General features: G+C 43.2%; 1 long non-coding RNA gene across 7 annotated transcripts; it reads right to left on the reverse strand.

Moving 5' to 3' along the window:
- Window positions 1–2,033: 2,033 nt before the first annotated feature.
- Window positions 2,034–26,818, reverse strand: LOC146597820 (uncharacterized). Of its 7 annotated transcripts, none has more exons than XR_014895394.1 (6): window positions 22,750–22,884; window positions 17,020–17,173; window positions 8,969–9,049; window positions 7,424–7,565; window positions 6,418–6,464; window positions 2,034–2,594 (listed from the first exon to the last, which is right to left on the reverse strand). It is a non-coding gene; the product is annotated as an uncharacterized LOC146597820 (long non-coding RNA). The 7 variants fall into 7 exon arrangements; XR_014895393.1 differs by lacking the exon at window positions 22,750–22,884 and adding an exon at window positions 22,105–22,174; XR_014895399.1 differs by lacking the exons at window positions 17,020–17,173; window positions 22,750–22,884 and adding an exon at window positions 26,785–26,818.
- Between the last annotated feature and the right edge of the window lie 33,683 nt (window positions 26,819–60,501).

Here is a 60,501-nt window from a genome sequence, read left to right on the forward strand (position 1 = left end):
ACAACTAAGAGTCTTTACCTTCAACACTTACCTCTATCCACATTCACTTTTTGATTCTATTTTGTTCTCTGCAGCAGTGGAAAAGTTTTAAATTAACACGTAACATACTGGAATTGGGAAGAAAAGCATATTCAGTTTTCCTTTTTTACGGAATCTTAGCTAAATTACAGGAAAGTTTTCATCTTGTGTTTAGGATAGCCCTGTAAACAAATGGGTGAACATATGTATGCTCTTAGTTGGCAAGGCTTCTTTAAATATATTTTGGGTCTCAGTGTGACACTGTGGCGTGTTAACTAGCTTGTCACATACTGGATAACTTGAATCAGCACTCATCTGCAAATTCAGAACCTGACACCTGATCCTTGAAGCCTCTTGCTGGTGAGCCCACAGTTTATTTTTCTTAAACTGACACAAATTTTCTTGTGTCCAATAATGCATGATTAAATCTGACAAGATGTATTAGGTCAATGGTTTGCRCTGATGAGAGAGAAAAATAGTAACATGTTCTAACAAAAAGTGATACAGATCTGAAAAAGCTTGGTATGGAGCAAAAAAACAACCAACCCAACAAAAACCAATCACACCTAGAAAGAAACCCACCCCAGCTCTAACAGCTTAACTACTTTTTCTGTACAAAAAAAAAACGTGATTCTGCTCAGCAACTCCTGCAGAAAAAAAGTGATTCTGGCTGATTCTCAATATTGCTGCTGACCAAAGGAGAACATCATTCGAATCTCTCACAATTCAGATGTCAAAAAGCACGACAATGCCCTTAAGCCTTAAGAATGAAGAGCCAGGRTGGTTTCATGGCATATGGGATGGACCTTTCCTTTTCCTCCTCTATTACTTTTATACCAGTTCTCTGTCTTCTTAAGATCCAACTGGCCTATTCTCTAACAAGCCTGCTGCCCTTCCTCGTCTTCCACAATCTCCTGCTGTGATAAGCGTATATTCGCTTGCTGCACCACCCTGTTTGTTGATACAGTCAAAGTAGTTAACCCATCAGTGACACTTCTGGACCAGTTCCATGTGGTACCGCTTGCCAGCTTGAGGAGCAGTTGGGCACTGTGTGCACCCACTCTGCAGTAGCCATGGGAGCATACCCTCTGCTCGCAGAAACCTGCCAAAAGTGCTGAAATACCCACTGCTGCCTGCCAAGCTGGCTGCGCCATGCCAGGCAGAGGTGGAATGATGAGGGATGAGTYGTCCTCCGAGCACCTGGACTCTCCCCCTGCTGTCACCCTTTGCCTCAGCCCGTCCACACACAGCTGAAGGTCACACTGCATCTACCTGGGATGCCTCTGAGGATGCCTCCATGCTCCTAGCTGCAGTAGTGGCTGCTCAGACATCAGGGCTCCTYTCGCTGAGCCCAAGCCTTTTCTCAACCCTCCTTGTGAGCCCCAGGTGATCCCAACAGCCATGCAGGACCAAGGCCTTGCCCCTTGCCTGGCACACAGTATCTTCCACTTCTTCTCCAAGATCAAGGTACATACACAGAAAACTAAGGCAAGGGCATCAGCTATGAGACTTTGTCCTGCCATTTCATAYAAATAAGAGCTCCCTTTCCTCTTGCCATAAATCTGAGCTTAGTGCTGTTACATGTTATTAGAGAGCAACTATGATTCCTGAAATTGCCCAGTATCACAGGTGGGTGAGTGAATGTTTCACCAAATATTGGCACTTTGGAATTTGCACAATATTATTAGAGAGATCAGGCTAATAAAACACTTAGGAATCCTTTGATCTAAAGGCTGTGCATGTATTTCAGACCCCAAACGTCCATGTTATCAGAATATTTGCTTATGCACACAATTCCAGATTCCCATACAGGGCACATGTTCTTCATGACCTTCCCTTCAGCTTTTCCAAGCCAAACCTTTTTAGAATTCAGRGTAACCTGCCTTTACCTTATGTATTGCCACAATACCCCCATTAGTGAGGTAAAAAGCTTAGCTTACTAACTTTTTTGCTTGAACAGGAAATTATAATTTAAGAAAAGTAGCATTTATATCAACAGTCCAGACCTTCAAGGATTTTAATGTACTTAATATATTTTAATTGCTTCAAGGTGCAATCTGACCACAGTCGTCCTCAGACAGGAACCTCCATCTAGGCTATATTACACATCACCAGGTATATTGCCTTTGAATCAGGCTGAAACAGTTGTTATTGGAAAAAAGCAATTGTACTAACTGGATAGTTAGTCAGTTCCTAGAATAGCTCTTTTATAGTTATAGAGAGTACTCAGACTGCAGCTCTTCAAATCTCTGAATACATTATAGCTTGGTTATTTGGCAGCATTCAGGAAAAAAAAAGAACAAAAAAAAATCCGAGAATGCCACCTTAATGAGTTCTTACTAGCAATACAAATATTTGGGCTTCTGCACAAAAGACARTTATAGGTTAAATGACATTAGGATAGCATCATGTGATTGATTAAAAATAAAATAAACTATTAATGCAATGAAGAATGCTTCTGCTTATAGGCCTGAATCAACTTATAAAACAAGAATAAAAAAAATCTCAAAAGTTTTGTCACGTTATGTACTAGTGCTATGTAGCACTGACGCACAGGGTTTTCATTAGATGTTTTCCTAAAAGAAAAAAAAAAAGAAAAAAGGATGACCAAAATGAAACATATCTTACTTTACCCCCATCCAAGGATTATTATTAAGATTTTTTTGGAATTTCAATTTTARTCTAAAAAACTGTCATATAAAAATACTACTAACTCTACCGAATTGCTACCATGGAAATGGTTCTCCAGCAACTCTTCTCACTTCAGTGCAACACAGTGGGTTTGTTGCTCCCCCTTCCCTCCTGCCCTTGCCTGTATGTATTCTGCAGTATGAAGGCACTCTATTGGATTTCTCTCTTTGGACAGCATGCCCACAGTGTTTGCCTTCCAAATTAGCCATATCTGTTGAGGCCCACCAAAGCCTCTACGGAAAAGCATCAAGGAGGCAGCATTTGACTTGTAGAGCCTTTAATGAGGCCTGATGGAATTATACTACAGAGGACTCAGTTACCTCCTTTAAAGGTGGCCTAGGCCCATCTCCACGAGCTAGTACTTTCTCCTTGGGAATATCCTCACCTTTGTATCATGGGGCAAACGTCTCCTGTTCTCTCTCTGTCTTTCAGTTTCTTACTCATAATTTAAGTACCTTGTCTACTAACACTACATGAAGAAAAATGCTTCAGACAGGTAGTGTACCTTAGATGGGRGAAAACATGGTACTTAGCTGACACGATATGTAAGCAACTTCTGCCATTTGGTCCTTCACTCAAACYGCTTTTCAAGTGTTCCTTTTATGATATGCCCTTCCACTTTTTTCCCCATAAAAGAGAGAGACAGAGTGGCATTTCCCTCCACTTCCCCCTCGAAACTGATAGCAGCTTTTCAGTGATTTTTTTCCCTCTYGTAAAATGTTCAGATACTTTATGGACAACAGAGTACCTGTCCTAGACCAGTGGAGGACAAGTGCTACAGGGGGCAGGGGAAGCATCTGAAACTCTAGATACTCTATGAGCACCAGAAAGCATCCTTCTCTTGGTAGCAGAAGTAGGCTGCAAATGCAATAAAAATAGACTGTCTCATGGGGTTGTGGTACCTAAGCTCCAATTTGAAGCAAGAGCTGTCTGAAAATTTGAAAGAACATTAGAAGAGATTTGGGCACTCATACGAGATAAAATCACAAAAGGAGAGGCAGAGGCAGAGGCAGAAGGAGAAGGAGAGGCAGGAGGAGAAGGAGAGGCAGGAGGAGAAGGAGAAGGAGAAGGAGAAGGAGAAGGAGAAGGAGAAGGAGAGGCAGGAGGAGAAGGAGAAGGAGAAGGAGAAGGAGAAGGAGAAGGAAGGAAAGAAGGAAGGTGAAGTGAAAGAAAAAGTGAAAGAGAAAGAGAAAGAGAAGGAAAGAAAGAAAAGAAAGGTCTGGTTCAAGTTTTAAAGGAGGATTTGGTTTATTTCCTTTGGAATGATTTGTCCTGTCCCAAGAGCTGGTAAGACTCAGTGACTGCAACAAGCACTTCCTAAGGCTCTAGCAGTCCTCTTCCTTACTGCCCTGCATCCCATGCAGTCCCCTGCAGAAATGGAAGGAGTACAAAGGTGATGTGAAGTGCTATGAAATCAGAATGGTAGTACCTTGTACTCCATATGTCCTTATATTGTAGCAAAAAGGATTACACACAGCACAGGGAAATGAGGAATAAATCTCTTCCAGCCTCAACATGAAAAGTTCCCTGCTGGGGATCTGWTGCTGCCATTGGCAAGATGTGTCAACACTCAGTGAACTCGATGGGAGGTCCGGGCATGGAAAATAAATAAAAAGAAATGCAAGACTGACCCTGAATATGTTCATCGAGAGCCCTTTGACAACAACGAGAATCCTTTTCTGGGTTCAACAATGTTGGACCAGACTGGAAGTGTCAGCCAGGAAACAACGCAGAGAGATGCTATTATTAGTCTTCATTTGTTTAGCCTTACCATAGTATAAACAGACATGAAATCTGAGAAAACAAATGCTTCAAACACACCTTATGCTTTGAGAATGTTTACAGATCGCCAGTCTTTTGTGAAAAGAATAAGCAGGAATTAGAAAAGAAAAATCCCTTGAAGATACTTCCTGGTTCCTGCTTAAGTATGTGAAGGTGGAGACTGAAGGAAGACTTAATCAGTTTGGACTGATTCCAGATGTACACTATCAYCTCTACATGGGGCTCTGCTTTTGGTAATGCTTGCATCTGAGTTTGTCATTCAAAGCAATAGAGCCAATAGAGCCATGAACAGCAGCAGCAAGACAAAAATAAATAAWTAAATAATATATAAAAAAGGTTGTTGAGCCCAGATGGCAAAAAACCCAGCTTGGCAGGTAGCTGGATACTGCCCCAAGCTGTGTGTGGCAAGCCCGAAGCAGATGAGCAAGATTCACCAGGACGGCTCAGTAGCGTAGGTCTGCAACCCCAGCTGATGGCAGARCTGTCCATCCCTCTGCAGTTGATGGGAAAAGAACAGCTCTTACTCAAAATCTATTTGGGGCCAATCTTCAAAGAAAACTACTCTTTACAAAAGCTGCCATTCACTCATCAGCATGGTATTTATGTGAGGTTCCTCGTTGGATATGCTTTCCGCATGCTCTGATGCTGTAAATCTGGCTGCACACTAAGGTAGGAATTTCCAGGCGATGGTTGCCAGGCTTCTCCCTTAAACATAGTGCAGATCTGCTGGGCCAGGTCACATTAGCAATCAGAAAGTCTAGTATCTCGCCTGAGGCAGCAGGCAATGCCTACTTCTAAGAGGCAAATTCGAGATGCCTAAGACAATGCATCTATGGGATGCACTGATACGAGGGGGAAAAAAAATCCCTTCTCCTAAACAATCAACCACCCTGTGTCCCAGACCTACAGTCATGAAACTTTGTTTTCTATTCTGTTTCACACACGCTTCCTCAATGGCATTCCTTTCCAATCTCAGGTGAAAAAAAAAATGTGTCAGTGCCTCTCTTCTGATCACCATTAGAAGAGCTATTTTTGTCCAGGGGAGTCTGAGTTCCTAGGTATATCCAGTTCAAATATATTTTCTCAACAGACATGAGTACTCAGATTGCTATACACACACACACACTCTCTCCATATTTCTCAGCAGCAGTGCACAGGTGCAGAGAGCACACATGAACAAACAGCTGCAACTTCATTCAGGTAAACTGCACAGAAACACATGACTTACTTGGTAAGAGAGTTGTCAATAACCACACAATAATCAGATTTTTTTTGGAGACCTACAAGGACTATCTAATTCCACTCCCTATGTCTCCCCACTGCAGGAGGAATTTCTTTTCCCCACAATGTTTTTTCTGCAGAAAGCCAACAAAGGCCAATATTCACCTTTAAATTCCATTTAAACTCTCAAAATAGGTGTGAAGTAGACTCTCAGAGAATTCAGCCCATTGCTGTTGCTGCTACCCATACTCTATCCAAAAGGATCTACCAAGTATCTAGCCCTTGCATGCCATCAGCCACAGAACACAGCCCAGWAGCCTATAGCAAACTGCAGCATGAAGCTGGGGATGTTCCTGCACCAAGAGAAGAAAGCAGCAGATAGAATGGATATTGACAGTGGCCTACATACAATTTAAATGAGATTTGAAATGATGCAGAACCTTCTGAAGGAATGAAGAGAGCCATCATAAGGGTGATGGGGAGCAAGCTAGTTGGAGCTATGAGTAACACAAAGTAACAGAAGACTGAAGTGCTTCCATAGCTCATAGARTGGTATAAGGGACTATGTAATTAAACATACCACACTTCATTTTCCAGACAAACGCAGGAACTCAAATATYTATTGATGTCAATGACAGCGGTGCAAGTCCAGTCCCACTGGAGAGTATGTTATCCAGCAATTATTTTTCAGCAAATAATTCTTACCCWGTTATTTCCTCTTTGGTTCATCTACACACAAAATACTGGTGGACCTAGAAAGTACAAAATACAGGCAAAGCTGGGATTAAGAATAGCCAGGGAAGAGTCATAAAGTTGCACACTGGGGACAGGGAGCAAACAACCACAGCATTTTGGTCTCCCACTCCTATTGAGAAATGGCAGTGTCTTCCCAGCTGATCACTATGAATGGCTACCAGTATGGAYCTGGAGGACTATAAAACCAGTCCTGAGACTTGGGAGTCTGCTTTGTTCTGCTGAGGACTACCATATTTTTCCACTTTTTCTGGGAGGTGGTATGAGGTACCAGCTGGCGCAGCTGCCTCTGACTGCCCTCTAGTGCAGGGATCAAACTTGTGGAAGAATTCCAAAGGCCGGGATAGCTGCAAGTGGAATAGACACCTTTACGACCTACAGTTGGGTGGGGAGGCAGCTCTTGCCCGAGCTTGGGAGGTCTGTGGTTCAGGAGAGTCCTCATTCGTAATTTTGTGCTACAAGCTGTCCCCTTCTGCAACCCCAAAGATAAATTCTCATATGAATCACAGGGAAATTGGAACATGAAAGAAGGCAGGAACCCAAATGTCACTGGAATAGAAGTACCTCGCTGTAATTCTACATGTCACGAGTGCCAGAAATAGCTTCTGGGTATGAGGTGGTTAAAAGAAAACTTAGCTCAGTCTCACATGTCAATGGCTGACTACTGAACCAATTCATGAACCTTCTCATTTTACAGGAGGTTTTAGAGCTTTTTTTCCATAAAAAAGACAATATAGTTTTCAATTAGGGAAATCCACGAAAGCCCAAGAAAAATATTCTGTGTAATAGTSGAAATATCCAGGACTATTTAAAATAATTTTGATTTTATTTGTGGCTTCAGGCTTTAGAGGCATTGTAAGACAGAAAACAGAGCAACCTCATCATTAGATTCAACAATTACCTGCAATTAGATACAGTAAGATAAAATTACATTACTGGAGAGAAAAGATCTACTCACAGTGGTTCCAAATAGACATCTGAACTATTTATCTTCTTCTCTACAGCTGGTATATTCCAACTAGGCTTTTTATCACAAGATAAGTGAATCTGAATTAGTTGTATCAGAATGACCACGTTCTTGGGATCCATTTGATAGCTTCCTGTTGAAAAGAGACATTATAATGAGAGRGATTTAATAATGTGAAAGATTTTGAAGAATAGCGATGGACTATGGAGCCCTTTATCTTTAACAGTCTTTGTGGCAGATTGGTTCACATAAAATTTGTCTAGTTTGTGGTCCTTTCTCTGTGAGAGGTCAAGCTCTGAGCAAAATACCAGAAATGGCAAAAATCTGTCCTGCAATACATGATAGGTAGAAATTATTTCAAAAGCTAAAGCACTATTAGATAGCCAATGKCATTAGGTCCCTTGGCTCTGTGGTTATATATAGACTTACATAAGATGCACATACTGTCTACTTTTATCTCCCACATATGTATKTGTACTTACATAGATCTACCAGTCTGCTGCCCAATCCTTTACCTTGGCTACATCCCTGTGAAGCTTCTCACTCTTTGCAAGATTTATCTAGTCTACATAGTTGATTTATCTGCAAGCATCATTATCTCACATCCATCCCTCTTTCAACATATAAAAATGGAGCCTTTTGCATAAATAAAAACAAGCCCAAGGTATTGTGGCCAAAACCTACTTTAATCTCCACAAGCAATTRGAAGTCTATGCAAAGCAAGTTAACATCCTGAAACAGTTCCCAGAAGAGAGTTATTCATCTGAAGCCACATTACTACTACCTGTAGGTATGAATTTAAGRAGCGAGACCATAACACAGAGATTGCCATCTGGTCTGTTAGAACATATTGATAGAAGCTATTTCTACTGCTGCACCTATTCCAYGAATAATTAGAAGTTTTAACTTTCAAGGGTACTTTCTAACACACAATAAATTCACCCGAGCACCTTCTTTCAGTTGCCTGAGTAACTCACTTCCTTTGAAGGTACTATCTGCACTATTTTTGCTGATGTATCTTTCCTGAAGCTGCCACCAACTATGGTCAACTGATCAGGCTTCAGCAGCAGACCTGGGAAGAGAATCCCAGTTTTACACAGTTTCTTTTGCTCTTGTCACTGGGCAGCACTAATTTTCAAGGTAGCAGCAGCAGCATCTGCACACAGATTGTGTCGCTTCCCAGTAATATTGTGCCATGTTAGTTCCCGCTGGCTAAAACGAATTGGGGGCACAGAGACCCACAGGTGGAGGTGAGTGTTTACCACTGGGGCAGCAAAGTGGGAATCASACTAACAGCAGACCAGTAAGGGGAATTCTTTAAGCAGTGCATGAGTACAGGCTCATAAGCATAGGAAAGGGCCAAGCAAACCACAGTTGTTTCTTAAAATGAATATCCTGCTAAACTCAGAGTTCTGGTTAAACCTTCACAGAATCAAGCAGAGGGACTTTCAATTAACACTGCATTTTTTAAGATTAATTGGATTATTTATTCCATTTACCTGGAAGGAAAGCATCAGTAAGCAAAACAATACTTACATGCTTACCCTCCTCAGAGCTCTTGCTCTTCCTGTCTCCTCCAGAGATACTCTTGGTATAGATCTGCTGCAGCCATGGGCCCTGCCATTAAGAAAGAAAGATCATTTCAGACCYATTGGGCTTTTGGTCCCTAAAAATGCACAGTCATCCTACAGTGTAACAAATGCAGCATTCATACAACGATTTTGACCACAGCTGGTGGCAGAAGGGTATATGAAAGGACAAGCTGCTAAAAATATCACCTCCCTTAGAGGAAAAGAGAGCTCCCACTATAAACAGAGTTGTACAGGGGCATAGAATAGCCCTCAAGAACAGTCTCAAGTGCAGCACTGATTGCAGTCAAGCTTCCTCTGACATTACGGTTCAGCTTGGTCCTGCAGATTCATCCTCCGAGAAGTATGCACACACTTCATGCCTAGGTATGCCTCTATCCAGCTCCAAATCAGAGTCAAGTGAAAAATACCCGCTGGTTTTAGTAGAGAGAGGTCAAACCCTGCATCTAACATAAACTCCTGCTGAAAGCTGTGTGTGTCCCTCAGTGGCCTAGATATCCAACATTGATCCCAACATGAAGAGTGCATCGTGCCAATCATAGTATGTAGCAATAGCTCGGCTGTTATTAAACCACTGGGGGATAATAATTAGGAAGGTAGAAAAAAGCACAGCACATGGTACTTTCACAAAGGTCTTAGGGAGCTTCATGAGCCACTGGATACCTCCTGCACTTCTCTATGCCCTGTTGAAAAYGCCAGTTCATGGATCCCATTCTGATCTCTTAATGCGTGGGAGCAGGGATCGCTGAAGGATTCTGAAGTCAGTGCAGGAATAAATTGGTATTATCTATTGTCCCTCTCACATGCCTTTATACAGCAGTAAATGAAAGGAAAGCTGATGGTAGCTTACTCTTCAGTGAAAAGAGAGCAAGCTGCCTGACATTTTCTATAGGATAAGAGCATGTGCGTGGTCTGGTACTCAAGGAAACAAGTGAGCTCCTTCCCCTGACACCCAGTAACAACATCTTCRTGGATCTGGAGGCAAGAGATGTAAGTGTGGGAAGGCTCAAGGAAACAGTTTACTACCATTACTATTACCATTACCAGAACAACAAAAGTAAATACAAGACACAACCACATTTTAATACAATAATTGTTTTACTAAGAAAAATGCTCCCTCCTCCCTCTTCTCATTTATAYAACATAATATTTTTTAAGATTGAGATTTAGTAAATCAGATAGCCTTCAATTCATTTTCCCACAGTAATACTAACTCTGCCCAATAGGCTAGTCAGACAGCAGAAAACTACAGACTAAAYTTGGCAAATAATTTAACACAGTACTGTTATTTTGACTTTCACTTTAGGAATACACTCACATTTATTCCAATGGGAACACATAAACAGAACTCAAAGGTGAATTCTCTAATATAACTATGTAGAAATATTAACTTATGCCACTGATATTAACTCGTAAGTATTCTTTACAWACCAAGTTCCATATAAATAGTTTCCCATCAACCAATACCTTCCATCAGCTGTACCTGTATTTAGGTAGTCAGTAGGCAATTGCATTCCCATAACAGTGGGCTCTGGTAATTCTTACTCTCCCCATGTTTTACTTATTTATTTATCAGTGGTATTTTTAATATAGAACATTGTGACTTTAAAGATACTTTAGCTACATTGTACTTATAGTGCAATTACAGTGGTATGTTGAACAGTATAATCATAAACTTTCTCAACTCCTGTGCTGGGCTAGCAACTATGCTGCTGAAATCTGTGCCACATTACTACACTACAACTGTGCTGGAGCTCTACTTCCTGCAAAATCTTGTAACTAAAAATGGAGCTCTCAACTTGCCCCCAAGAGGCTGCTAATTAAAATATGTATTTTTAGACTTTACGTATACTCAGATAGACTGCAAGTGATACTATAGATATTTTGTGGCTTTATTTTCAAAACATTCAGTCTCTAGGAACAAGGCAAAAAATTTACTTTCACTATAACRAGAATCCACTTATGAAAATATATATTGGGTATAAAACAGAGGAAATAATAATCAAAAATMATTGAAGGACTTCAGTAGTTAGCCTTCCAACTACAGAACTGGGTGACAGGCGGAAACAGACAGCAAATGCAAAACAGGAACAAAATAGCTGAAGTTACTGTATCACAGGTTGCAAGTAGATTTTACAGRTACATTTCTGTGCCTGTTTATTGTCCTCTCTCTTCTGTTAGTGAAGAAAGCATTCCTTGCTAGCTCAGTTTCAGGGGAGATAAGAGGCTGGTGGTCACAATTTCATAAAAGTCCTAAAAARTGAGAAACATGAGAAACTCCAGTATTTTGGTTTTCTGTCAGTGAAGAGGGTGGCAGAGGCTGTGAGAGGAGTCTCCTGTTCCCTTGAGCGCCTCAGTGATGCTCTCCTACTCCCTTGTCACTGTGTCCTGATGCCGTATGCAGTGTGCAAGGCACAGAAGTCCCACCTGAGTCACCTTCCGCCTAGGGGAAGAACCAGTGAATCACTGAAAAATACACTGGTTTTGTATAATAGTTGACATAAAATTAATCTGAATTCCTCTAGACATCAARGAACTACTGGTTTCCAAACCTGAAAGAACTGAGGCTACAGAAATTGCTAAAATGTTGGGAATCAATGGAAGGGGAATATCACACTATTAAGTGATTTCTAAGACTCATAATTTTTAAGACTCATAATTATTTATGGAGCCACAAAATGTWCCCCAAGATATATAATCTTGCCTTCTCCAGTGGTCCATCTAAACCAGAAAAGACAGAGGGAAGAAAARAGGAGAGAGAAACTAACTAGAAGTCCACTGACAAGTGGTGGGGATATTTCAGCAGTACATCAAGTTTCATCTCATATGCCAATACCAGAAATATTCGTAAGGGATTTGCACATTAGRAACATCACAGTTAAACTTCCAGCTTCTTTTTAAAATATAAGTTAAACCATGAGAATTTAGGCAGCATTTGGTTTATATCTATAAGGAAATGTCTTCTGGTCAACAGAAACAACGGTTTATTGCCTATACTGATCTGCCTGCTTACATTACTGGCTTACACAGCTGTATAATATCTAGGCATCTTCTAGATACTGATGCATCCTCTGCTATAATACCTCCCAGAGAGGTAGGTTACTGCTCAAAAACGTGTTTTATGGATGGGAAATGCAGAGACTGAGATCCCATGACAGACAAGAACTGAAAGTCAGTTTTTGCATATTGGGCTAGTGCTTAAGTTGCAGTATTTTCCTTCCCCCTTTTTCCCTAATTTGTGTTATTAAGCCTCAATCTTGACACCAAGTAACATATTAGGATTTACACTTGCGTACTTCYGCTGTTCTGCTCCCCTAAATTCTTCAAACATAAGAATAAGCTTGAAAAAGAAGGGACCACTGGGAAGAAATTTTTAAAACAAGACCTTTGATACCAGAACTCACTTTCTGCAATGGATCTTGGTTTTATGCATTGCAAACAATGAGGTTCTGTATTCGATGCTCCAGCCGGGCAGATSTGCTCTTTAAAGAAGGAGGATATAAAGAGAACTAAAGAAAGAAATAGATTGAAATTCATCTGAATCAATTAGGAACCCTTATATAGCCATTCTAAGCTATTGAAGTCTATTTTGTTTCATTATAGGTTTGCATGTAGGATGGGTGCTTTTATTGGAAGAAACACATAAATATTTCAGATGATGAGCTTCTTATTTTGTGGTCTTTCATTTTGCTAGTGCAAGCAATAGAGCTGCTTTTGGCCTTAATTATAGCAGCTGCCTGTCATTCAGAAAGCTATAAGCRCTTGACAGCAGTAGGTATGGCCTATTTCTCACAACAGAAGGAAACTGAGGCACAGATGTTACAGGCAAACACAGCAAAYCCATGGCTACATTCCTTTGCTTGCAAATAGGCTACTGAGCCACACAGACCTTTGCTATTGAATAGAAAAGGTAAAATAATGTACAATTACTGGTTTCTGCACTCAGACTAATACATAGCAACCTTTTAAGTTAYACAGGCAGAGGAGAGATTTGGGGTGAGCTTAGTAGCATTACTGAAAATTAACTGTAACTTTGATAAAGTAATACGGGCTTAGGGATGATAAAATATAGTGACTATTTAGTGAGTTTATCTAGTTGCAGGTTAAAGGTTCTTTACCTTATGAAAGGTAAAGAAACACCTTGGAGAAACAATACTGAAACTCTTTGTTCATCTGTTAACCAGACAAGGAAACTAGAAATCAGTCAGTTAAAGCTCTCTTKTCAGTATAGTAGCAACTGTGCCAGCTGAATTATCTATTCAGATACCTCTATCACATCTACTCATAAACCAGGATTCAGTCACTCAACAGGTCACTCTTCTGCTGGGTTTTACATCTTGGGGGACACTATTTTTTTTCTCGGATAGGTAAGCTGGAGCCCAGTTTAGTGTCATTCACTAACTGCCAGGACACTGTAACGTTCTCCCAAGCATCCTAGATGATGGCATGTGAAGCCCCTCGCTGTGGCTGCTGCCTCAAATAATGTCCTCTGAGTTATATTTRGAATGAAGCAACTGGAAGTCATTTCAGGCTAGCTAGGAATTTGTTGAAGCATAACTGAAGTGCAACACAAGCCTAGGGTYGCATACACCTAGCTAACACATATACCTGCAGAAAGGTATGTACCTCTAGAGAGTAACCCTATCCTTCCTCATAATAATTGTGTTTGTTCAGAAGGTTTGAGAGAACCCACAATCTGCTCAGATTTGCACGATAAGCCAAGAAGCCCCAGCAAAAACATCAATAATTTCATTTGGGTAACTTTCAACCTAATGAAATCCACTTCCACATGAATTAGCATAGCTGCTAGGTATCTACATGCCAATGACAGACATGGTGGCTGAGGGACTACAAAAATCAGGAAATGTCTCCTCTTTCAGGCCAGTTTCCTCTAGGCTCTTGTAGCTAGCAGCTGAAGCCAGGATGAGGTCCAGAGAGTCCCGTTCAAGGATATAAAACTTACAAGCCATCTCCTAATGATTATAAAGCAGCCTTTTGGAGCTGTCTGGTATGATCCACATATTCTGCTTAGGCAATTCTGACCCCCTTTTTTCTACTGATGTAACTATTTCAGTTGTGACTGTGTCCTTTTTAGCTACAAAAGCTGTTACATTGCAATAATGCACCTTTATAAAATTACAAAGTTTGTTCATTATAAAGGAGAGATTACAGAGCTTTCTTCAGCTCCATCAGAATACTTAAAAAGCTCCTGCAATTTCTACATACAGACAAGCCCCACAGTTTTGAGCACTTTGAGATCCATCTATCGCAACTCTCAGGATTTGGTTTGTCACAGTATTGGAGAGTTTCCCAAAACTCATCATCCTGAAATATCGCCACAATATGCAGGATTTTTTTCCTGCAGTCCTWCTTCATAAAACTGTCAAGAGTACAGCTTAGAAGCCACCAGCCTTCAAAGTCTACAGCCTTKCGTTTTCCTCTCATAAAGCTGACCTTGAAAATGTACTTGCTGCAGTTACTCTCTCTCTGCTTTCTCGCTCTGAAGAGCTTGCTCTGCCTTGCCTGCCTGCCTGACGTTCCTGAGTCATTATCTGTTTCTTAATATCCATCTCTGAGTATATCTCATGAGCAAGTTAAATGACAGAACAAAAAAKCTCCGTTCCAATTAACATCCCTCAGCACAAAAGATCCCAAACTGTGCCCTGCCATGACCCTCTTACAGACTTGTGTTTTCCCTGTGGTGAGCAGTAGGTACTCATTGCACCAAGTTTCAAAGAGCTGACTGCCTGTGGAGCATGTTAATCTTTTCTCAGCAGAGAGAATGACCATAATTTGCAGTGCTATCAATTATTTTGGAACAGGTAGTCAGTAAATCTAGTCCCAAATGCTCAAAAGTATCTGGATTGTTCTGACATGCTCTGGTCCTTTAACCCTGGCCCAAGCAACRACGCTTCTGCTTCCTCCATCCTCTGAGGTCTCCTTCCCACAGCCATTGGGGGGAAACTTGGCTGGGACAAATGTTGAAGGCCAGCGGACAGTAAGTGGCTTGAGATGAGCTCAGGAGTATTTGCTTCCTCCAGCTCATTGTTAGCTATGGGGAGATGCACCATGGTCACCTCAACCCATAAGAGTCAGTGCCACAATCACTGACACGTTCCTTTACCTCTGTGCTGGGACTCACCTTCTTAATCTTCTCTGCTTTATGGCTACAGACTGAAACTCAGGACCACAAGGATAACACGAAGCTGAGCTATTTCAYGAAACACCTCTGTGCATCTCCCCAAAGGGTTACAGAAAAGATTTAGGAATCAAAAAATAACTTTTCTCCTTGACTACTCATATAAATCTAACAAAAGCTCTGTTATCCTTTTTTAAAAAATCAGTCTCTCCTACCAGTGTGYCCTTGAAATGCATGATCTCCCCACCTAGTTTTGCCAGACCTAGACTGGGGGGCGGGGGGAGAGGAAGTAGAATGATGTATCTCAGACTTCAGTCTATTTGCAAAAGCTGCTGGCTCTGAAAAGAGGAACCCCTAAGGACAAAAGGCAGAGGGATCACCTTCCCAAGAAGTATGAGGACAGAGCCGTGCAGGGACCTCAACAGCTCCAGCAGCAAAAAAACACAGGTGCTGCCTGCTGTAATGGAGTAAGTCCCACAAAGCCCTTCTCCTCTCCTTCCTCCTCCAGAGAAGCACCACAGGGCAGCGGCATTTTGCTGAAACCAATATATGCTCTGCACAGGCTGCACGATCCATTTGTATGTCCAAACTAAGAAGCCTATTGTCCTGATGGGGGACACAAGGAACAGTGGATTTTTACAAAGAAGAGAAATATTATGAAGAAAACATATAATGGAGGATAGAGCCATGGGAATTTGTTACAAGGCTCCTGTAGTTTCCTGAGTGTTGCAACAGCCTCCAAAAATGCTCTGCAAAGATATCCTACAAGGCACTGTGTCTGGGCATTGCTGGCTGACTACCCCCTGGGCATTTTGACTTCAGCTGACAAGCCACATTTGGGGAGATATTTACCATCTTTGGTGGTACCGCTTGCAAACCAAGAAAACTAATAGCTGCAGAGCTCTTTACTGTAGGCATGGCACAAATTACTTAGGAGCCTAATTTTCCATATTAATGAGGATTAGGTTCTTAGATCACTTGAACRGAAAAATTTCACAATTGGCCATCTGTAATGCTCAGGAGGACTTGCAGTCCAAAGCTACTGATTTTCTTTGACTCATCTCTAGAATCTACTCATACCATCTGGAAGCAAGTTGTCCCTTGCTATTCTATAAGGAGAAGCTGGCTGTGACCTCACATTCACTGATGACCTCATGCTGGCCCTRTATTATTGATTTCTATGGAATTATTCCTGATTTGTTGTGCCACAGAGAAGAGAATCTGGCTCACTGAGATGAATGTGTGAAAAACTGGCAACCCAGAAGATGCCACCATATCCTGCCACGTGCATCTCCTACACCTGAAAGACGAGCCCTGAAGGGGAATGTCTGCCAAAGAACCTCCACTTCACATTGYATACCATAATAAAAATCTCTAGTGTTTAATTTATGCTGCCAAATTAATAGAAATGCTCATCAAAAAAATTATCTTGGCAGTRTTTAATAACAAGCTTTTTAGATGCCTGTATTTTTTTCACATCCGTGACTCTTCAAAATTTAATGCTTTGTTTTGACTTGACTAAAGGTTGAGGTGGATGGGTGGGTGGTCTGAAAATCCATATGGGCCGCTTTAATTACTTTAGTCACACAAGCAGCTTTAAGTTATCACAGCATCCTATTTTTTCCTGTTAGTAATGAGAGAACCTTAAATAAAAAAAAGATTTTTTTTCAGTTTAATTAGTTATAAACCATTTTTATGCCATGCTTCCCGTTCTAGAGATTCTCATCTAGCACCTCTAGTTCATGAGGTGCTTGCTGCCTAGTGACTGGCTTCTCTAAGTAARTAACAGAGTTTTTAGAAATAAAGAGCTCAGCATGTTGTATTCAGTTATTCTCTCTCTGACTTGAAATAATACTTACTCGCACCACTTTTCTGTGCTCTGGTTTGTTCTCTCTTGTTAAGATGAGTTGCACTTGGGCAGGAGACCTTAAAGAAAACCATGTTCAAGGGCTGAATCAGTACTTTTACATGGCATCATGCAGTCTTACACTTCTGGAGATGCTCTCTGCTGCACTGTAAAAACAACAATAAACAGAATCTTTAAAGAGGCCTTTTTCTGGAAGGTTTGCTATTGTAAATGAGGTGCCCCAATCAAAATTCCTGGTGCGTCTTCCCTGCCTGAATTCTCCCAGCAGCATCTGCTTGACGTAGAGTTCACAATTTTCTGAACTGATTTAGTACGTTATGGTGTTCTGCAGTACTCAGCATCTGCAGCAGCTACAGCTCAGCGGTGGGTGAAGTTTGTTTTGTGCAGCCCTGGAATCGCGACATTCTTTCAGTCCTGAAAAGCGTTTCCTTTCCCACAGAGTGAATCACTTTCTTTTGATTATTAAAGTCAAACTTTTGCAGGGCAGGTAGAATTTAAAGGCTCCAGGTCTGCGCAAACCACGCTCGGAAACGCTTTAAAACAAAGTATGRTTTGTTGGTTACAGTGCAGCTGTATTGTTCTTGCAAATCCACTGCTGAAGAGAGTCTTGTCATAATATATCGTCTATGTAGGGACAATGACATGAGGGAAAGTATCCACCTTTCCCACAACCTGTAGGACTTCATAAATGCTGGATCTGATGAACTTAGGTCTTTCAGGTTGCCAAAGAGGTTGTGGAGTCTCCATCCTTGGAGACATTCAAAAGCCATCTGGACAGGGTCCTGGGCAATGTGCTTTAGGACTCTGCTTGAGCAAGGGGRTTGGAGTAGATGGYCCCCAGAGGTCCCTTCCAACCTCAACCATTCTGTGATACCTTAGGATTGCCAATTTCTTTATGCCTTCTCTCTCTTTACTGAGGCTTCTGTGTTCGCATCCATTGCCGTTGCTGTCGCCCTCTCTTCAGGCTTGCATGGCTTCATGGCTGTATTCTTCCCCYCAGTTCAGGCCATCGCTGCACTCTCTGTGGTGGCAGCCCCTCAATGTGCCAAGAAAAGCCAGGAAAAACACCAAGATGGGCCCAAATAAGCACCAAGCGTGGATGGCTGTAGGTCTTGAGTCATATATATACCAAGGTGACCATTCAGATCTGTGCTCAGATGCTCAGCATCTCAGAGCCCTAAGTCAGCTTTGTTTCACTGATATAGAGGGTTAGATATATAGAGGGTTTTTTTTGTTTTTTGTTTTTTTTAACCATTTGTTTCACTGCTGGTGATCCCTTTACTAAGGCTGGAGACAACGCMAAATGAAAGAGATGCTGCTCTTACTGCAGTTCCTCCTGCCACCTGCCAGGTGTGGAAGGAAGCCACCAGACTGGTGCTGACTATGGCCTGCATGAGTACTTCCATGGTGGGGACCATATGCTGCATCAGCCAACCCAGAGGTTAGCRTGCAAGAGGAGAACCCCCAAACTTGAGGTCGTGCTTGGCAGGCAAAGTGAGTTTCGATGGGCTCCAGCACAGTGGGACGCACTGCCTAAGGGGTCATCAGTTAACTCCTATTTCAACTAAGAGACTTAGGCTAAATTCAATATGTTGAATTATGAAAAGAGCTCATAGGACAATAGGAAGCTGGGGGAATGAAGTTTCTTTGGAAGATTATTTCACCCGTTGGGCTGAAGCAGACAGATTCCTATGAAACTTCTTTGTACACCTGCATATATTTGAGTATGATACACAYACTTGTTTGTGTGCATGACACTTCACGTTAGTTACGTTTATGTGTATGTCTACACTCAAGTGAATTTGTCATTCTGTGTTGTAGGGCCCAGAAGAGTGCTGGGATGCATGARCGCATATTTGCACATGGCGTACATATATATGAGGGTTTTATATGTCCATGTCTTTGAAGACAGCTACTCAAATTTCAACATTTCAATTCTTCCTGGCTAATGGGGTCTACTCTTCTAACTGAGCAAGGACAAGACATCTGTTTCTGATGCCCAGAGGGGTTTAATTTCTAGCTTTGCAGGCTACACATGAGCCTCTGGCTAAGGATTCCTAGCATATATGATTACTTGACATGGTGCCTGAGCATCTACAATGGACCTTTGCACAAACACTGAAACCAGGGAGACCGCTGTCTTAACTGCACATTGTGGAACAGGAGAGGCCACAGGGAAAGCAAATGTACAGGACAGGTTATTCTCCCCACCCACTGTCTGGGCAGTACTTTTTGTTGCCTGCACTACCACACGCTTCATGTTACAAGGAAGGAGAAAGCACCAGGCTTCATCAGCCTTGGGTTCAAAGGTTGGTATGTTTTTACCGGGAACGACAAAACGTGGAAGGCATTGCTGATCAAACACCTTTTTAGTTCAAGCCCTCACTTTCTTACTGGAGGGCAAGGAGAAGTAAATGTCCTTTACAACACTTGAAACGCAACAAGCTTATAAGCTTGAACACACATTCTTCCAGAACAGTTTTCTCTGTCCCACCTTAAATAACCCAGTGACCAAGACACTTAAAATCCTGCAAACACACTGCATTTGCCTCTATCCAGTGTGGGTCCCTCAAGCAGGATATGTTGGTCACCCCACAGACAGGAATCTATCTGCAGGGGAACACGGAAAAATAAACCATCTGGCAGGGAGCTACTAGATGYGCAGCCTGGGCTCGTGAAGGCAGGGGAGACATGGGAGCTGTTGGCTGGAAGCAACCTGGCAAGGAGCTGGCTCTGTGAGAAGCTCCCAAGCCCAGTCCCTCCAGCCTGGCCAGCTAAATGCCTCGCTGGCCTCATGGCCCAATGGCCCACAGCACATCTCTGCTCCTCCAGTGCTCACAGCCCAGGAGATGTAGCCCCGACACTAGACCTGCACTCGCACTGCTCGTGGATTGCAGCTAGGGGAAGAGCCACAGGTTCCCATCACTGGGTGCTGATGGTGCGTCAGCGGGGTGAGACATGAAACTGAAGTATTGAGGACAATTTCATTACTTCCAGGATATCATACGGCCATGAGAGCTCCTGGATGCTGTCTAGATTTGCAGACTGGATATGTTAAGCAAGGTAAATAGAGCTGGAACTCAAGCTATGTGCAAGACTGTTCACTGCTCTGCAATTGTATCTCCTTAATCTGTCTGTGCTAGCCCATGGGGTGCTTAGAGAGAGAAGGCTTTCAAGGGTTATCAACAAATTATGTTGTGGTAAAAGCAGCAGTAAATATAAGTTGTTAATTTACCCAAGAAAGTAATTTTCGCTTTTGCTACTACAGCCAAAGATTAAATTAAGGAGTACTTGACTGGGGTTCAGCACTGTTACTTGTTGGGAAGGTCAAGCAAAAGGCTTGGGTGTGTGCAGCAGGCTTGTGTTGCGTTACTGGGGTAGCCTGCAGCAGTCAGAGATTCCCGAGGCTGGGCACGACAACTGCTGGCACACTGCCRCAGTACATGGCAATGTTTTAATGCTGAGTTAAATGATGGAGCCAGAATAGACCTGCAAATAGACCTGCAGTGGGGTCCACTCTGGCAACTCCATAATGTTTTTACCTATGCAGATTTCCTAATGTTAAGAAGCCCTCAGCTTCACTTCCAGTAGCAAGTGACTTTGGGGAAGTTTTACAMTTCTTTTGACCACTGCATTTCAAAAAGTGAACAATTTTAGCAATAAAATATACTGAAGGAAATTAACCTGACAGTTATCACACAAATACACTGCAGAGCATCCAGAATTTTCCCGTCTCATTTTCCCTTTTCAGAATCTCTTACAAATTCATTTGGATAAAAAAATCACAAATGAGGCATCTAGTGATCATGACATTCATATAAAAATGATACTTATTTTTTTAATCAGGAACTTCTTTCCTTCTAGTTTTTAAGCCTCTAATTTTCATGTTTTCAAGCTCTTCTCAGCAACCACAGGGACACGTACTCTAATTAAATAGAGGCAAGCTGACCCTTGCGTAATCCCCCGACTCCRACACAAAACTTCTGAATGCTGAGAGACTCCCAATAAAATAATGAAGGCTGGCAATAACTGCCACATCTAGCTCTTGCGCAGTCAGTGACTGGCTGGCCCGGGAGAAAAGCTGAAGCAAAGATAACTCTGTACTAGATATAAACCAGAACTAAGTCTCAAACTGGCCTGTAAAAATAACTGGAAGAGCCTGTAAAGCTATTTCGTGATGAAAGAAGATCCTGCCCTTGAGGGCCCAGGATATCTCTGTGAAACTGTCTCATTCCCTAAATCTATTGTTACTGTCAGGCAAGATATACCTGAAATCACATAGCTTTATAGGGATTATTCAAATCAGAGACAGGACTTTAAGGAATTCCAGGCACTGAAAAAATGTCACTCTTTTAAGGGTGTTTTCAAACATTTTAGTTTTCACTTGTTCTGATACTCAGGGGTCCTAATGAAGAGGTCTGGGGCCTTAGTAATATCCCTCTCCCTGTCCAGATCAAAAAGTAGGAAGAAATTATAAGACATCAATGCCTAAGGCCTCTCATGAGGGTCACAGCTACCATATCCAAGGCAACACATGGACATGTATGAAAAAACAAGCCTGTTCCAAAGTGTACCTGACTCTCTAAATGCATCATCACACACCTACTGAAAGCCTCCTCTCCTTTCCCCACCTCTCAGTCTTCTTTCACTTTTTCTTTTCCACCYAGTCCCTCCCTCCCACCTTTCATCCCTTCACCCCATTCTCCTAAAGCTCCTCCTCTCTATTTCTTTTTACATGTTTTTTTTTCACAGACCTAGTTCTGTCATCCTTTCTCATTTTTTCCCTTTCAATGCCCTCTTTGTCCCATCCCACAGTTCTGGTTCTTGTCCTGTCTCTTCCTCACCATCTCTTCACTATTCAGGGTGTACAGGAGTTAATCCAAGTTGGGATTCTGAAGCAGGATCCCATAGGATCACTTCCTTAAGCTAGTTTGCTTGGTGCCCATTTATGCGAGGCTTTACCCTCCCATCTTTCTGGCTACATTAAGTCATTCTGAACAGTTCTTACATGCTCTCTTTCTTGTGGATGTAACTCCCATTTTTTAGTTCCCCCCCCCCCAAAAAAAGAGTATCTTACATATCATTTCCAAAACAGTCTCTCCTTTGCTGCAGTTGTCTCTTTTCCAAATACTTGCAGGCATTTGGCATGCCTGTGGCCTTTCAAATTGTGGCACATAAGCCCTTTGTCACGAGGGATATGTAGCTTGATTTAGCTTATCTCCTCAAGTCTGTGTCAGCAGAATGGAGAGCACATCTTGACGTCCTGAATGAGGTACCCGAAGTAGGTTAACTATCTGCCTTCATTTGCAATGCAGCATCTGACAGTGAATGTTTAGCATATGGTGTTTATCCATTTGAGGCTGTGGTAGTTATCTGCAGCTCAGACCAAGGGGCTCATGCTCAAGAGACTGCAGCAGCCTTTGCCAAGTCAAAATGCGCCAACAGAGCAGGGCGAGCATGAGGCTGTCAGAAGCAGTGCGTTGCCCACGCATGCCCCAGGCCCCAGTCTCCTTCTTACTTACAGACACTGTCATAGCACCTAGAGGCTCATCCATGCTCTAGCATCCATCCATGCTAGGTTACACACAAAGACACAGTGGAGGACAGTCTGTGACACAGAAAGCTGAGGACAGCTCAGAAACCTAATCTGAGAGGGGTCTGACTAAAAATTCTCCTCGTCTCCAYCAAAGACAAGAGAAAAGCAGGAAAAAGAAAGTATTACCTTTCTGAGTTCAGAGATAGGAACTTCAACRGGGTCATTATGACTTCTCAAAGTCACTCAAGAATTGGGCAACAGATGAGAACTGAAATCTTTATAGTCTCTTGTTTTTCTGAGTCACAGTTCAGTGCCTCAGTCACAAGACCATCCTTCATCTCTCACTCTTACCCCAAAGGAAAAGCATGTTGTTCCTATTTGCTTACCAAGCAACAGTCCTATCTACAGGCTGTCCATCTTCACATGCAGGCAGAGTACCAGCAAGAGCATAATCTGAAGAAACAGGCGCACATGAGAACTTGCCTGCCTGCCAGAGGCACATGACATAGTTGATGTGCATTAAAAAGGCCGCCTGATTCCTACAGCCCCCTCGGATTGCATGCCCCACATTGCTGGTGAAGACAAGGAGAATTCTCAGCCCAATTGCCCACAGATTAGGTTTCTGGACATTTCCTTGATGGCATGCGGAGAGAATCTGAAGGAGAACTCAACAGCACAGATATTTTCCTGGCAAGGGGACGGACCTTTGAAGCTCTGAAGTGGTCCCAGAATAAACTTCATGACTTGGGAATGAACACTATGTGCTGACAACATCATCAGTTCACAGCTTTAAAGGCAACCTTTAGGACAGCTTTTCTTGTGCCCGCTGCTGTGCTGTGATCCCACTGGATTTTCCAGAAAGCATGTAAAGGGATTGGGCAAGATKCAGTGGCAGGGACACCAGTAGGGGCATTAACAGCGGACATTCATCCTTCAAGGGCAGCTACGGGTCAAAGACTACTGCTGTTTTTAGTTTCCAAAGATGGGTTCCCTTTAGGAACATGGAGTCTCACTGCAGGGGAATGGAGGGATAAGAAAGTCATTGGGGTATCAATATGGGAGARGAATTTAAAAAAAAACATAGTGATGCAGTTCAGGCAGGTAAAGCATAGCCAGACAGACTATCGAAAGCCTTACAGATATCTAGAATAACTGCATAATGAAAAAGCAGTAAGTAGTTAYTCTTTATCAGTAATGACTGATCCTTTATGGAAGATGATTCAGGGATTTAAAAGTCAAGAAGGCACTGGTTGGACAGATGGTTTGGGATGTACACAGGACAAGGAGCAGTGTGGAAGATGAAAAAGAAGTTGTTCTGACAAAAGTGAAATCAGGGGCAAAACCCAGGCTCTGTCACAATTCAAGACAGAGCATGATTTCAGCTGACTTCAGTGAAGTCTGGCTTTTTCTGTGAATATCTGCTGTCCTTGCCAGAATACAGGAGCTTGCTGTGTTCATTCTGAGCTATGTAGAAATTGTGTGAACATGGTTATTGTGGAGTTTTGTGTAAACTAATGCATAGGAGCAAGGTGCATTACCTCACGCTCAGTGATGATCTGAAGTCTGGCATTATACTAATCATTTATCATCTTTTGATTTGGGCAGTTGTCAATTAAAACTAAAGAAGATATCCGGTAGAAAGCGGTTTTTAGTTTAAGCATAAAATGACACTCAGCCCCTTACAGCCCCGGCAATGGGAAGATCTTAGGAGAGTTTCATCCACTCCTTTCAGTTTTTCACCTTAAACCTAAACATTGCAGCACATCTATAAGTCTGTCATGTACTCCAATGCCATCTATTACTGGTTTACTAGGAAAACTTCTCCTAGCTAAAAAGTGCAAATTTTTAGTTATACCATTCACCCCATCTCCAAAATCTATGAAACATTGGGAGAGTTTTTCTGACTTCATACATAAAAGCTAAACTAGCAAAGTTTCCCTTGCACCTCCCCATGGTCCTTTGAACTGTTCCTTAAATTTATTGAAACTTTTTGCCACCTGAGAACAGKAACCAGCCTTCAAGACCATGTTTCAGGATCCACATTTATGCTGTAATGGAAGTTGGGCTTAATGTTCCTGCCAGGTACCAGCAGGGGAATGTGTATCAGAAGCAATGGGAGGAACTGGATCTGTCTGGGCAATGTGCCTGGGTCCAGGACATTTTATAACTGTGAGGAGAGTAAAAACAGCCATGGRGCAAGATGGCCTTTCTTCAGCTAGCAGCATCACTCAGTGCCTGGCCTTACCCAGTTGGCCAACAAGACCCTGACCATTTTTCTCTCCTACAGTGGGAAGAGGAGTAAAGGAAATATTCCTGTCTTACTCATATCTGCCCTCAGTTTCAGAAACAGATCAGTAATTGCCATGGCTGAATCAAAGCTGCAAGCAAAGAGCTGGTGACAGATGAGCTGGGGAGGTTTTGCAACAGAGAGAGAGAAGTCTTGGGTTCTCCAGTCCTCCCACCAGGTGGAAAGCAGCATAGGAGAGCACAACAGAGGAGCCAAACATAACTACAGACACATAGAACTGTTGTGGCTGCCTGCCACCATGGCCAGAAGTAGGCAAAACCTCTGCTGCGGTTTAGTCCACTGCTTGGTTCCTTCCTCTTTCTTACGTTGTGTTCCCATACTGCAAAGTGATGCATTGCCACATCACCACATACTCATGAAGGCCTGTGATGACGGTCCACAGAGCCAGTGAACTCCCACAGCTACATTAATCACAATTTGGAGAAGAGGTATCAGGAAACCAGCAGCAGGAAATCAGTTACAGAGAAGGCAATGTGGCAACCTGGCAGCCTGAGGAAAGAGGCCAGGCAGGAGTACCTACACAGGGCAGAGGGGAACAGGTCATGGTATCTCTGCTTTGGACCACTGGGCCACAGGGCTGGCAGGCTGTGCTGTGATCAGGATATGATGCCTTGGAGAAAAGAAGACAAGTCCACATAGTTCATTTAGGTCATCATGAATTGGAGCTAAGCAGAGGAAGAATCAAAATCCTGAACAAAGCAGAAAACCAGCTAATAGGTGAAAAGGGCTTCTCTTCAACTATTTTGCCAACAAAAAATGTGAAAACTCTCTAGGGGGTTTAAACTGAGGCCTGGTAGTGGGGACAGTGAGACTGAAGAGCTCAAATCTTCAACATAATGTGTAAGTTGCTTAGCTGGGAGAGGGGTGGGAGAAGAAGGGGCGTCGGCGCGACAGATCCATGGYCCCAGCTTTGTTGGCAACACTGCAGTACAAAGAAGGCAGAAAGCTGATCAAAAGGGTTGTTCTGAGGCAGAGTAAGGGGTGTTTCCGGGCTATCCAGTCTTATGGGGGAAAAAAAAAAAAAAAAAGCCATAGCCTACCATTTTTCTTCTATTATCAGCTAAAAATTAGGCTAAAATTTTATATATTCTTTTGTTTTTCCTCCCTCCCTTTATATAAATACAATATCGCTTACTTTCTCTCTCTCCCTTTTGTTGTTGGTTGCAAGCWGGAATGTGCATCTGTGCTTTATTTCTGTGTGTATTTTTGCAGCATTTTGTAGGAAACCTTTTAATATCTTACCAACCACCTCTGGCCTTTGGAGACAAATCATAAGCACCGGCAGGAAACTCTCATCTTTATGCCTCTTGCTTCTCTTGCTATTTAGGAACAGACAGCGGAGAGCACATACAATCTCTGGCCAATATAGCAGTCTCCAAGGGACATCTATCTCTGGCACAGTTAGYGCAAACCTTAAACTGTTTATTATTACATTCTCCTGGGATCCATTTTAATCTCTCTGCTGGATGGGGGTTAGCTGGGTAAAATGTTAGCTCAAGTCACCTTCTTCTGCACAATTTTGTCTGAGACAACTATTTATTCCACGCATCTAAAAATCTGGTCTGCTATGATTAATAATTTCTCAGACACTTACAGCAGTGACCACATTTATACATAACCATGTCATTTTCCTTGTAAGGAACTGCTGCAGTTGCACTGGAGAAGTTACATCAATATAAACGGAACAGAGATAGGGAGATTGTGAAAGGCAAGAATTTCTGTAATGAGCTATATATTCAGATATTATTCTATTCACTGTATCACAGTTGCTTTTGAGCCTCCCTGCTTTGGAAGAAACAGATCTGATAAGAATGGTCTCCATTCCCATCACAACTTAAACACAGAAAAAATGTCATSATACATCAGAGAAAATGTCCCTCCTCAAAATACAAGCCTCTCACAAGCCCACTCACCTGAAGAGTCAGAGTGGTATGGACAGACCTTCTCAGGACTTTGCATATAACTCTTGTTTCTGCAGACAGAATAATTACAGTACAGTGTAAAAGATACATAACTAGCTAATTTGCCGAACAGACACATGTAGAGATGAGCTGCAGCTCACTCTGCCTCGTGGAAGATACACACATATGAGTATCCCTGCATTATAGATGTCCCCAAGATAGTTGTTGCAGATCACTTCAACAGCCTTGCATAGCAACTGCAGTATCTGCTGCCTTTGCTTTCTCCTCTCCCAGCTCTTTTTCTCTTCCATGCATTATACTGGTGGAGTGCATGGCTTGCATCTTGGCTCACATGGCAGCACAACAGGTTTGTGTCCCACACAAAGTCCCACCTTGTGGCACCACCACTTGCCCTAGCTGCTGCTTGCACTGACCCACTGTGCTTGGCCCTGGGGTCTCAGAGGGGAGAGAGGCTGCAATGCTGCAGAGAAAACTCAGGTCAAGAGCTGCCTGCTGGGGAGGCAAAAGGTGGAAGCCAATTGCATGAGTTTTAACTTTGATGAGCAAGATCTGGCTAGCCCGCCATATGAGCATCTATCCACCGTACAAGCCAAGAAATCTGCTGTGGGCTCTCATAAAGCCCTGCCTCCCGTTATACTTCCATTTTACCGCAGCCAGAGTCACAATAACTCATTTCTTTTAGGTCCCTCCTAAACAGCCTTATGCTGTTGCTGCRGCAGACTACAACCATGAGAGCTGTGAGAACAGCGGATGGAGCAAAGGGACAGCCCGTAAGAGAAACAGAGGGCAGAAGCCTTGTGGTAGGGCACCTGGGCCATGAGGGCTCAGCTGGCAAGGAGGAGAGATAAGCCAAGGGGAGATGAGTAAGCTTGAGAGAAGCAAACTAAAATGGAAGGGCAAAACAAAACAAGGAGGAAAGGGGATCAGAGACAGTGGCTTAGTGGCTATGCAGCACTGGGGACTTAGGAGATGGATATTCTCTTCTACCACAGACTGCTCAAGCGGCTTTGGGCAAGTCACCTCATCAGCTCCAACACCTGTTCTTCTCCGGTGAAAAGGGCTTAAGTTTCAATGAGGGAGATTGCCACAAAGTTTCAAGGGGACCTTAAACACAGAATGGCAAATACTTTATAAGTGATAAAAAGCAGGCTGAAAAACATCCATAATGAAGAAAGCTTTCATCTGAACAGCCTCAACAGTTTTACGGTTCATAGAGGAAAAGAGACAGAGATGCAAACTGGGAGAGAGTTCGGTTGGCTCTGTCTGTCTGTCATGTGCAGTTACTATTTCTTTAAGAAGCTCTTTTGGTTGATCAGGTGGCATCAGCATCACAAGTCTTGGGCTCCAGACCCAATCTGCAAACGTGCTGTCATTCTGTGCTGAAATAGGATTTTTGTTTCCCTGCTGCCTTTCCTCTCCCTACCAAGTGTTTTCCAGTGAATCATTTCCCAAAGCTTGTTTTGCACACTGAGTTGGACTGCTGTGGCTGAAAGTGTAGATTAAGTCTAGGCAAAGTGCTAACCTCTTGGATGTGGATGCCATTAAGGAAATGTAGTCCTACAAACTCCAGGTGATTGAATGCTGTCATAAGCAGCCACGGCACTGAATGCCTTTCATTTGAGTGCATCCTTGTATGGAACGGGCTCCTTTCCTCGCTTCTCTCATCAGAGACTGCGAGAAACCTAACTGCTCTAATGGCTAGAAGCTTTCTTCTCATTTCCAGCCTGATTTTTTTTATGGTTGGCTTATACCCACTTGTTTTGGGGACAGCCTAGTCCTTTGGCTTCAATATTTTTCTCTTCCTTTGATCTTTACATCCTGCTATATTTAGAGAGGATGAGGTCTCATCCTTCATTTTGCTGTCTGAGAAAGCCATGATCTCTCAGTCTCTCCATACAGGCTAGGAGGCTCCCCATTCCTGGAATCATTTGCTAGCACTTTTCTTTACCTGCTCCCATCTTAGTGCATACTTTTAGTAACTAAGGGATAGGAATTGCACACCATTTTTCAGATGAGATCTCCCCTGAGCCCTCCACAATGCTAATCATTCTTCTCTCTCTCTCTCTCTCTCTGGAAATACTGTAAGGTATTATTTGTCTTTTCACAATTGTAACACTTTGGGGCTCACAGTCATCCTGTGATGACAATATAATATATTACTAAGTACAAGCTTTTGTCCTCCTCTGGCATTTCCAACTGCKGAGCCATCACAGTGTTGTTGTTACGGATGCTAATACATTTTTGCATATTAAAGGTAATGGCCTATTAAAGCCAGTTACTGAATTCCATTCTTCTAACCTGATAATTTCCCTTTCCGTACTACCTACTTACAACCCACTTTTGCCTTCCCATCAGAAAGTTTTTTCTCCACATTCTAACTTTTTCATAACTTCTATTTTAACTATTAATTTTCCATGTGGTGCTATGTCAAAAATTTTAGTGTAGTCTGGACAGATGAGATCTATATCATTTCCCTTGTCCAAAACAGCTGTCTTATCAAAGAAAGATATCAGGTTATTCTGGCATACTCTGCCTTTGGCAAACTAATATTGCTTTGTACCTCATTGTTCATTTACCTCCGTATTTTTTTATTATTCTTTCCTACAAACTCGCTCTAAAGCTTTGTGCACTATGGAGATCAGAGTAATGGGTCTGCTGTTCCCTAGATTACACTTTTCCTTTTCTTAGCAATAACAGAAGTACTACATCTGTCATTCTGCAGTCAGACAGTGCCACCACTAACTTGATGGATTAATTAAAAATCCGCCCTACAAGACTTGCCATTTCATGTACCAGTTATCTCAATATTCTGAGATATTCTGGTCCCTGTGACTTGAGTTGATCAAGATGCTTACGCTCTAGTTTTGTCTCAAATGTAGTCATTTCCTTTTCTATACGCACAGCATGCGTGTATATGTTCTCTATGTTTTGSATCGTCATAACTAAGGAAAACTGAAGGACTACTCATTTTATTCATGTTGTCTTTGGGTTGYACCTACGATCCCCTCATTCTTTTCCTCAACCATGCATATATGAGTCCTTTCCATGTCATATGGGTTTCTTTTGCTTTCCTTTGCAAGGCCTATTTCAACTTGGCTTTAGGTCATTTTAAATGAATCCTTACAGTTTTAGCCCCCTTGTCCTCCAGCACTCAGCAACATTTGCTGAATGACCTGCTACTTACTTCCAGTGGCATTTGTGCTTTCCGGGTTTACATCACTCTACATGTACAATCAACAAAATCAGTCTGGAGCTAGTTAAAGAGAGGCCTTATGGAGGCTTTCATGGGCTTAACATTAGTCAGATTTTAAACTATTTTAAGTTAAACATGTGCAATGAGCATCCCCCAAATCCTTTGCTGAGATTATAGATGAAGGCACTTCATGGCCACATCTCAGCTGCTCTGGGTCAGGGAGAAAGAAGCATTTTCTCTCCTTGCCTGTTCTGCATGTTCACTTATTTTGTAGATTGTCTCTTTTGTATTTTTAGAAATGTGTGTTGCTAAGGCAACCAAACTAGCTGAACATTTTGTTTCCCTCAGAACAATACGTGTTTAAATATTCAGGCAATTTTCCATTGTTCAGCAGGAATGGTGAGATCAGGCAGATTATCCAGACCAGATGAGGGAAGTTTAGGTTGGCTTTCTATTATATTTTAAAAGCCTTCAGTGTGCTGTCAGCCGTTCAACAGCTTTGTCCAACAGGGAACAATATATAGCAGACACATAGCAAACCCTCCATAAATGGGAGAAATGTTTAGTTTCATTCCCTTCTGTTACATTCCCCTACAATAAATCAAAGCTCATGTGTATTTCCAGGTAGCTTAGCTATGCTCACCCCTATGGTCACACAAGGCCTGCTCATGCTTTCAAAGTGTAGCATCAGATAATGACAGTATCATAGAAGATGGAAAAGACAAATAAAAGATTTATCTGATTTGTCACACCCTTCCCTCTGCCCAGTTCATGCCTTTAAGGCACATATTTCAAGCATCTGGAACAGATTTAGATGTTCCTGCTAACCCAACTTTCTGTTGCTGCCCCCCAAATTGGGCTGATGATGCGATGAGGTAAATGACTCCTAGCTACTCCCATGCAAGTCCACCAGCTTTCCTTCCAGCTGCCTTTGCATTGGAGCACATGAGGGAGGGCTGGCACAGCCCACCCTGCAGGCTGACCTGCAGTGACAGTAACCACTACCTAGGGCACGGCTCGGAGCAGCGCGCTCAGGCTAGGAAAGGCTGGAGTCCATGCCCTGAGAGAGCCAGAGCCATGTTACGGAGCTGAGAGTATCTAGAAGTCTAATCCTGACACTAACATTTTCTGGGCAGATCCCTAAGCATGTCTAGCTTCACTTCCTCCATTGGCACTGTGAGATGGCTAAACCTGTACAAACCACATAAGCAAATACAACTGTGGCTAGGAACTGTTTATCGAAGAAGTGACAAAAACTATTATAATTCTGGAAAGGGCAGGTGGGAGAGAGGGGAAGGAAGAAGTAAAGGAGATGAAAATACATAAAAGTGCTTGGTGCATGAGCATGCAAAAGCCTCGGAGGCATAGAAACAGGGGCACAATCAAGAATGAGATGCACTTCCACAGTCAGTCTGTAAACTGGAAGGGAGAGTAATGTGAGACTAAGAGATGGACGGTTCAGGGGAGTTGCGGAGGAAAGACAGGGGATGAATACTCGACTGAAGCTGCCATCAGCAATGGGGGAGACGTTGTGCAGTGGAGCAAGCGCTCCTTCACTGAGTGTCACTCAGTGCACACTTGACTGAGTTGTGTTATTACAGGATGGAGCTATTCTTCCTTTCTAATAAGTCTAGTCCCCAAAATGTGCAACTCCCTTTTCCTTCTAATTACTTTTTCTGGAGATGCAAGCAAGGCACCATTAACACTCTATGTCAAGTTACCAGTTTGAAAGTAGAATGTTAAAAGCCTCCCTGTTTTTCAGTATTTGACAGTTTTCACTGTGTCTATATGAGTTCTTCTCTTTATCGTTTTAAGAAGTGAAACATATCACCTGGAGCATTCATATACTTTAGCCTAATAGCTAATTACTGCAAAGATGGTTGTTCAGAAAAATGATGGCTGTTCAAATGGCAGTAACAAGGTCTCCTATTTTATGTAGGCTAGAGCCATGCATAGTAGACAGATATGAGAAGTGGATTGCCCAAGATACTAGGGTGAAATGTCCTATCTGCAGAAAAAATTAGTTTTCAGGAAACTACTTGGTTTCTATGATGATGGACAACTAGGCAAAGCCTTAATTACCAGAAAAAAAATCAATTAGGAGTTAGTCTGCCTAAGAGCCATAAAAGTCCTAGTCTCAACACAGACTAATCTATATGGTTCTCTTTCATCCCATCTCTTTCCCTGAAAGAGAAGCAAAACTGCTGGATTAAATATGGCTGAGGGTGGGTATGCACCACATCAGGTGTCATGAATCTGCCTTTGTGGAAGGCCAGTTGCTCTCACTCCTCACACAGACTGGACTGCCCACCTGACCTGTCTGCTCCAGCCTGGACCAGGCCTAGCTGTAGGACTAGGAGAAAGGTCCAAGTCCCTGTTAGGCCTTGTGGGCAAGAAGGCTCTGTAGTCAGAGACCAGTGTCTAGCGGATGTTTAGACTGGGTAAATGGAAAGAAGAAACTGGGTATAAAAGGGTTACTCCCAGATCTGGGAATGAAGTAGGTCTGTCTACCCCAGACTCCCAGTTTGGAGAGGTTAGGGAAAGTCCTGGCTACAAAGAAGGTTCCAGTTTCAACTTTTGCCCTTGGTCTCCTGAAACCACTGTGCTCCTTTGGGCACGGAGCAGCTGAGCATCATACTCATATGGGGAACCCAGGCAGCCTGTTCCAGGGAGCAAAGGAAGGAAGGAGGGAAAAGCGCAGACTGGAGCATTTTGGAGGGGGGAGGATGTCAAGGGGAAGAGGGGAAACACAAATGCGCTTGCTCTCAGGGCAGCCTATTCTCCGAGCACCAGTGAACAACAAAGCCTTTGTTTCACCATTTCAGACTCTTCAAATGTCAGTGCCTCTCCTCCTGCCAGGTGGTACCTATAAATTATTCAGTCAACCAACCACATCACGTGCCCYGATAGTGAAGACTGAACTCAACAGCATCAAAAACCAGAGGAGATTATTTTCCTACGAGAGAGCACACCTATCGTGTAAAGAATCGGCTAACTTCTCCCCGCAGACTCCCTCTGGAGAAGAAAAGGGAAGATACCGCCAGGAGTGTTGTCAGATCAAAGGCCAACACACTGGTGCCACCATGGTGTCAGCTGTGCCAGGTGCCTGTAGTGAATCACACTGTGGCAAGAGCGCGGGGAGGTGGCAGCCCCGGTCGTTGCACATTACATAGAGCCTGGCCTAAGCCACGCTTAGCGTCAAGACTGGGCATTGCCAGGGTTTAGTCATATCACTTTGAGCAATTCACTTACCTCTGTCTGTCTCGGTTTCTTCAGCTGTGAAGCAGAGACAGCAATAGTGGCTTTGCCATGCCTGACTGCCCTTCTGGCCCCAGCTTCTCAGCCTGTTGGGCAATTACCGGGACAGCAGCCTGCACATGGGTCTGCTTTTAAGTCTGCAGCCTTAAGGGAGGCAGCTTTGGTTGTGGAAGACCATGGTTGTCCGAATATATGAACAGTACAGTCAGCGCTGTTACGGCTATTACAGACAGCTGTAGGGGCTGATACAACCTCTCCAAAAAAGGGAATTACAGCCCAGGGAAGTCAGGTGGGGCAGCCATGCAAGAGTRTTGCCCACCATGCAAATCCCATTTGCATTCACACATGTGAGCTTAGTGCAAAGTGGTTTAYTCCTATTTTTCAGTTATTCGGGTAAAATTCCTTCCCTGAATATAATAATAATAATAATAAAAATATCTGAATGGTCCTCTTGCCACAGTTCTCCAGTGCACCTGCCCCATTAAAGGGCTCTGGGGCCTCTGAATATGACTACAAATGCTCTGCCTGACCTGAGAGAACAACCTTGGTCCTGCACAGCAAAAAAGATGTTTTCCAAAAGGCAGCAACTAGCAATTGCATGTAGAGCAGGCATTTCTCTGCATTGAGCAGTGACCCTCCCAAACGATTTGCATTGTCAGTTTTCCAAGGAAAGCAGCTTTCTGTTCAGTGTTGATAGGAGAAACGTGACCACAGATTTGAGGGTTGTAGGGGTGGGATTATTTCTTTCTCTTTCTTTACATCCCTGTGCTTCTGATTGCTTTTCTTAATAAGCATTTAGGGAACAGGGGGAAGGGGAGAGGGAAAAGAGGGTATGAAACAGCCAGGCTGAAAGCAGATACTTGTGTTAGTCTTGTCAAGCAGTTAATTGGACGTTTTTTCTATACACTGTTATTTGACTTCTGCAATGCAAAARCAAGAAGTTAAAAATAAAGCTTTAACCTTAATTATTCCTGCCAATAAAACAAACTATCTGCGAATTTAAGCCACAAAAAGAAGTTGCAAAAGCAAATGTGAATGAAAAGATTTTCAAGTTTAAACAAAACAGAGGTTCTGATTTTACTCTGTTTCCCTAGTTCCACATTACAGACGTACTCATGATCTGAGTCCTCTTTACAGAAATACGGAAAATGCCGTAGATGTTAGGGAAAGAGTCTTATCAGGGTTCAGGTATTAGACTAGAACTTTGGAAATGTTTCCAGGAGTTTCTCTCACAAATCCACTGAGTTATTGAAATATTATGGGTTATTCACACTGTGGGAGGAGCCAAGAAAACCCAGTTAAGGAAGGAGAGGCCCTTTGTAAGAGCCATCTTTTGCTTACTGCAAACAAGAAGCACTTTCTGGTCTTTGTGCAACTAGCCTAGAGGTCCATTTGAATACTGCATACCAAGAACATGTTCCTGCACATCACCCCCCTCCATCCTAGGTACATGTGTACAGGATTCCTTTGGTATCACTCCAAAATATTCAACCAGTTTGGGTCTCCTAGAGCTTCTTATACTATACTGATGCAAAGAGGTGGCAGAAAAATTGTCYTTATATTGTCTAACCAGACTGGAACTTCTTGACAGCTGGCACCAAGCTGAGGGGACTGACAGAAGGAGAAAGGAAGATCTCCGTACAGGAGGAGATCTCCACACCAGCTTGTACAACAACCCTTTCCTTTGATTTCAGAGYGGTAATAATTTTCTCTTCAGAATGACAGCTTGGGGCTCAGCTGCYGCAACACTGTTTTTGGAATCAAATTACTAGAAAGGTCAGAATCATTAACATGCGCTTTAGGAAGAAGGAAAATACCAGGCAAAACCTGTAAGCTTTCACTGCTGAAAGATACCTACTGGACTAGCAGATGATATTATTTGCTTCATTTCATTGTAAGCAGAAGGGTGTCCTCTTGTCAACGGGTGGAGATGGATGTCATTCTGCTTGGAGGRCTCACAAAAATATGCACGGCAGGAGGAGCCTCTCCAGATTTCATGGAAATTCGGAGGCACAAAAAAGTGTTAGAGGGAGTGAATGAATAGTTTATGTACCTGACATGGCCCTAACCTGCACACTATCTATAAAGCTCCTCTAGCACTCTGCACTACTGAGGATGGTTGTCCCACTGTTGAAATGTGCTGACTATTCTTGCTTCCAAATCCAGCAGGACACAGTGAATATGGAGCTGGTGTTACACTCCCAAGACAAGAATTCAGAAGAGAGTTCTGCTCATGCACCAATTATATGGAATTACCATTAGGCATGAATTAATAAGAGAAAAAAAAAAAGAAGGTAAAGGCTTCCACACTGCTTGAGCTACAGCTTTGTCTTCCCTGTTTACCTAACACCTCTGTGAAGCCACCTGGAGACAACTTGTGCCTAAGCAGTGTATGACCCACCAAGGTATCCAGCAGGTCAGGGCAACATTTTTCCCTACAGAGAGTATTCAAATAAAAAGCCAAAACATCTATCTAGAAATAGTCTAGAGTGCCTCAAAAGAGCAGTAGTTTGGGGGCTTTGTGCATGACTTGTCTTCTTTGACCTGGGCCTCACTAAGTAAAAGCAACTCTAAATACTCCACCATATGTCCAAGACAATGCTGAACATCAGATGGAGACGATCTCCGTCCAAAACTTCTGAATTTTAACAATATAAACAGTGTATTTACAGGCACCTCTCCCAGGTGCATTTATCCATCTCCACCCAGGTAACTAAGCTGCTCTTACATTTCATAMCCCATATTTTTGTACCCCTGTTCCACTCATATTTGTCATGGATATCCATCTCTCGGATGGATAATAGGATTCACCTTGATGTGATATAGCCAGCCACCCTGTTGCAATCTGTCCCATGAAAAATATCTTTCTAATCCTGGAGAATGTCATGTGTACTAGCTGCTGCCCTCCTGGTATGAATCCTCTTGAGCAGATTCAGTTTCACGCAAATCCTAGCAATAGAGACCCTCCTAGGCTGGGAGTTCACATCCCCTATAGTGTTCTTCAAGAGAAAAATCACCATTGATTTCCCCACGGGATCCACCTTTAAACCTTTAAAGGCTGTATGTTTTCCTTCACAGAGCACGAAAGTTCTGTGCTTTTCTTACCACCTGATAGCCTGCTTTGGATTTCACTGTTCAGATGTCTTGCCCTATATCTCCCTCTCTTACTTGTACATCCTTTGGTGCAGCATTGCATATTCACACTCAGGGTTCACCTTCACTTGCAGCATTAACTTGGACTTTTCCATAAGCATTTTTCTTTATCCAGCTCTCCTTCATCCACAAAAAACTATTGCCTGAGTTTAATGAGCCATTCAACTTGGCTCTGGCTCAGGCTCAGGCTCAGGTTGTTAGCCACTGTATTCAAAAGTGCTAGTCTTCCCGTCCTTTTCCATACCTTCCCTTGAGTCATATGCTCTTGGTCAGCAGTCTACTCACTACTTTGACATCAGGAATAACTCCTTCTTTAACACACTATATACTAGGTTTAAGTCTACCTGGAATGCAGCCTGAAAGGTAGGCAGTATGTTTACTATTTCCATGGAGATGCCCAGACCAGTCCTTTGACTACACAAAAGGAAAGAGCTCCCCGGGTGCTGTGGGGCGGAGAACCTGGGAGGTGATGCCAGAAGCCCTAYGGCCTCACTTGAGTGAGCACATCTTTTCAGAGGACATGCTCCAGTGTGGCTTAACATACTTGTATTTGCTAGTCCCAAGGTCGTACAACAGCAAAAACGCACCCTTCATGCAGGATACTCCTGTGAGAGCTCAGCTGAGCTGTACGCTTTGCCTGCTCCTTGCTGTGCAGTTTCCACACGATTATTCTCATACTCATCACAGATTACTGTGATTGCACAGACTGACTCTTTTTGTGCATGGATTCATTTGGCTTTTGCTACTGCTTTGCATTGTGCTGTGTTGGTTACAACACTGCCACTGCAATCAAGTGTTTAGGTTCATAGCAGAACAAGCCTTTGAAGAGACAATTATTACCCTATTTTATCCTATTAATCMTGTGTGCCAAACTTGAAAGCTCTGGCAAGCACCTCCACTGGAGAAAGGGTATATCAGACATGGACGATATTAGGCAAGATTTCGCTCCGTGCTCAGGAAAGCCAATTCTGGAAGGTTGAAGAGAAGCTGCATTTTGTTTGCTTGTACTGTTTTTGAGGGGGACAGTGCTTTAAATTTGCAGAAGTGGGTTGCTGCCTCAGGATGAGGACTCCTTGACTCCAACCGTGACCATGAATATTGCAGCAGAGATTCCTTACTTTTTACATCTGGCCAGTCCTGCGAGCCAGAGTAAAACCACAGCAGCCATGACCTTGCTCTCACCTTTCGCTTGTCAGTACAGGTTTTTTGTTGGTTTGTTTGATTTTTTTTGTCAGCCGGTATCTTTACGGGACATAAGGGTGGTGGAAGGATTGTGTTCACCTGGTGATGAGCTTAGGGCTTATCTTTGTGCAGGAATGTAACAAATGTCCTGAAAATAACAGTTGTGCACGCCTCTTCCCTCTGCGGGCACCTCCATGCAGGATGTCCTCAGGGCATGGACAGAGCTCACAAATCAAAGACCTGGCTTCGGGCCAGTGCTCTGTCCTTTGCCTGTTGTTCAGGCAAACTCCTAAGATGCCCTAAAAGTGAAATTAATTGTGGACAAGCTTGCTTCTACCCCCAAGGGGATTAGAGTTAATAGCTTAATGTTCTCACGGCAAAAAAAGAGGGGGGAGGGAAGAACAAAGAAAGGAAAAAAAAATGCAGGCATTTTTAAGCAGCCTGGCTGCTGGGCTGAGTGTTTCCTTAATGTGGCTGCAGGAGAGATGGTGGTTAGGGAGAGGCAGTAGGATCCTGTTTTGTATATGCAGATTTTAGGGCTGAATCGCAGGTTTTCCAGTCTCCTGACGACAGGGCAACAACAGTGCTATCTGGGTATKCCTTCTGCAGTGATCATCAGATGACCTTGAGATCCACCCGCGTGGGGCTGWAGGCTTTACGTAAATATCCCGCTTCCCAGGGTGGTGTTTTCGGCTGTATCAGAGACAATCCCAGAAGRATCGACTCAGTTTGGCTCACCCTCCCCTTCCTCTCACCCTCCCCCTTGTGCACCAGCCCTCCCTTACTCTGGGCTGTTTAAAAAAAAAAAAAAACCCTCAGAGATTTCTCTTTTAGCACTGACCTTCTGAGCTTGYTAATGATGAAGATAGGAAGAGGCTGCAACCAGACAGAGAAAAAAGACGCCTGGTGCCAGCAGGCAAGCGTGTGAGTAGCGCACACGCTGCTGGAGGGTTGCCAAATCACTCTAGTAACGGCTGCTCGTCCTTCTTCTGAAGAAAATGATGGAGCGCGCACGCGAGAAGCTGCAGCCGAGTGTCAGAAATGCTGAGATGCAACGGGAGAGTGCCGCAGCCGATGGAAATTTCCCTGGGAGCTGGTGCCCTTCGCATGTGGGGACAAGGGCTGCAGGCCCTCGGGGGGCRTCAGTCTCGCTCACAGGCAGCTGTACTGCCCCTGTGTCACCGCACAGATAGGGCGCACACCGGGAAAGGAGGCTGGGGGGTGAGCTCAGGAGCCAGGCGAGCTCCTGGCCAGCATGGGCTGCCAGCATGACCTGGGCAGCAGGGAGCTGGGCTGCTCTCCACCACGYGCAGGGGTGGCTGTCCCCAAGGCCCAGCCTCGGCCTCGTCTCTGCAGGTGATCCCCAGCTGCCTCTCTGGCTGCTTCTCCCCTGCTGCTTTGGACATGTGGTCTTGAAATGAGACAATTGGGTCCAGCTGTCCCGTGCCTGGAGCGAGCCCTGCTAGAGGGGTGGCAGCCAAGGTGACTTCACGTGTCCTGGTTTCTAGAGCCATCTACATCTTGTGGCCATCTATAGCTGCCTCAGGGCTGCTTCCGCACATACCCAGTAACCACTTCCGCAGTACACTTCAGGTGCATAGTATGATGAGGCTACAGGAATACCTCACCCTTCTCGGGAGGGGTCTGAGGTTTGGGATTTCACCAAAACAATGTCCCATCCTCCTCACCCCCAAGTATTGGGATGCACTTGGCAGCCTGGCCTGTAGTACTGCAGGCTGCCCTTGAACGAGGAAGGGAAGGATGTATAACATTGCCAGGGGACAAAGGAGAATTGCAGCTTAAAATACTGGACTGCTACTTGCATTGAGCTGGAGGATGGAAAAAAAAGGGGGGAAAAAAGGCAGCTGGCGATGCAATGATGGGGATATTGGCTAGATGGTGCTAGTACATACTCTTGTGCGTTTGTCAGAGACTAGTACAACAAGATAACAGATTTTCCTACAGAGGTTTCATTTCCACGAAGAAACTACAATCTGTAGATGGTATTGCTGAGAGATAACTCGTAGCGCCCAGTGAAGTTCCTGACCCTTTCAAAGATGATGGGTCTATGGAATATAAGAAAGATAATGCTCTCTTTGCRCAGTAGGCAAATGATAAGCAGCTGACATATTCAATCCAGTACTTCTACRCTGGCTAAACATAACACAAAATATCTACCTCATGTCATCCATGAAATCAGCCCTTCCTGCACTATGCTGCAAGGACTTGTTCTTAATCCTCTGGACTGTGGAGCATTAGGCTCTCCTGTTTAAGCTAGTAGAGCCAGCTCCAGTAACCAAGGCAACAGTAGGCTCCTCAGCCTCTAACATGAGCGTATCTACACCRTGAGGTGAAGATCTTGGCTCAAGCACGCCTACTCCAATGACCTTCAGACTTCCCATCCATACACTGTGGCTTCAGTTTGGCTGTATCCTGCTTGTGGCACAAGTTATGCAAYATCCACATTGCTCTTCAGAAGATCCAAGTCTAGGTAGGAGAGATCCTGTGTCCTGCAGTGGTGAGAAACCACTGGCCTTCTGGGACACCTGCTGGTAGACTGGTGCTTGACCTAATAAGGTTGTATGAAGTTTGGATTACTGCTAGGAGTGTCCAGGCTATACCAAACTCCAGAGCTTGGATTAAATGTCTTCTAKCTCTCTTAGTGTACACCTGCATGTCAACATGAAGGTCAAAAGTAAATTCACTCTTGAAAATAGGCTCAGACCTATAGCAAACAACCTGTGTAGCTGTGCCTTACATAGCCCAGTCACCACTAGGGGGAAGAGAAGGCCACACTGATATGCAAAATTATAAGATTATTCTCTAAAATAAATACAATCAACCAGGAAATACTAATGGACATTCTCCATTAATACTAGGAAAACATATTTGAAATACAGACATGTCCTAATCTGGTGAGAGGGGAAAGTAGAAATCAGAAATGGAAACAGAGAAGGAACTTCTAACCTCTGCCTTTCTTCCAAGTCTCATCACCAACTCTTTCTGTAAGCAGTGGGCTAAAGGGGGCACATTATACTTAAGTGTCCCTGAAGCTGTTGAAAGGAGTCCAAAGTCAGCAGAGAACTAGGCTGATGAAGGCTAATTGGTGGGGTTGGGGTGGAGAGGCACAATACCACAGTGCTGGTGAGTTCCCACCAGGGTTTTGGCTCCCAAGGAATTAAGCAAGGAGGAGAAGAGATCATCTTTGCCATTTGTACCATAAAGAGCCTACAAGCATCCAAAACCAGGTTCCTGGAGTGACCATAACATGTTCCACTTGGGAGCAGAACCAGCTGTGTGTATGTGCCCAGACACCCTGCTCTGTGGACTYGCAGCTCTGCATGAGACTGAATTCTCCAGTCCAAGTCTGCCAAATGCAATAGTGGAAAAAGAAAGCAGAAAACTGACTAACTAGAAAGTGGAAACAGCCAGTACTAAGGCTGACCCCTAAGTACAGACAGAAGTAAGACAAAGAGCAGAAAATATCAACGAGATTAAACAGTACAAATCCCTGCATGTCCTTGCCTATCTTTAGGGCTAGCAAGGACAGGACATCCGTGGGCACTGCCCCAATTGCTCATTCAAGGTTATTCACACCCGGCACGTGCCCTTTGGCCCATGTCTGCCCAACATCAGGGTGCCTTGCTAGGTGCCAGGATGCCAGGACACTTTACACCACCACTCCCACACAGAGTGGCCAAGGATCAAAATGGACTAAGGGAATAAGCTAGTCCTTTTCACTTAAATCTCCATAAAGGTCAAGGTTGACTGAGAAGCACTGTGGGAAGAAACTGCATTCCCACTGCCTCTGCTGCCAGTCATTTCAAAATATTTTTAAGTCTTCAGGGCTATCTCTTTCCTGTGGGATGTATTTAAGTGCCTTTATCCTCCATTTCATTTTGTCAGAACAACTGCACTGACTTCAGTGGGTGTGTTCCTGATCTACGCTGCTATAAATGAGAGGAGAGTCAGGCCTCCATGTCCCTGTTCCGGGGAATGAATGCTGAAGGTCTCTCTTGATCAGCACAGCAGCTGCAGAGAAGTCTGTAGAAGAAACTACCCCATTACTGTCCTTTGTCTATCTGACTCATCGTGATCTTGTTGTCACTAGCCGCTAATTTAACTCCTCATAAGCCGACTTTGCGGCTTTATCCTGACAGCTTTAGCTTGACTCTTTTCTTATTCATAAGCTTGCTCTCACTTCTRCAGGTGCTACCCTGCCCGGCATGGAGGAAATATTTTCCCCTTCACTCACACCAGCAAAAGTTGTGCAGCACTGTACCATATGCCTTGAACACCTGCCAGCCATACTCCACTCAGGAACTATATTCAGAGGCCCCYAACCAAATAAGGGCTACAAAACAGCTGCAAAGCTAGCTCACATATTTGCTTCTTTTATGACCCATCTCTCCCTAGTGCAAGAAGAGGAAAAGCTTGGGTTATACATGGATGTGGTCGCTGTGGCTGTATGTCACAGGGAGAACCCATCCACCTCCAGGATGGTGCATTTCAGGCCTTTGGTGTCCTCTGCCCTCTCCTCCCAACCTTCAGTCAGGCTGGCTGCTTGTGTTGCCTGCTACACACCTCCATAACTCTGCTTTCATCTTCTGACCCACAGAGGACTCATTTATGTGCACATCCAGASCTGTCCACATCGCACTCATGGCCTGTCTTCCCTTCTCTATCTTCACCCTCAAGTGCGAGTCTCCCGCACTACCCCACTGCACACACGACCTCATGGAGGCTGCCTCTCCCCAGGGTTACAGGCCTTGGGCCTGCAGTGTCCCCAGCATTTGAGCAATTCTCCCAGGCCATATTTATCTCAGGGGTGGGCTGAGGGTAGGAAGACGCAAAACTGGTTTGCCCCTGACAGGAGGTCTCTGATTCTCAGCTGGCCTAATGCTGCTGGTGAGACAGGCTGATACCACAAAACACTGGGCTGGGAACAACTCAGAGACCACAAAAGCTCCAACCTTCAATTTCAAGTTTTCTGTCAAGAGAGAATGACTATTTGCTGCAATTTGGATCCCAGCTCAGGCTTGGCATTTGAACCTTGAAAAAAGGACAAGGTAGCTGAATCTAAGCTGTGGAGTTGAGTTTCTCCAAAAGCCTTTCAGAGGATCTTTTCTGGAATCCTTTCAGGATTTTTCCATTCYGAGACCCACGCTGCCCAGAGAAGAGTGTTATGGCCTTCTCCCATACAGCAGTAGCATCTCTCAGTGTAGTAACCACAAGATGACTGTTTCTGTAATGAAATGTATCTTCATATTATGAAATCTATTTTCATACTATTTTAGCTATGGTAAGAGAAAGATCTTTCTGAATAGAAGCCTATTAGTACCTTACAAAAACCTGGCCTATCCAGGCTTCAGCCATTTGCTGTTTCTAGAAAGTCAAGCTTTGTAATCCTTTGGCCCCAAAGATGTCACAGGGAGCTTTATTCTTGATTTCTGTGGGGCAAGGGTTTTACATAAATGTACATATACACACATATACACAAATACAATCACAGACACACACATTTTATATATATATATATATATGTATATATATAAAATTTTGAAGGCATTCATCTCATCAGAAACCAAAAGCACTTCAAAAATTCTGTGTACATAGGACTTACCTTTCCATCTATAGAAGTGCTGTCTCTGAGAGATGGCCAGAGACTGACAAGACATCCGCATGCATACAGAATCACCATGTCAAGACCCTAATATTTTTGAATATCTTTGCTTCCAAGAGCTATGCAAATTAAGCTGTTCAYCCTCCCTTCCCTCTGGTGGAAAATAGGCTGAATAAAGAAAAGGATTAGATGTAGGACTTTATGAAGAGTGTAATTCTTAAAAATGACTCGGGCCACTGCATGGGACAGTAGCAGAGCACCTCACCGTTCTGCCATGTATTCCTATCTTAATGTCTGCATGGAAAGTCAGCATTTTCCTACAGACAAGAAACAAGACAGAGGTATGCAACGACTAGGAAAAAAAAAAAAACATTGCTCACATGCTATCTCTGTCACTGTTAAGCCAAGCCTCTTTCCCCAAGCAAGTTTGATGTCAAGAAAATATCTCTGTACCTTTGACAGGAAATCACATCTAAGGAAAGACCGGTAATAGCGAAACAGTGAAGCCACACTTATATACCTTAGTATAACCTTCCTTATCCAAGCAAGCCTTCAGGGATGAGGAGCCCATGCTTGGGATATGGAGGGAAACTTTTCATATCAAAATAGCCCATTTTTGTATCTGAATCACATTCATGATGACTGACAGTACCTAATTTTGATGGTAAATGTTCATGGTGGCTTATTAGATAAATAACTGCTTGCACTCTTGTTCTCTCATGAGCATCTCTGTATCTACAAAGGGATAGGAGCTGTGTGGGCTGTCTGCTGGAAAGCTCCCATAAGAACTGCTCGAGTCAGACAATTCTCTTCTCACTTTGATGTCACAAAGACAAGGCTGCTGTGGGTTGCATGGTCACAGGCCACGGACCTCAGCAAGCCCTGAAACTGCTCCGGCACTGCTGAGTAGTGATTAAGTATTAACAGGCATCAGTTAAAAATACAGCAAGAGAGGACATCAGAGAGCAATGAGAAGAAGGCCTGCCACAAATCTCCAGTGAGGCAGAGAAAATCTACATCTACATTGCAAGCCTGTTTCCCTTCCTACTCTCAGCAGATCCTGTCACCTCTGCAAAAGAGATTTCTTTGCAAACAAGCAACAGGAGTGAGATTTTAGCCAAGAGGAAAAACAAATTGCCTTCTTGAGCAAGAAATGCAGAATGCAAAAGACAACAACAGCCTGGAGAGTCCAGCAATCCATTAAGATGAGCTTACATGAGCCACATTTTCCATGTTCCTAAAACACAACTGAAGTAGCTAGCTAGCATCACTCATGTGGCGGGAATCCAGAGAAAAAGGCAAGCCAAAGCAAAACTGGGCAGTCCTCCAGCAGAGCGGTTTAGCTTCAAAATTTGAAACTACCACTTAAAACTTTAAGGGGGAACAACAGGCCAACTTCAGATACTATTTCACGAGCTGTAGCTAGGTTTCCAACCTTACGAGAGGTTCCTTTCTCCAGATTAATACTCCACCATTAGACTAAAGTTTAGTACATGTGAATGACTCCATCTAAGCAACTGGGACAAGCTGTAGTTCAATCATTCTCTAAGTCACCGTAGCTGACACTGGCCATTCCCAACATACTCTGTGCTCTGTACAGAGGGCAAATTTCCCCCAGTGCAGAAACACATCTAGTTACTTAGCAGATGTCCAGGGCAGGAAGTAGAGAATTCTCAATTTACAAATGAAAAGTGCAAGAGGAATTCTGAGTAAGGCAGGATGCAACCAGCATCTAGTAACAAGTGCCACAGAAATGCGTGGATGAGTAATTGCATGTTTAGAGTAAGGCAATCTCTGCTCTTGGGGAAAAATATCATAGGTGGGAACTCATTTTTTGTCCCATCTGAAAACTAGCATTTCCACCAGCACCAGGGCATGCACGATGAGGCAGGTGGTCTACTTGTACAGAAGAGCATCACCAAAGTGGGTGGTGCAACCTGCACTCAACGGTACTGTCTGAATCCCTTTCACATTTCCCATGCATGTTCTTTCTCCAGTCACTGATGCTTTGCTTGGGCAGATCTACTTGGAACAAAGCTCAAGGTCAGATCAGCTGGTAGCCAACTTATTAGCATGGGGCCATTCTTCTGCATGGCTGTTTTGCCTTGCCTTTTTTGCTCAGATAATTAGTGAGGTATTATAATTAAAAAAAAATCAAGAATTTTTCCTCTGAGAACATCCAGGAGAAAGACGAAAGAAGATCAGAGATCTTCTGATGTTCTTAGGAGAGAAACTAGGGCCAAAGTCTTTTCAGAGAAGCCTGTACAGCCAAGAAATTACAGCCTCAGTGGTGTGCTGCATGCATGCTGCACTGAGCAAGCTATAGGGGAAAGGGGCTATAAGCCTGCCTCTGTCAGCCTAGTGAGTAGAGGAGACCTACCCACACCACAAAACATTGTCATTACACTCAACTCTGCTCTACTGAGAGCCTTTGTGAAGGGAGCAAGCTCCGATTCAGTCTGGAGACTGAATTCCTACCTCTATCCAAGAGTGAATGTGAAGGAGTGGAAGAACTGGAAAAGAGTAGAGTAATGGAAGGAAAAAAAAAAGTTATCCTCATATTAAAAAGGAAAGACAATTTCTCTGGTGTCCTCCTAATGGCAATCAGTTTTCCCCTGTCCCTTGTTTTGATGTATAAAAACAAGCTGTCCCTTGTTTTGATGTATTTAAAAAAAGGGTAACAAATTTGGGGGCTGGACTAGATGATCTCCAAAGGTCCCTTCCAATCCCAACCATTCTGTGGTTCCGTGAAATCTATCCACAAAAGGTATTTACACATTGCCTAAAATACAGAGTGCCCACAAGAATAGAAATACAGAACTTAGGATAGTTTTGAATGGCTATTCTTGCTTCACAGAGTACCTTGCCCAGAAGGATTTTGAAATAATTAGGTGAAGAGGTTACATTATTTTTAGGAAAGGGTAAGAAAAACAAAAACCAAACCCTAAACACTTCCCTTTATCCACCTGTGTTATATACATAGATGGTTGTCTTTGTTGGGGCGCATTGCAGAATGAACACTGAAGATCTCATCCATGATGGAACTGCCTTTCTTAGGTGTAGCTCAAGGAGTAACAGAAAGCAATTTTGTAATAGGGATCTTTGTTGGAATACAGACTGAGAAAGGATCACCCTTCTCCTCCCAGACTAYTGCAGATAGACATACAATAACCTCTGTGTCTGGAAGGGCCCATAGGACACTATTCTCCAAGTCTACACACACTGCAGGCTATAGAACGTTTAGGAATGACTTATGTGTAAAGTAAAACACCTAGGCCCAGAACAGTAAGTTAAATGCCACCAATGTAGTGCACCATGGGAAGAGAGCTGGAGGGATCAGAGTGCTGCCGATGTCCACAGTGCTTGCACTAGCTGAGAATCTGCTATTTGAAATTCCTAGATGTTAGCATGCGAGAGAGGTGATGAGGAAAAGTCCAGAAAATAGAAAACATTGATAGGGATGAGACCTGCTGAAAGGGAGGATCTGACAGTGAGTAAAATGGTAGAAGGAAAAGAAGATAGGAGGGAGATCAGGTGGAGGGGAAGAGAGTGGCCAAAATTAGGAGAAGAGATACCCAGTGACTGGGGGGTTTATTGCCAGTTTTGCTATAAACTCAGTGCCTCATCTTGATGACMAGTTACTTTACTATACTTCTCCTCAGCTTCCCACATCTGTAAAATATATATAATATGTATAACTACATTTCTATACCTCACAAGTTTAAATACCTCAAGATTCCTAAATGGAAGGTGCTAGAAATGTGCAAAATATTACACTGTAAAAAGCATCAAGTAGGCATGAGTGAGAAAAGTCAGCTTAGAAAATAATCACTGGTATCTGTGGGAAATGTCATTCAAGATGCAAAAAGCAAAGCCATTTATGTTCTTAAAAGCAGGCATGGCTGAGAAAAGCAGTGCTTAATCGTTGTTATTATTATTATGGTTCCCAGCAGAGCTTCCTATTGAAAGACCAGACATTCAGTGTAAACAAATAAATGCTGATGTGCTGGTGATAAATGATTGATGGAGGCAGATTAGGTTCCTATTGTGTTAAGCGCTCTGAATGCCTAACRATCCTTATGCCAATGAGTCGTATATTTAGACAGACAACAAGGGATAGAGTAAATCAATAAGAGATGTAAATACTGAAATGCAACTGCTTTTTCTGACTGAGTTTTATTTTGGTGAAGTATTATGTGATGCCATCACCTCAGTCTGATGTCTRTGTGAAGCAGGGTTTGCCTCTCCTGTATGCAGATAGCCAGCAGTTCCCTAACATTGAGGACAGAGATTAAATCAGAGGACTCAGTTACTGTGCACCAGTTATTTTCTCTGCAGTGGGTGACAGTGAAAAAGYGATTTTTGGCTACACCCTCTGAAGGTTTTTATCCGTTCCTCAGTGACTCTCTGCCTAAATGAAGGGCAGTTACTGAATACCCTATTTCCTTAGTCCCGCAGCTTGGTTGTGGTTTTGTCTGCAGCACTGCAGGGATCTTAGCATGCAGCTTTGGACTTTGCCAGGTGGCTTACCGGACTATCTGAGCACAGCAGTGAAGTCAATGCAGCAAAAATGCTGAATGTACTACAGTCCGGGAGAAGTGCTATTCATATTCAACTCACGGCCCAGCCTGTTACAACATCATAAATCCTCCATAGCAGCGAGAGCAGGGCAAGGGAGAGAAGCCTGCTGTGTCTGCCTTTCTTACGCAGCTTATTCTCTCCACTGAATGTCATGTGCTCCTTCATTGCACTCCATCATTTCTAAGCAGTTCAGGCAGACCTTGAGATCCAGGTTTGCAGGGTTATGAGTCAGCAAAGGCCTTTTGTCACTATGACCCAACAACCATGAAAGCCAGTTTTCCATCATTGGTCCATGCCTTTGTGCTCTGAGTAAATTTGACATAAGAAATATGGAGCCCCCCAGGTGCCAGTATTAACAACAATTTTTAGAGCACTACAACACTTTAAGTGAAAAAAAAAGAAGAGGCAAAGTTCCTGAAAGAAATAAAATCTGCTGTAAATGTAAAATTCATTTAATGTCAGAAAATCATATGCCTAGAGAGACAAGCCCATAGTAGCTGTTACAACTGCTGGATGAGAAACATTTTTTTTCCCCCTCTGAATAGTTTTAAGCTTTTTCCCCCTATCTTATTCCACAATCGGACAAGACAGAGCCTTGAGAGTTTTCCTGCGAAAAGCCAAAGAGCCAGAAGCAGGAGAATAGTTAATAGCTGGCTGAATAGAGCTTTTGCTCGGGGTTGCAAGAGATTGATTATCAAGTTCATAACAAGAGACAGCAACTTAACTACTGAGTTTACAGCATCAGACTAGACAGGCCAAAAATGAGTGAAAGGCAAAGGAGGACATGAAGAGGCAAAGTAACTTGCTAAAGGTTACAAAATAGCCCAGGGGCAGATCCAGCTTGACCTGTGACTAAGTCCAGTGTGCCAGGATTTGCTAATCCAGCACCTTTTCTCTGAACTGCTGATATACTGAAGCTTAGATTTAAAACTTTGAAAATATTGTTGGATGGAAGATATGGAAAGGATTTCAAACAACTCGCACAGTTCCTTTGTTGGGTGCAAGGTCACCAGGGTGTTTGGAGACTGGCAGTGCCATCAGGCTTGGGGACAATGATAGTTCTCTAGGCAATTGGTCTAACATACTGCTTGCATGAAATACTCATACATTCTTTTTAACCACAGGGTTTTGCATGCTTCCTAGAAATAACCAGCTGAAAGCTGGCAAATGTGCCTAATATGGTCCTAGAAAAAGTCTTTAACTTTCACTGCACGTGTATCATGCATCTGCATCTGTTCTGCTAAGTACTCCAAGAGCACAGAGGTAGGATACTCCTCCTAAACTGTAAAACACACAGCTTTCAGTGTATCACTTTGAATGGGAAAGTGATAAAGATAGCTACATAGCAGGGGAGTGCAGAAGTAGCAGAATAACAGGAGCTTCAAATCTGTTATCAAGTTCCTCAGGTCACAAAGATAGTACATTGCCATGCACTGTAACTTATACTTTCTGTTTGTGGGTGGAAAAATGAGATGTTGTGCATTCTCAATCCTGGGAGGTTTTCAAGACTAGATAAAGCCTTGAGCAACCTGGTCGGACCCCTGCTTTGAGCAGGACATTGGACCAAAGACCTCCTGAGGTCCCTTGCCACCTGAATTATCCTGTGATCTTATGAACATGTCTGCTCCACAAACAGCATTGCCCATCTCCGCATTAGGAAGGCTCGCTGTTGCTGTCCATGGTTAGCAGAAATGGCTACATCTTGTCCTTTCTCCTTTCAGCTGGTGCTGAAAACAATTTGGTGGTTACTGAAAATAAACTCCTCCATTTCCTATGCTCCACTAGAAATTGGGTACAGCTACAGGCAACTTAACACAGTAGTGCCAAACATATCCACACACATCTCTAGTTTGCTTAAATCATGAGCTCCAGAACTAATCAGTGGTGACACTCTGCATTGTGCTATGTGGACATAACATTTAGTCAGACATTGAAGTCATGAGCAGAAATGTCTCTTAATCATATCATATTCACATGAAGGTGGCCATGGAATACAAGCATGAACTATCGCACTACTGCCTCTCGTGTCTGCTCTTCTAATGTCTAACCTTAGGACACCCTTGTATTCCCACAGGATTTTTATTTAGAGTTCTGTTGATTCTTTTTTATTCCTTCCCTGTCTATCTTTCCATTTACTTGACAACTGTTTTTTCTCATTTATCCATTTAAAGCAAATTATAATACACAGGTTAGTCACTCTCCAAGCTCTCCTTCCACAGACAGACCCAGTGTTCTGTGATGATGAGCATCCTCTACAAATACGCCAAAGGTGACAAGAGAAATAAGGAGTCTGCTGCTCTGTTAGACTTGAGCCCTCAGATAGCTCTGTGAGCCAGTGATCTCCAAAATGCAGGAAAACTAACATAGAGCAGAGCACAAAGAAAAGGAAGGAAAAATATGTTATTCTGTGAAAGTAGTTGAAAAAAACAGCACAATTTGATATGATTAGAAAAGCTAAAGACAGTAATAGCCATTTTCCTAATTCTTGGTGAACATAGTTTTTGCTTGGATCTAACACAGTGTCAAGCATGCTAAGAAAATACTAGACTGCTTTTACAAAAATGGCCTGTCATGTGGATGGGCATAAGGCACAATAAGTTACCTGGTGTGAAGGCAAATTTTGCGTGCTTTATAGCTGAGAGCAGACTCAGGAATTTCATGGCACAACCACGTAAACGTAACAAATGAAGTCATGTTTCAGAGGCTCTCAATTGTACTTTTTGTAGAGATGAGGAGGAGCTGCTCTGCCCCAGCCCCACAAACAGAGAAGCTGAACTAAAAAACACGCAGTTTCTAGCAATAGTGATCATTGCAACTACCTGCAACAACATGGGAGGAGGAAAGTGCATCATGGATCAGAACTAATTCTGATACAGTGTGCAATCACTGCAAAAAAGGGTGTATCTCTATCCTAAAGGACTTGGAGTCAACAAATTGTGCAAATATACAAGGGGGCAGAATAGGTCAAGCAAATGTACTTTTGCTTTTAGGCTAAGTCCATCAACATGATATCTAAGCAAGGTCAGTGTTAAACCTGTAAGCAGGTCAGTGTAAACCACGCACTGAACCAGTTCATCACCCATTTAAACTGCAGGAATAGTGGAGTATCTTTGTTATCTGACTGTGCTCTAATTGTTTGGACAGATAAAATGAGCACAGAGACTGGGTGTCAAAGATTGTTGCATACTCCATATTCCAAGTTTTCAATTGAAACCCCACAAATTTCCCTGGGGAAGGCAATCTTTCTCTGCACTGTCACTGTGCTGTCACCTTTGCACAGCAGACGAGCAGGAACTGCTCATCATTAGCCAAACAGAGTGGCAGCAGGAGTGACCTCCAGCCATTCCCTGCTCACGAGATAATGAAGCAAGATTTGTAAATGCCACATAATGAGGGCCATGACAACAGCAGTTGCCAGTCACGCTTAGAGCATGTCTATAATACCTTGGCAAAGGTGAGGAACTTGTAGCATGAGGAGGCAGACCTGACCTAGCTTTAACCCACCTGCCTGAGGTGTCCACAGCGGTGAAGATGCTGAGTCTTAGACAGTGGCATGAATCAGCTGCCTTGTAAACAGGCCAGGGGTTCTGTATAGCCCAAACTGAAGTCCATGTTATTGCATATCCACTGCTATTAGCGTTAGTTAGCTCAGGTAGTTCTTCACATACCCTCATTGTTTCCCAAACCCAACTGAGATATTGCCTCAGTTCTGCTTGGAGAGGAAGCATCTAACTCAAGAACCGCAGAACTGGGAAGTGAGTCTCTATAAGTCCAATCTTTATGATTTTTTGATGCACTCAGGAAAATATTCCAGAAAAATTCCAGGAGAATCTTCAGGACACCTTTCTCCATTCACACACAAAGAGTGACCTCAGCTTGGAGACTGAGTCTGCATCTTCTGAGTCTCAGGCTGAAAATTCACATGCCAGTAAAATTTCTGGGCCTATCTTACAATCTTTTGACAATGGTTAAGGGTTAACCAGACTGGAAGGTGAATCCATGATCCCTGGCTCAAACATGCTCTACTTAACCTCTAGAGAGGCTGTAACTTTCCAGTGTTCTTAGCTTTCTTACGTCATTCTCCCATGGGGCACCGGAGAATGAATTTCTGTCTCAACTCAATGTGACCAACTAATTCCTGCCTTCTTCATTCACCAAATGTCTGCTCAGCTTTCTAATTAAGGGGCCAGTCCAACTCAGTGGAAGACCATCTGCCAGCTTTGGTAGGCTTTCTGTTGGATCTGCGGAAACCAGGACTAGGCCTGTATACAAAGAAAAATAGCATCCAGTACAAATCACAGCCAGACTTTCAGGGATAGCTGAACACTGGAACTCTGAATACAGACCAGAATTTGAGTCATCTTTCAGACTAAGCATTGATATTTCTGGTCCCAGCTTCTTAATGGCATTGCAGAAGTGCCTGAATGCTCAAGGGCCATCAGGCTCAAGGTCAAAGTACTCATATTTTATGCTTGCCCAGGGCATACAGCATGCCAATATCGGAAGTGGCATGGCCAGCCCAGCAGCCCAGACACCCCTTTACCATGCCCAAAGCAGTTGACCCCACAGTTCTTCCCTGCCACATTACAAAGGCAAGGCAATCTGCCAGCATATGTTGCTCATGTAACTCCTTTCTCCACTGCTGTTGCTGGGCCAGCTGGGTGATAGAGGAGTTCTGGGAAAGGCCTGTGCTGCATAACTGCACTTGGTGCATGCGATTTCTCCTTAGGAATGATTTGGGCCCAAACACATGACTGAGGTAAATCAACATACAGCATAGAGCTACGGAACATGAGCGAGGCATTGTTAAATGTTAAATCAAAGAGATTTAGCTACTAAACCATCATTGACATCTATAGAAAGTAAAGGCCTCAGTACCTTAACAGATCTGGGGTCTTATGGTATGAAAAGGAGATGTACAATTTTATGATATAAAATCTATAACTAGAGTAAGGCTAGAAGACAGCTCTTTGGGCTAACGGCAACCTGCAGGAGTCATCTTTCATTGCTGCAAGCGGCATCACCACGATGGATACTAGGTTTCAGGATCAGAAAGATTTATGGATGCTGTGAAAGGAAGAAATGTATGTGAGAGGGTCTGCTGCAAAAGACATGGGCAGCTCCTCTGGGCTCATACGGACGAGGTGGCAGGGAAGGCAGTGAGCTGGGGAGCTGCTTTGGCAGAAGGACATGCCAGGCAGCTGTTTAGACCTAGGGAAGAGTCTGTCTGCAACAACAGGGTTGATTTTAAGCTGCCAGAAAGACGCTAGGAGGTTTTTATTTCCACTCACCATCTCAGCAGCTGGCAGTTGCTAATTACAATATAATGTAGGGTTAGAGTCACATGAGGAGCAGTGGATGGCTGAGCTGGGCTAAAAATTCACAAGGTCAGTCTGCAATGAATTATAGTGCCAGAATGTAGAAGCCTCTTCTTCAGATTTCCCTCTCCTTACTCCCCCTGCTCCCACCTGCACTATTAGAAAGGCAGAAAATTTAAGGAAAAAAGAAATCATTCTAGTGGCTAGAATGTAAATGGCAGTTGGGCCTGGAGTTGGATTTGAATGGATTTGCTGTCACTTCAGCTATCAAAATTCACCAAGTATATGGCCAAAAGGGACCAGTTAAGCATCTCTTTTCATTTCCCTCATAACATAGGCTGGAGGGTAGCACCTAGCTTTAGTGACTGTTAAAACAGGATCATTCTGAACTATTAGATTTTATTTCCACGCACAAAAGGTTGCATAGAAGTATTAATGGCAATTAATGGTATTAAACACTACGAGTTACAAGTGTTCCCACCCAGYACTGATTTTGCATTGGCATGAAAGATTGCACAGAGACACAGCCCTTTGCATGGTTGTACAACCGAGATACTCATGAATGAAGTCACATTTTCAGCCCCCTCTTCTCTCCCCCCCCCCAATATCTAGCACAGAGAAATCTGGTTTGGACTCAGTCTCAGTCTCATGACCAGTGAGGGAATTATAACTCCTGCCACTCTAACATCAAAGATCAATCCAGCCCTGACCTCAGCCTTACCCCACAGGTCTACACAGAGTTATTAAGAGAGATTAGTTCAGATTCCCCCTGGCATTTCACAGAGAGATTAGGATGTGTAGGTCATGGTACATGCTAGAGAAAGCCATATGAAAATTATCAAAGGATACTTGAATTCTGGGAGGAGAAATTTGCCCACCATCCATGAAGGCTTGTTTCCACGCTAAGAATCACAGCTAACTGACCTTTTAATTCTCTTCAGTTGGACAACTTCAGTTGGATGTCTGGAAAATTGTGGCCCATATTAAACCCCAGGACAATAGTCTACAGATTTTGAAAATGCTACAGCTGGCTGCCATGGCCTTCTTTAAAAAGTTTCTTGTGGATTAAGTTGCAAGAAATGGTAACTGAGCTATAAAGGCAAACAGGCTTTGTGCGAGACTTAGAAAAATGAAGAAAATGGACTTGTGCTTCTTTTACATTTAATCTCAAAATGTGAAGAATGCCTCAAAAGATACTTCGACTGCTTTTTCTATAGAYTTTCTCAATGCTTCAAAAACTAGCTGATGCCACATATGTTTTGAGACCAAATTTGAACAAGTTGGAAGGGAGAGAAGCTAATTTTCACAGATATAATAAAAACTCCTTATGCTTAGGTTTAGTACTAATTGTATTTAAATATACAACAAGCCTATTGGAAAATAGATCTTCTTCTGAAGAAGTCATATAAGCTTTAGAGCTCCAAAGATCTGGAAATCGTTGCTCTTCCAAGAAAGCTCTCCAGATATGTAAAGTTGGAATCATCAACTTTTAGATAGCAGAGAGAGACAAGCTTGAATTTAGCCCAAAGAATAGATATAAAGTTACCATTCACATTAAAAAAGATGTGGAGATCTTTGATGAAAAGGGGGATTCAGCTACTCAGTTAATCTATTAAAGGTCCTAGTAAAATACTGTCTGCTAATTCTGTGAAGAGGCTTAGCACTGACTCAGACTGAAGCATCTGGCTCTCCCCTGAATCAATGCCACCATTTCCTGAAGGCTCAAGGCTTTTCTTTTCTTTTCTTTTGGCATCTTCACCTTCAGACACAGCACCCTCTCTGACTCAGCTTAATATGGGACTTTGGCTAGAGACTTGTAATAGATTTTAGGCATACATGCTAAAATAAACAGTAACAACAGCAACAACAGTAAGAAAAGGCCTCTCTAAGAAAGAATACTATGAAAAAACACAGCTTTTAGCAGTGACATGTACTCGGAAAAATACTGTACCCTGTCCTGACATCTGAAACTATAGCTACAAACACTTGTCAAATTGGATTTCTTCATTGTAATGATCCAGGAAGAGTCCCTGTAATTGCAGCAGCTCTGTAAATTGCAGCAGCTCTACGAAATAATTTATTAGCACAAATGGTAAGAGTTACAAGAACAGGGTAACTTTTACAGTCCGATAGCTAGGGGATGGGAAGACCAGTTATAGCATTGTATATCAAAAGCCCRCATTACTGTGATTAAACCACACAGGAGGTGAAGGAGCAGGAATCATCTAGCTTCTTCACTACCACTGGATTTGAACAAATAATGCATCATTTTCTGCATAAACTGCTCAGGACTTCCTACTATATGTATACAAGAGTCAAGTTACCTCATTCCTCACACCGAGATCTGAGGAATGGCTCTATCGGAATAGGGGTCAGATATCCCCTATAAAATCTATTTGAACGTATTTCTGGGGAGAAGTCTACAGAAGCCAGTACTAAATGGCAATAGTCTCCTGTGTTTCTTAGCTGAACTGCAGAATATTCTGTGCAGACATTCTAGGATGCCTACCCAAATCCTGCAGGGGATAAGGAGGTCCCTTCTGACGCAATCTAGCTCTTTGCCTCTGTCCGTCTTTCCCCTGTGCCCTCCTTTCAAAGCTCTGTGTGAGCAAATATTTGTGAACGTCACCCTTATGCCCAATTTTCTGGGGCAGTCTGATCTAGGAATGATGATCAATCAATGAAACAGCTGTTTACTGCTTACTTAAAAACTATGTTTTTAAAATATTTTGTTATATTTTGAAGTTGCAGTTGGAAAAATTTATCCTGGCCTCTAGTCTGTTTCCTAGATGAGGAAAATCAGATTCTCTTGTTCTTCACTAATGCTTGCTAGTCCAGCTGTCTTCTCATTTCCTCAGACACTCTGATCTATGTCTCAAGTTTTGCATTTCCTGTTTGTTTCTGATACTAAACCTGTGACTGAATATTATGCATTTAGGCAGAAACCTATCACAAAAGTAGTACAAAAGGCTTGTGATTACATTGGAAAAAGAGCATTGTGGATAGCACTTTCTTTCTCCACAGCAATATTTTGGTTGGTATCATACCAGRGTTTTCTACAGCTATTTCTAAAGGGGAAACAGCTCTGCAATATCCTCAAATATCACAAGATCTAAAGCAATAGTACCTCTTTTAAAAAGAAAGAGTTATGCAAAGTGGAAGCTGAAACAGTCTCTGCTGGGACAGCGGAAGGATGTGTTTGGAAAAGGTGTGTTTTCCCATGGTTAGAATACAATGCTAAAAGTCTAGATTCTGGGTTTTTAAATCATTTCTAGCCCTGAGGTACTGCCTGACATTAGGCCTGAGATTAGGCATGGATTTACCATGTAACATAATAAAAAGTTTTCCCACTTTTCAGGAAGGCAACTGGACTTAACCAAAGTAGCTTGAAAACATTTAATGAAAGGCAGTGGGAAAGAGTACCACAAAGAGCAGGAAGCTTTGATAAATGGACTCCAGCCTTCACCATATGTATTATTCTGGYAGAAGGTAATAGGTCTGAGCTAAAAAATTGACAAAGATATATCTCTGTCCCTCGTGAAGCACAGCTTTCTAGCAGCTTCATCTTTCCCCACATTAGCAAGATTTCTATACTCTCCCTGCAAAAACAGAACAAGGCACCCCAAGTCCTCATACCGTTATGAAAACTGACAACGCAGGAAGTTATATGAAAAAATGTCACACTGCAAAGATGGCATGGAAAAGTAATCAGCGACTGAGTTCAGTTTGGAGTTCCCAGATCATATAGCCTCCCTGACTCATCCAAGCTCCTCTGCTTTATCAGAGCTTCCAGCATCACTCTGAGACAATGTGTAATAAAATACGGAAAATATGTTCAAACTGTGAGACCTCACTGATGCACAGCACCGACATGAAAAAATACTTTCTTCTCACTGTGAGATGCCATGATGGGATTGCATTAACTTGGACACAGACAGAATATTGCTGCTGCTGCTGCTGCTGCCGCTGCTGCCATACCTATTTTGTGTCCAAAGGACTTCAGGAGTCAAGCGCTACACATTCAGCTCCCTTCACCAGCATTAAATGCAATGTTTTGCATCTGGCTACAGTCCTGAGTCATAGGAGATGGAATTATTCTCATGCACCAGAAGGATGAAATGCTGTGAGATAACACCCTTCTATGCCTTTTCTGCCCTCAGAGTAAGGAAAAAACAAAAAAAGTCATCCATGAGTCAGACCTTTGTAGCTGGAGGAACTTCAGCAAGAGAGAAATGCTACTGCACTAAAACCAGATGACACCACTTTCATGTACTACAGCTTTGTAGAAACATGGCCTAGTTGTACCTGCTGCTGATCAATTCTGATCCTTTGCTATTCTCATTGCAGCTCTAGCATCCCTGTGTTTGCCAAATGATAGAAAAAAAATCAAATTTCTTTCTCCTACTTCAGCACAGAGCTTGGGTGCTAAAATAAAATCCATAAAGCTGGTTAATGCTATTCTTTTGAATAGCAGTACTGCATCTAAGATTTTAGTTCAAAGCACTGCAATGTCTTTGCATTTCATGGTTGCAATGTGGTATGGTAAAAGAATACTGCCTCATTTCTCCTAAATGACTCCAAGGCACTAATAATGCCTGCAGCGCCAGGAAGGAGCACCTTAAAATAATACAGCATATACTGCCTGCAGCAGGAGGGAATCACAGTGTAATTCAGGTTAGAAGGGATTTCTCCTTGGAAGTCTCTAGTACAACCCTGTGCTCAGCGCAGGGCTAACTTCAAAGTTAGACCAGGCTGCCCAGGGCCCTGTTGTGTTCTGAGTATCTCCAAGCATGGAGAAACCACACCACCTCTGAGCTCCTGTTCCAGTATCTGATCTCYCTCATGAGGAAGACCTTTCCTCAGGTCCTATAGGAATTTCCCTTGCTGTACCTTGTGCCCATTGCCTCTCAATCTTTTTTGGGCCCTCCGAGGGTGGATCTGGCTCCACCTTCTCTATAACCTCCCACTACAGCCCTGCTCTCTGATGAAGACAGCAGCTGGCTCCACCTTAGCCTTCTTGTCTACAAGTTGAGCAAATCTGGCTTCTCCCTGCACACTGAGCACTTCAGCCCCTGACCATCTCAACAGCCCTCTGTTATACTCTCTCTAGGGTATCAATGTCAACAGCTCTCTTGCACTGGGAGGTCAAAACTGAACATGGTACTCCACTTGTGGCCTCACAAAAGCTAAATAGACTGGAATAATCGCTTTCCTCCACTACCACTGGGCAAGACAGAAAGTAAATCCTTGTTAACGTGGATTAAATGCAGCATTTCTAAGAACTGATAGCCAATGAAATAGCCAGTCAATATGGATCTCATGACAAGGAACCAGTARCAAAAGGCCGGCCTTAGCACGTCCTCTCTGCTACTTTATTGACACTCTCTTTTGTAAAGATTGAATGTGTAAGACCTGCAGCTGACTTTTTCAAGTAAAAGGAAGGGTCAAGTCATTTCAGAGAGAGAGACAGATTTTTCAGATTCTCCCAGCACAAATTCTAGCTGAAGCAAGCCAAACTCACAAAGCTGCCCAAATCATGCTCTGCTGTCAGCCAGGCAGACTAATTTGCAGCTCTCCCAAAGCTGTTTCAAACCGCTGGCCACCAGCCTTTGAACTACTATGTTTACTTGATTGGTCTGAGCAGAATTTGGCATATTGGTTAACATACCAGTGAGTCACTGGAAACATAAGTTTGTGACTCCCAGCACTGGCAACATCAGTGGAACTATTTGGGTTGGAGCAGTGGTGTAAAGTGTTAAGGAAACAAGCCCCGTGTAGCCTCAGCTTTGCTCCATGAATGAAGCTGCTGTCAACTTCAGTGCTGAGAGCATTACTCTGAAAGAAAATTCATGTATGTACACAATTCTTCCTTTTTTCAACCCCTAACAGGACTTTTCATATCACAGTTCCCCCCACTCCCAAATACCACTCTACTCCAAGGTGACAGAAAAACATCGTATCTCTTCTGAAAGAAATTCTGATCTCTCTTGTTTTTATTCAGAATCAGAATGATACACAAAATTATTAAAAGTTCCCTGAAAACACTGGAGCCAAAAATGCAGAACTGTAGCTTTTCAGGTTGTCCCTGATCAGAATATGTCTACAGTGCCACGATTGCTACAGGAGAGTTATCGCTCCAGTTTTCTTGTGTTCACTATTTTCCCTACCCAAGTTTTCCACCCAACCTATTTCTTAATCAGAGCACAGCATGGAAGTGCCACCCTATCTGCTAACTGAGATCAGGCATATGTAGGAATAATGTCAGCAGACACCTCAAAGCTCCACATACATCAAAGGCAGGCAGGTTAAGATTGCCCCCTACCCACTGTAGTACCCTCCTCCTACTTCACATYTCCTCTTGCCCCTGATTTTGCGTGGGTTACTTGAGTACTTCTTTCTAAAGAACGGTGTTATGAAGGGGTAAGGGTTATGTGAGGAGAGCATTGTATACACAACAATGTGGTACTTCCTGCTAAAATGACTTCCAGAATGCCTCTCAGGCACAGAGAGCAGTGTACGGTGCTCCCAGATGTTGACTACGTGTCTGAGGATGCAAGGCGGGGAAAAATGTACATTATTAAGTTAGCTGAAAAATGTGTGTGAGATCATGTAGTTCAAGTCTGAACGCTGATGCCCTTGGGAACACTATGTCTTTATTCTCCCATTTCCTCTCTCTTTAGACTTTCGTGACTTGTGTTTTCCACTGTCACCGAAGACCTAGAGGAAAGCAGTGCCAGGGAAAGATCTTTTTTTGTGCTGTCTCTGTATCCTCCTCCACTGGGCATCTGCTCCTGCTGCTCTGGAGGTGAGGTGATGATCTAGATCAGCAGCTCTCAGCTGCTCAGATTCATATGGATCTGCACATACTGCRAGTGTGGACATCTAAGGTCATCACTGCACTCTGCTTTTGGCAAAGAGCTCAACCCTGTTTCTAGTCCCATCAAACGAGGCTCTGCTACAAAAAAGAAAAAAAGCAAAAGGCACATTAGCACTTACCCAGTCTGGCTGACAAGGCTAAAGGACATGCTTCCCACAGGCAGTTTCCAAGTTTTGGGGCTGGTTAGGAAAGGTGCCTGCCTCCTGGGACACTTATGCTCCTGCAAAGCAATGAAGAGATGACTCAGACATGATMGGTTTGGAACTCCCTAGAGAGGTGCTGCCATTTGGAGTAAGTCTGCTCTGTTATCCATCACAGATCATCTTTCTGATTATATCAGAAGTAGAATAAAGATTCAAATGTAAGTTTTTGCACATGGTCAAAATGGAGGAGAGGGATAGCAAAAAGAGTAGAAGAGAAATCTGCAGCAAGAGAAAGGTCTCTGGATCCTTCACAGTTATTTCACTGGAAGGTACTGCATCTGAATCTGGAGCCATTCCAAGGGTCATATATTTCACTAGTA

The sequence above is a fragment of the Rhea americana genome, unplaced genomic scaffold, assembly GCF_003343005.1.
Source record: "Rhea americana isolate MKP2758 unplaced genomic scaffold, rheAme1 scaffold_177, whole genome shotgun sequence".
NCBI lineage: Eukaryota > Metazoa > Chordata > Aves > Rheiformes > Rheidae > Rhea > Rhea americana.